Source organism: Lytechinus variegatus, chromosome 2, assembly GCF_018143015.1.
Source record: "Lytechinus variegatus isolate NC3 chromosome 2, Lvar_3.0, whole genome shotgun sequence".
NCBI classification, from domain to species: domain Eukaryota; kingdom Metazoa; phylum Echinodermata; class Echinoidea; order Temnopleuroida; family Toxopneustidae; genus Lytechinus; species Lytechinus variegatus.
Window position 1 is genome coordinate 986,191 of NC_054741.1, and position 72,089 is coordinate 1,058,279.

The 72,089-nt window shown below is 35.7% G+C and overlaps 1 protein-coding gene across 1 annotated transcript; it reads left to right on the forward strand.

Annotated features, from left to right (window-relative positions):
• Window positions 1-26,790: 26,790 nt before the first annotated feature.
• On the forward strand, window positions 26,791-42,138 carry LOC121407018 (GTP-binding protein REM 1-like). Its single transcript, XM_041597912.1, has 4 exons — window positions 26,791-27,749; window positions 36,346-36,434; window positions 39,375-39,579; window positions 39,916-42,138. Exons 1-4 carry the CDS (start codon window positions 27,137-27,139, stop codon window positions 40,269-40,271), a joined length of 1,263 nt encoding a protein of 420 aa, XP_041453846.1. The 5' UTR covers window positions 26,791-27,136; the 3' UTR covers window positions 40,272-42,138.
• The last annotated feature ends 29,951 nt before the right edge of the window (window positions 42,139-72,089 follow it).

The window sequence follows — 72,089 nt, forward strand, 5'->3', positions numbered from 1 at the left end:
AACCCCTGCTACTATTATGAATGGCGACCCCCATCCATTATTATGACTGGCGAACCCTTTCTTCTATTATGAATAGCGACCCTCATCCACTATTATGACTGGCGAACCCCTTCTTCTATTATGACTGGCGACCCTCATCCATTATTATGACTGGCGACCCCCTTCTACTATTATGACTGGCGACCCTCATCTATCATTATGACTGGCGAACCCTTTCTCCTATTATGAATAGCGACCCTCATCTACCATTATGACTGGCGAACCCCTTCTACTATTATGATTGGCGACCCTCATCTATCATTATGACTGGCGAACCCCTGCTACTATTATGAATAGCGACCCTCATCCACTATTATGACTGGCGAACCTCATCTATTATTATGACTAGCGACCCTCATCCATTATTATGACTGGCGAACCCCTTCTACTATTATGAATAGCGACCCTCATCTACCATTATGACTGGCAAACCCCTTCTACTATTATGACTGGCGACCCTCATCTATCATTATGACTGGCGAACCCTTTCTACTATTATGACTGGCGACCCTCATCTACCATTATGACTAGCGAACCCTTTGTTCTATTATGAATAGCGACCTTCATCCACTATTATGACTGGCGAACCCCTTCTACCATTATGACTGGCGACCCTCATCCATTGTTATGACTGGCGACCCTCATCCATTATTATGACTGACGACCCTCATCCATTATTATGACTGGCGAACCCCTGCTACTATTATGAATAGCGACCCTCATCCACTATTATGACTGGCGAACCTCATCTATTATTATGACTAGCGACCCTCATCCATTATTATGACTGGCGAACCCCTTCTACTATTATGAATAGCGACCCTCATCCACTATTATGACTGGCGAACCTCATCTATTATTATGACTAGCGACCCTCATCCATTATTATGACTGGCGAACCCCTTCTACTATTATGATTGGCGACCCTCATCTATCATTATGACTGGTGAACCCTTTCTACTATTATGAATAGCGACCCTCATCTACCATTATGACTGGCGAACCCCTTCTACTATTATGACTGGCGACCCTCATCCATTATTATGACTGGCGAACCCCTTCTCCTATTATGACTGGCGACCCTCATCCATTATTATGACTGGCGACCCTCATCCATTATTATGACTGGCGACCCTCATCCATTATTATGACTGGCGAACCCCTTCTACCATTATGACTGGCGACCCTCATCCCCTATTATGACTGGCGACCCTTATGATCAATGTAGCCTCTTCCTTTTTATGACTAGCGACCCTCATCTAGTATTATGAATTCCGACCCTCATTGTTGATTATGACTGGCGATCCTTATGATCAATTACCCTTATGGTCCATTATGAATAGCAACCCTTATCTTGCATTATGAAAATCGGACCTTATGACCCATGGTCCTTATGACCTTATGACTAGCGACCCCTTTTGCCTATTATGACTAGCGAGCTTTTGGGTATAGGATTTTACACGTTATGACTAGCGGTCCTTATGACCAGTTAGTATTATGACTTATGGTCCTTATGACTGACGGGCTTATCCCTATATTAGAGCGTAGGTCAGAACATTTCCATGGGGGGGTCAAACAAGAACAATGATAAAAAGTCATCAGTTTGGCAAGGGTCTCGAGGACCGAGTTGCAACAAACAAACGTTGTGGGATTTTTTAAAGTAATCTAACCAAAAAATGAAGTCACGTTGTAATTCGTTTAAGTAGATATTCATGCATGGAATTTTAGCAAAAGCGCACTTGTCTGTTCCCCCTTTTATCTCTGTCTCTCATTCTCTCTCGTTCTCCCTGACATTTGAACATATTTTTTTCGATAATTTCCCTAAATAATTATTCGTTTATCCTTACATGCATCATCACCCAGGGGAAGCGCCTTTATGCAATATGAATCACTGACGGATGTCATAAGCACCTGTGTTGTCGGTAAATGAGACATTTGTTTTTTAGATACGGTATATGTTGGTCGAAAAAAAATTCAAAAGCCTTTTGTATTGCTAAGTACGAAAAGCGTTCAATGGGTCATCCTGCCGATAAACACTAATCTTCCTTTTGTTCGGGGCGTTGACCATCTGTATCCTGCTCTTTTCGGAAGGAATTTGTTTGAGTGGCCGCCCAGACATTCTTTTGTTCGGATAGTGCCGATATCATAAACTACATGGACGTTCCCCCTTTGAAAAGAGCAGAAGATGAATGGTGTGCTTAACTGCTTTCTTTTCTCCTTTTTTTCATAATAGTAGACAAAAATAATGAGAAGAGGGATGATGGGGAGGGAAAAAGTTCAAAAGTGCACCGAGATCAGCTCAAAGTACTAAGACATTACAAGCTTTTTGATTTTCTGAAAATGCAATCGATCGATGAAACCAAGGAGGTGCCGTGGCCGAGTGGTCTAAGGCGCCTGGCTATACATGGAAAGTCCGGGATTCGATCCCCGGCCGTGGCACCTATGCCCATGAGCAAGGCATTTAATCTGCGATGCTCTTTTATCCTGCTTTCAAATAAATGGAAATGCTGTATGCATTGTTGGTAACTTGGTGTGCACTTGTTTAAAAAAAAAAAGTCGTTTTGCGTAAGTTTAGAACACGCCTGTTGAATATGTTAAATGACGTGGCACCTTTGTTATTATTCAATGCGTATCTGTGGGGATCGTAAAAGAGTAGTGTGAAAAACCCAACACAGATAAAAATGAGATCCACCCTTGAATATAGGGTAAAAAGTTAATATGCATTACATTCTCCGTTTTATTTTGGGGCATCTAAAGACAACAGTATGCCAGTAGGTAATGGACCCTACCAAATGAGGCCTATTAATACATGGATACAACAAAATATTACCTCGAAAGTACATCGTCTTTAATGTCTATGCAAAATCGCGATGACGATTCCCTTGTCCAGCTGAAGCATCGTCTAAAGAAAGAAAAAAAAACGTCGGCAAATCTCTCCCGAAAGACAGACAATTGCCCGTTGTACTCAATACATGTTGTAGGGGCGCGCGGAGTAAAAACGACCCCCCTCTTACCTCGTCTTGAGAACCAGATTTTTTGATAAAGTTAATCCCCCCCGAGTCGGTGAAGGTATCTCTTTTATCTGTATTTCCATCCAATGTTCTTAATGAAGTATTGTGCATCTGGAAAATATATATATACACTTAAATTTATATTTCTTACTCAAATATTGCATGTGATTATGATAACCTTGTTCAAATCCACTTGTCTACTAAACTTTTACATACATTTCTTAAATAGGCATTGATAACAACGCTTTATTTCAAAAAGGTGCAAAATAAGATAGAGAGAAGGACAAGGACGAATAAAATAACTTTGATAAAAAGCTGTAGAAAGAGAAAGGCATAGAGAATGAGTGAGAGCATGCAAGTATATGTGTGAGAGTATGAAAGAGTGTGTGGGTGTGTGGGTAGGTGGGTGAGGGTGTGTGCAAGTGTTATGTGACAAACATGAGGGAAATGCAAGATATTTTTTGTGGATCAATAGATGAACAAAAATAGAGAAAGAGCAAGAGGGAGAAAAAATGACAGAGAATAAGACCATGAAATTGGGATACAAATCTGTACTTATTTAAATAGGAGTGGGTGGGAACTAAAATAAGATTTTGTGAAAAAAGAATGAGACGTTGAAGACACAGGGGATCGAACAGATTCGTCTGAGTACATATAAAGACAGTTATAGTTATGCTAATTATGCTGGTAACATTTCAAACAGATTTGCCTTTAATGCTTTTTTTTCAAAAAAAAAATCCTTAAACCGTGTATCTATCGTCATGTCGCGCAGATTTGGAATAGTTATACTTTATTCATGCTGTATACAAATAGGTAATGAAGTTGAATACAATTGTCATACAGAAAGATTGCCATGATTTGATTAGATTTATTTTAGACATATATTCCATCTAATAATAATACATATATCTCTGAGAGTAAGAAAGAGGATTGTGATAAAACCTATTTTAAAACTTTGCTTCCCAAATAGGGAAGGAGATATACATTTAACACTTAAACAAAACAATCGGCCTATATTCCAGACGTATGGTTTGCTGTGTTTCACATGATTGAAAAGGTTTAAAAATATAGTATGCTATTTATAGAACGGTGACTTAAAGAAACGACAAATACATTTTCATAAAAGAATAATTCGATTATGTTCAAGATTAGTTCATGAATAAGTAAATCGATATGATTATATCTGTGAGCGACAAGTTGGTTGATAAATAACGAAGCGTTGCAGCCTCACTTAGAAATCACCTGTTGCTTTAAGCAACATAAGCAATTCAGCTAAGTGAATATCATGCCCATCACGTAATAGTGATTATGACCATGAATATTAATCCGTGGTTGTATAAATGCTGCTACAAGCACTTCGTAATGACTATCAAGTGTTTTTTTTAAATAGTGTCGTTTTATCCAAGTATAGATGAGTGTAGGGGATTTGGCTTCATTTTCATAAAGATGGGTATTAAAGTATATTGGTCATCAATGGCAACGACCTGAAAACCTCTGATTTAATTTGCTACTGGGCTGCGTTTACATTATAGTTACAATCGATGGTGAAGTTGCTATTGAAAATAATGGTTAGAACAATATAGGAAAATTCCATGTCAGGGAGCATTATAAGGGGAGGGGCTTTCATAAAGCTATTGAAAATGTTGCACTCGACATTACACCATTACTAGAATATCAGGTGCAAATTCAGAGCTAATTTCCTCGTCATATATTTTGCCAATTAAAAAATTAAATTTATTGTTATCATCGAACGGAACCCAATTTCGGTTTAATGCAAGTAATAATACTGCCATGAAGTTATGTTTTGAGGATAATATCTCAATCAGAATAAAAATATACGTACTTCAGCTTTATAGCCATTGACAAAAATGATTATTGACACAGACATGTCGCTTACCATGGGTTTTTTATGAGGTTGTGTGTATCTTTATGAACGGTTTATGAAATACACCAGAGACACGAAGAAATATGTCGCAACATAAAGTAAAATCCGTTTTTCATTATTCGCTTGGTTCCATTTGTGCTGGCGAAGTCAAAACTGAATCACAAATCTGTCATGTATTTAGAGTAAGTACATCTTAGTATTTCTTACAAATATGATGAGATATCTGACAAGGCAAGCACATTTACAGGATTTTGCATCCCGTGGGCCCTTCCTGATATTGGCGCTATTGTGTAATTTTCGAAAAATGGCGCCCCCATGAACATGAATGATGAACAGGATAGTATAGTACCTAAATAAATCTTTTATGCGAGCGTGAAGCGCGAGCTGAAAACTTTTGATAACCTGACCTAAAATTTTGGGTCATCAAGCAGGATGGGTATCTATCTAAACAAATGATGCAAGCGCGAAACCCGAGCTAAAAAAGATATTGATTTTCTGACCTTAAAATGTTGACATTCTAAGCGCTTTGTTCATGAGTAGGATGGGCATCTAACTAAACAATTTATGTAAGCGCGTAGCGCGAGTTCCAAATTTGTGTTATCCAACCAAAAACTGAACATTCTAAACACTTTTGATAATCATGAACAGAATGGGTATCTAAACTAAACTTTTAAAGCGAGTGCATAGCGCGAGCTGAAAATTTTTGATATTCCGACCCAAATGTTGATATTCTAAAGCACTTTTCTGACCATGAACAGAAATGGTATCTATCTAAACAATCGATGCGATCGGAAACCGCGAGCTGGAAATTTTGGGTAATCTGACTTAAAATTTTGACATTTGTGAGCTCTTTTGGCATGTTTGGTTGGCCTAATCATGAACAAGATAGCTATCTATAAAAAAAAAAATGATAATCTGACCCCAAATCATCGGATTCCAAGCTTTTTTTTAAACAATGAACAGAATGTTCATGTGACTGAGCAATTAATGCGAAGAGCGAGATTAACATATATGATATAGGAGCCTATTGACTTGAAACAGTAACACTTGAATTACTGTTTTCTCTAACACATAAAGAGAATACGTATCTCACTAAATTTGACTGTAAAACAACTCCAGCGCATAGCGCTAGCTAATTTTTCTTGGGATATTAAGGAATTTTTATAAGCATGAAGAGAATGCAATGGAAACTCGAATCGCGAGCAAAATAATTGTGCATATTGACTTTAAAATATTACATTCAAACATTCCATTGTATCCTAATGAGCAGATTATCTTACTTAACAGGGAATGTAAGCGCGAATGGTGAGTGAATTTGTCATTTGTATGTAATGAACCGACATTTTTTTCAATTTTTCAATTATCCCCTCTCTTTATTTCATTTACATGTCTTTTTCTTCTTATCTTATTTCTTTTACACATTTTCTTTTTCGTGTAGCTCGAAGCCCGCAGTGAATTGGGTCCAGCAAACAAAGCCCCTGGCAGCTTCAGAATTGTGATATCTCCAGAGGGCATTTTGTAAAAAGAAATATTATATATATATATATATATATATATATATATATATATATATATATATATATATATATATATATATATATATATAAATATATATATATATATATATATACATATATATATATTATACATATATATTTGTATAAAATCAACATTCTAAAACTGCCATTAATCCCATTAGAACATTTTGTTTGTTAAAAGATATAGGACAAGGCAACAACCAATAAGATTCAAAGAAAAAGCTTATTCGTCATCTGACGATGTAAAACCTGAATTGCGATATTTAATTGTACTCTTCAGAATATTGATATTTCTTATTTGTTTATTTAAAATATTTTCTATATTCTTTGAACTATGTATGTGCCAGTCTCAGGACTGTTCAACAAGGAATCTAATGCAATAACCGAACTGAATTAAATTTGTCAATTTGGGAAATTAGAAGGGAAAAATGAGGAAATGCGAGCTAGCGAAGAGAGTGAGCTTGGAGATTTGCGCGCATTTTCAGACTCAAATCTATTTCCTTCTATATTTTTGTGTTTCCAGTCTTTTCAATACTGTTCGTTATTTTTTTTGGTAAAATTGCACGGAAGGGTAATTAACAAATTCCGTTCGCCCTGGGAAGCATGGATGTAGAGTCACCGCCAATCTAATTTAATTATTATGGAGAGATTTGTCCTAAATCTCCTTCATTTTGGTGAGAAAAACTTTTTTGCTGGTTGTCAAGAATTTTTCTGAATTAAATCGCATTGGGAGCAAGTTCAAAATTTTTGTATTTTCCATAGTTAAAACTGCAATTTTTCACTATTCCATATAGGTTTTAATATACTTCATTGTTTCAGCTGTTCAATTTACTTGTTATATTTTTCGTCTTCCTTTCTTCTTTCCTTCTTTCTTTCTTTCTTTCTTTTTCTCTCTTTCTTTCTTCTCTCTTTCTTCCTCCTTATTTTCGTTCTTCCTTCCTTTTTTTTCTTTCTCACTTTCGTTTTTAAAGGGGGAAAGGGGGACCGTCCCTCCTCCTGATATTTAGGGGGACGTGTCCCCCTCCCCCCCCCCGCTCCGCTTCCGCTGCCTATGCGCCCAGTGAAGGTGATTGTAAGTCAAGCGATCTTCGAACCCCCCATATCCCTTGGGGCTTTCCGCCCTGATTATTCCTTTTTATTCTATTCTGCGCTATTTCTGTTCTCGAATCAGCTGCCTTTGATATTGTTCGAGCACATAAATGATGCATTCGGGTAAATATTTAATAGGTTGTACATTCAATTCTCTCTGCTTTTAGCTCGATATCAATTTCATTCCCTTATCTCCGCTCCTGCATTGCTCTAATTTCCTACTTCTCTGTCTCTGGTGGCAAACACTTCCCTAGTTTTCTATGTTTGTTTGATTTTGTCCATGAAACTGTGATTTTTCTCCTTTTCTTTTCACTCTCTACTAGTCCACTTGCTCGCTCTCTAATTTTGTTTTATCTGCGTCTTCTCAATATATAACTTTTCTCCTTCGAGGAACCACCCCCCCCCTTCTGTCTGTATATCCATCTCTTTCTTTCTCTCTCGCTCCCTCCCCATCTCTCTGACTGTTTTTTATTATATGTACAATAATACTATTATATAAAAAAGGTCATGCGAAGAAGTTTTTTTTTGTCTCTGTGTTGTACATAGAAAATCAGGGCTTATCAATAGAGAATATAGTCTATATATAGTGTATTGTATGGGCTATTTATGCCGACAATATCCTTTGCAATTGTTTTTACTTACACATAGAGTTGGTAAAAAATATGCGGTAATATAGTTCTTGGACAATTAGTTAAATTGCACTTTTAGGTAATTTACCAAAAATACCATTAACAGTCTTGCTCCTTTGCTGTGAGAAAGATTCTCTATGATAACCGAAATGGCCTCAGGGGCGTTCTTTCCTGAAAGAATAGGCGTGTGCGGATGTAAGTTTGGTAAGGTACTTACTGTAAGTCTAAATGATAGGATTTATAGTACTTTTGTTTTTCGTATTTCACTGACCATTTTTCTGGATGGCGATGTAAAGTTGCAATTTTAAGAGTGCCAGGGATGAGACTAGTTACGTGTAGGATTGGAATATTATGGACAAACAACCAAAGGGCAAATTTTGGTCTTTTGTAACATGGGGGTCGCCATAAATAGTTATATGCTTCGAGATATGGCCAGGTCCGTTGTTCTAAAACACAATTTTACATATCTGGGGTAGGGCAACATAAATTATGTAACGTTAGCTGCTTTCTTTTCATGCTTTTGAAAAAAAAAGGATTACAGCTATTTTTATTCCCCATTCCCATAAGTATCATCTAAGTAAATGATTAAAATCGAGTCAGAGAAAATGGTCAAGAAATCATTATATGTAATCCAAATAAGATACAGTTCCTACATACATTTAAGTTACATCACAAAATAGGAAATATTGATTATACAGTATTACACATTTTTTTTCTTAGTAGAGGAAATTATAATCAGTACTCGCGGCTTGTTATAAAAGGCTATGTAAAAGTGCCGGGTAAATTTCTATGTACAGACAATTAAACGACCGTGTATAAAGTGGAATGGAAGCTAGCAAGCCGGTGATGCCCCCCCCCCCCCTCCTTCCATAACCTCCTTCCATAATATTCATAACAACAAGGTTCAAATCTAATTTAATTATCCGGCCACACTATTCACAGCAGATATGGAGTTGTTTCAACTTATTGGAATTTAGAGTGTTCTTTGACACAGATTGAACGTTGCATTCTGATGAACAATGCATCATTTATTTGTAAAGTATTTTTCAACTACTGAGGTTGTACATGTAAACGATTTTACTGAATTTATTCACGCGATACAGATCTGATACCCTTTTACCTGGTTATACACATCTGGGTCCCGTAGCACATTTAGCGATTAATCTAACCTTTGTGATACGGCGCCCTGATTAAGATACTGGGCCTCACTCTTAAGTAACCATTTAAAGAAGAAGTTCACCCTGAAGAAAACTTTGTTGTAAAAATATTAAAAATATAGGTTTAGGTTTGAGGAAAATCCATTAAAGATTAAGAAAGATATTAGAATTTTAAATGTTGGATTTGTGACGTCATAAACGAGCAGCTGCTCCATATGTTATGTAGCATAAATGCATGAATTTCATTTTTTTTATGGTTCGTGGTGACTTATTCTTGTTTTCTCTTCATGATTGGGTGTGAAGTGATTTGTCTATAAATATAAAAAGGTACAATAAAAACAATTTTTTGTTTTTAGAAAAACAACAACATTTCATTGATGTTTTACCATTCGCTATGTAAGAATGCAGCTCGCATATGTCGTCACAAATCACATAAAAAATTTAATAACGTTTTGATTCTGATTGTTCTTGAACCTTCGGCAATATTTTTAAAATAATTTTTCTGCTATTTTTACACTAAACTTTTTAGGCAGGGCGGGAGGTACTGTATAGAAGAAACAACTTTACCGAATTGATGTACTTCTCACAGGAAATGCAAATCCTTAGAGAAACACGAGAATCCGAACCATCTCTTTAGGCTGTGACTCTTTGGTGGTGTCGCCTCTATAGGCTATCATATATCATGTGTATATCCCGTGTATAAAATGCCCTGATGCTATCACCACCCTTTTGTTTTGGTCGAAGGAAAATCAATTTAACGGGAGTGCACGAGCCCATCACAGGCTGCGAAGTGTGAATGCTAGGCAAAGTGGGCCTAATTTGGGAAGAAGGGGACAGACTACAGAGTGACGATGGCAACCAATAAAGTGAATAACAAAGAAAGGGAGGTAGAGCGAAAGAGAGAGAGAGTGGGAGGAAGAGAAATGAAATGATGGATATCTTTTTTTCCAAGAGGAAACAGGTACTCTTCATGAAATAAAGAAATAACGTCCCATTCGATACGGTTAATCATGAAATACTCTTAAAGAAATTAGAAGTGATGGGTTTGAATTCAGCATGCTTGAATTGGTTTAGGTCTTACTTGACCAATCGCCGTCAAGTGGTATCCATGCAAAATGTACTTTCATATTCTATGCCCATAAAGTGTGGAGTTCCAAAGGGGAGCATATTAGGTCCAATTCTTTTTATGTGCTATATTTGTGTTAATGAAAGTAAATTACTTTTATATGCAGACGACAGTGTTTTACTCTATTCTGATACAAGTCCTAAGCTGTGGAGCGTTGTGGCCCAGTGGATTAGTCTTCGGACTTTGAAACAGAGGGTCGTGGGTTCGAATCCCAGCCATGGCGTAATTTCCTTCAGCAAGAAATTCGTCCACGTTGTGCTGCACTCGACCCAGGTGAGGTAAGTGGGTACCTGGCAGGAATTTATTCCTTGAAATGCCAACGCGCTGTAAAAGGCTGCGGGGTTAAAGCCAGGGTAATAATATCCAATGGAGCGCATAGGGACGCATTTGGCAGTGATATGCGCTATATAAGCATGTTGGTATTATTATTAGTATTAAGCTGTTCGGTAAAAACTTAGCTTAGAATTATCAAATTGTGTTAAATGGATGACAGATAACAAGCTTAGCTTACATGTTGGCAAGACTGAAAGTATTTTTATTTGTTCGCGGGGTAAGTCTAAGCATACAGATGATTTCAATATATATTATAACAATCAATTAATTAAGAGACAGAATTCCGTGAAGTATTTATGCCTGATATTAAATAGTGATCTCTCATGTACATCAATGGTTGACTCTATATATTGTCAAAAAAACTAATGCTCGCTTGAAATATCTATACCAGTACCAAAATTGCATGAATACGATATCCAGACGCATTTTAAGCTTTTTATTAATACAGTGTTTATTTGATTATGCTAATGCATCATGGTACTGCAGTCTTGGAAAGGTTGATAAAAAAAGCTTATAATTATTCAAAATAAGATTGTTAGGTTTATTACTTGCTTACACCCAAGAACACATGTTGGGAAGAATGAAATCGAAAAAGCTGGCCTTCTTCGCATAGATTTGAGGTCTCAACAACTTATACTTCACCATGTTCATAAAATTTTCTATTCAAACAAATATCATTACATATCAAACAATTTTACACGGTCATCTAATATTCACGGTCATGAAACAAGAAATAGTCTGTTTAACTTTGTTGTACCCATGAGAAAAAGTCAAATTGGTAACACATTTCATTATAAAGGTATACATTTTTGGAATTCCCTCCCTAATCATGTTAAATCGGTTAAGACTTTTACACAATTTAAAAGAATATTGAAACAACACTTTAAAAATGCCCCCACTCTGTAATGTTAAATATTCTTTCTAATTTCATGTGTATCGTGTAGTCTTATATATATAACTATTTAGTTATGATGTATTTAATCAACTTGTTTTACAATGTTTCATCATCTTTTGTTGTTTGCGTGAAAGTTTGATGTCAAACTTATTTGTACTTTTTTCATATCTTAGGTTTTACGATTCATGAATCTTGTATTAGTTACGATGCATTTAACGCTACTGAAGAACTTATTATTAGTATAATTCTCATATGTAACTTAGAAGTAATGATCGTTTGCTAAACCTGTTTTACAATTATTTTGATCATATTTTGTTGACTGCGTAAATGTTTTTCATGGCAAACTTATTTGTTTTTGTCATGTTATATATTTAGTTTTACTATTCATCGTTTTAATTTAGTGGTCTGGACTTAATTGATGTAGTTTGTAGATTTCTATAGGTGTTTTTTCATAGATGTACATTGTCTACAATTACTGATGTAAGGACCCCATTGGAAATAAGCCATCTCGGCTTTCATGGGCAATCCTGTCAAGGTTTACACTTTTGTTCACATTTTCTTGTACTTGTTCATAGTTACCTGACAAATAAAATCAACCATCAATCAATCAACCCCTTATATGAAAATAAATAGATTAAAAGGATATAGAGGGATAACGTAAAAAGTTTTCAGAAACTGAATAACAAAATACACCTCTAATTTCCCACTATCTTATTCCCAAAAAAAGAGAATTATAATGATTCAGATGTTTTAGAAAGTGGACAAAACAAAAAGCTAATGAAAGTGTATTTTTGTTAAATTACGATTAATGACTTCCTTTTACGATCCGTCCTAAAATTAAATTTCTCTTTTTTGAATTGCAGTGTAATTTTTATTCGTCCATGATTTCCCTTTTTTTTAAATAGTTTTTTTTGGGGGTTAATTCGTTGAATTAAATCGAAAGGCGCCTTGATCATTTCTTGAAGTGGGTATGTGCGCATTAGAACTATGATTTTTATTGTAATTTATCATAAACTTTCGCTTTTGCAACCACCTTTAAAACGAATGACATTGTTCGTGTTATTAATGAACAACGAGAACAAATAACGTACGGTCTGAAAGGTCGGATCAATTAAGGTTGTTATGCTAACATAACCGTTCCTCGAATTAAAAGATGATTTTTAGAAACAATTGATCTGATAGTGTATCGAGACTCAATTATGGATAAAAGCGCTTGGTCGAAACGTCGTCAACATGAATAGACTGGATTATCGGCCACGACAACAAATTCATCTCCATGCCCCTGTAATTGGGTTAACATTGATTCGTAAAAGCCGCGTACGAGTAAATGGGCGTTATGTATTCAGAAAGTGTACGTGCGTTGGCGTGATTTCTGTTTAAATGTGAACATTCAAAATGGTTATCGATTGGATTAGGGAGGTTAATTTGATCAAAAACAAACGCATTGATATGTAAACTTATAAAGACGATAGTACAGTATGTACTCTATTTGTTTGACCTGTGAATGAAATATGGAAGCAGAATGCATACTTAATATTTTTTTTTAAAGTTTCATATAGATTTGTCTTTTCTTGCTTTCTTTCTTTTTTAGTGTGGAGAATCCCCTCCTAATAGAATCTGTTTTAATTCTCTGTATGTCTTTGTATTTGCCTCTGTCTATTTTTTTTCCTATCTACCCCTCTCCCTCCCCCTTATTCTCCCTCTCTCTCTCTCTCAATCTATCTGCCAGTCTCTCTCTAGCTCATCATTCATTATCTCTATTTTGACACAATCATCTCTTGTCCTGCGTGTCACCCTCAATGTCCTGGAATCGCCTGGTAATGATACCACGAAGAGAAGATTGGATAGGCAAACACCAATATCATCTTATCTCGTCTCGTCTTACTCACAATCTGTCTCGCATCTCATTCCCAGAATCCAAACTCCAAGTGATCGACGTATATACACAACCTTGATTAAACCTCATCCTTACTGCTGAAGGCAGCACTTTCATTGGTAATAAACCCCGTTTTAAAACGAATTTACACGCTAGAACAACAATAGCAACAGCAGCAACAACAAAAAACAACAACAACAATGATTATAATAATAATAATGATAATAATAATAACAATTATGATTTTAAAAAATGTGTATTGACCGTAGTACATTAGCTTGTATAAAGCGCACAACTAGGACATCTTTTTAAATAATGATAATAATAATAATGATAATAATAATGATAATAATAATAATAATAATAATAATCATCATCATCATCATATACATTGTAAAACGTCAATTTATATAGCTCAATAACTATGTGCATATACTCAAATGCGCTTTGACCTCGGCCGTGGCTTAGCCGCCATTTCGACGCTATCTGGTCAAGCAATCCTACTGGGTGTCCAGCATTCACCTTACCTGGGTCGAGTGCAGCGCAACGTGGGTAAATTTCTTGCTGAAGGAAAACACATCATGGTTGTGATTCGAACAGACGTCCTCCTGATTGAAAGACGAGAGTCGTAACCCCCCCCCCCCCGAGAAGTTAATGGAAATGGAAAAAAATTCAAAATAATGAACATTAAATATATTTAGGTAACGATAATTAATATAAATGGAGTGATTTGAGGATTCAATATGATCAGTCAATCAAATTGAATGATTTCAGAAACTTAAAACTTGTTATCGTAACATGTTTTGTGAAACGATCTCCAGATTATTTTTTCAAACAAACTTATCTTGATTTGCCATTGTAATATAGAGATGGATTGCAAACCTTCATGGAAAAAAGGTGTTTTAACTGGTGTACACAGAGCACGTATACCACACCAATTATTACAACACCTTTGATTGTTACTTTAGCACTCTTCGGTGTTATTTTCAATTTCTGATTTTTACACTTAAGCGTTTGGTCCTGTAAAGACACCAGATGGTGTCAGCTTTAACACCACAGTTTTCAGTGTTACATTAAGGAACTCTCTTTCGTGTATTTGCACTGTTTGCTAGCAGTAATAATAACAACAACCATAACACTAATGACGACAAAATGAATACAGCGATTAGGACTCAAATTTGGAGGTGTACACTCTACAGAGGGTAAAAATGTATATTCATAGTAATCATCAAATCAAAAGAAAAGTAATGCCCTAACGCGTTTATCGTTCGTTATTTAGAGGCATGCATTTTAATCCAATACCAAATCAATATGCCATACTTTACTCGGATTTAATAGGGCATGTGAACGCGGCCTCTGCGCTGATCGTGCATTATTATGCCATGTGCGACTACGAGCAATTAGTGTCACGTAATATAACCTATTCCCCGCGTTAACCTATAGTGCCCTGGACGAATGAAAGATGAGACATCAACCGGAGACTTACCATTCAGACAGGAATATCATCTACCAACTTAACCCTTCCTTTGATTCTCCCTCAGGTTTCTCTTTCCATGCAAGATCCCGTTTAGGATCTGAGTAGGTCTACAAAGATAAGTGGAAGTTTTTGAATAACACGTGCAACTACACAAGGAGGTGAAGAATGTGAATACAAATTGGGAGAGATGTGCCGAGGAAGTGACCTCCTAATCTTTTAAGGGGTGGAAAGTGTTGATAGGGTTTTTTTACGTATTTTTTGTTCTTCTTTTTGTTACCTGCCCTCCGAATTTCTTTAGTAGAAAATTTACAGTCTGTATGGCCAGTATAGAGTTCATTTCACTATATCATAAGGTTTATATATATATATATAAAAAAGACGTAGGTTGTAACCAACCTGATAATCACATCCATATAGATGCTTCATGGAACCTCATATTGCAAAAGTTAAACGTGTTAATTAATATTAGAAAACACCAAAGATGTGTTGCCGAGTAGGCGGAGCGGTTATGACCATGCAAAAGATCACAATCAGTTGACCATTCTTATGTGTTTTGTACGCGGTTTTAAGAAAGGAGGGGAACTGAACTCCCCCCCCCCCCCCCGGGTTCCGCTGCCCCTGCTTTGGTTTTAATATAACACCAGACACGGTCATGTTTAAAAACTCCTGTTAGTGTTAACAACAACAGTTCAATTTTAAACTGCATGTATGCAACATGCAAAAACACAGATGAGGTGTATATTTAACACCATACCGGTATTTATATAGGAAAACAACTGAGAAGCGTTCAAAAAGCACTAGTATGGCCTGTGAATAACACTGTATAACCGCTATAACAAGACCAGTCTGTGTCCAAACAACATCGGATTGGTTCTAAACTGGCGTTGTTTCAACGCCGGGGTCGCATGCATTCTTGTGGGACAAATGGTTGGTCCTGATCCTAAAATCAAAATCAAAATTGTTGTTTGTTGTAGTGATATTGTTGCCGGCTAACGTATATCATTAAATGGAGATTAACAGAAAAAAATGTATCTTGTAATGCAGTTGACGGTAATAATACTCGGTATATGGCAATCCTTATGCAGAGCAAAACTAGGTATTACACTCTTAAACAAATCAGTCAAATTGACTATACCAGTAGTCAACTGCAAGGGAGCAACTGATATGGCAATCACTGATATTCACATTTCTGACATATATTCTAGTCAGAAATAACTCCGTTCTAGTAAAATATGACTAGAAAATAGTCAAATATGACTAGAATAACAGTTGCACCCAGCTGAACCTATTAACTAGTCATTATTGACAGATTTGTTTTTAGAGTGTACAAGAGCAACATCAGTCGGTAATTTTTGATGACTAAACCTAAGGTATTAACATAGACCATAGAGTTTTAATATACCACCAAATTATACAGTAAACAGGAAGGGGTGATGAACTTTTACCATGAATAAATACTGGTGTAAAATGCTTGGTGTAGTCCTCTTACAACATCCATTGGTGTCGTTTTAATAATACTGTTTTAGTGTATACAAACTTGAAAATCCAAATAATTAATGGCCGTATCTCTTATTTGAAAGGGGCGTGTTTTCAGAGGATTTTCGTTTCAATATGGTTCGGGATTATTTTTCGTTTAAAAAAGTGTTGCCTTAGAAAAATGATTGAATTAACATAGTAATGGGATTGAAAGACAGCATACCCCCGCCCAAACCAAACCCAAACGCCTCATTGTCGTAATGTTTCGTTCGTGTTATCAAAATACGGTACATCTCACAAACCTGTACAGGATATTAATTATCACTTAAGCAATCTCCTCACCATTAACACACGCGCCACTAATTTGTATCGGTTATGCAACCAGTCATCGCGGCCATTGACCATGCTGAGCCTAGCGAAGCCAAGTGTTTTGATCTCATTAGCACGGCAGTCGCCCCCTCCTGTTGGTATTTCACCGAAGTCCCGGGGACGACTCTCCTTGTTCCATATGCTTTTCTTTGAACTCTCCGCTTGCTTAAATCATGTGAATTCTCATTCTGCGACCCGCACGCGCACCAACACACACCCACACACAACACAAAAACGCACTGCAACGAACACCCATCACCACGAGTCGGTGAATTAGCAGCTGTGACTACACAGCTATATGAAGACATGTGTCTTACAACCCACTGACTTGTCCCTAGCGAAGGAGTCACGGTCAATGGACGCCCAGGGGGTGGTCGAGACAGGAATAAAGGTCATTTACTTTCTACGTCTACACCAGATACAAGGAATTTCCAGATCCGGTTCACAGTAATCGTTTGCTCAATGTACTTATAAAACCGTATATTTTCGTAGGCAAGTTACTCGATGATATACAAAATACGGTGGAATTTTGATATTATGAGTATGTCCACATCTACTTTAGATCGACATGTAGTTGTTCCTGGATCAACTTTCAGATAACTTTCTCAATGGTTAAATCAAAACAAAATGTAGAATATAAGGTAGCTCAAAAAAAGAATTAGCTGAGTGCTCATTTTAAGAAATGGACCATACAGTTTTAAGGAAATTTATCCTTGTTCAATTATTTTACTTATTTGATGTAATTTGTACTTGTTATGCAGTAATGAGGGTCCTCTTTTATAACATAGAAAAGTATGAAGAAAGTTAAACTTTATACAAGCTTTTAACATTGGGAAGACGTGCGTGTGTGTGTGTGGGTCTGTGTATGTGTGAGTGGTATGTTGTGAGGATGGATGTTTGTGGCTGATTATTAAGTTAATTTGAGATAATTTAGCTTGTTAACGTTTAAATAGTCTTGAACTTATTGTCAGCCTATATTGTTTGTAACTCTTATATTATGAAAACCAATAAAAACAGAAAAAAAAAACTTTCAGATAACTTATTTTCAAGGGCATGATGTTGTTGTAAGCTACTGAAAAAGCTCACATTTCAATTGCAGAAAGCAATTGTCATGGAAATTCAATATTTGATATCTATTTTTGTGGTATCATAATGTATTTAATAAAAAATTATGAAAGGTGGACCAGGAGCTGTTTTAGGAACATAGAATCAAAATGCTGATTGCAACCATCAATGGTTAGTATATTCCATGAAATAGTTCAATTAGTTATATTAACAATTCATAAGTGTCATTTCACTAACACAGGACACAATAGTATGTCTACATCTACTGTAGATGAAATATATTTTGTCTGGATCCTGTTCTTAATAAGAAATTGCTCATTAATGGTAAATATGAATATTTTTAAAACTACTTAAAAGTTCACATTCAATTGAATTTGACTTCATTTGAGTTTAACTTAACTAAAAGATTAATATGTTTACATCTACTAGAGATGAAGTGTAATGGGTACTGGATAATTTCAGAGAACTGTGTGACAGTTTTACATTACAAGCTTTTAACCGACTAAAAAGCCCTCATTTGATCGTGCTAGTGCATTATGCAGTCAGATTCCAAAGCTATGTCCTGTAAGATTCCATAAGGGTAATTTAACTAATAGAAAACATATAAGCATGTCTACATCTACTACAGTCTTCAATACGTATTTTGCACTGGACTTTTTTTAATGAAAGGGGGCCGCAATCTGGAAGTTGTCTTGGACAAGTATTCTTTTAATCAAAGGTGCACTATCAGCTATTGTTACAAAGTACTAAAACGTAAATTTGATTGATCGAAAGCAAGAGTAAGCCCTACAATAAAAAAGAAAATATAACAGTTCTAAGATCATGATATGTTCAATACATATAAACGTCACATTGTGAATTTCCGATGATCATGATGGCAGTAAAAATAATAGCTGGTGGTGATATAACAATGTTAACTTGACTACATGTATAATCATTACTTAGTTGTTAATTCTACAGAATGTTAATCCGTTTGTAATACTTAGGGTAATTTGACCACATCAGTATGTTCACATCTAATGAAGATGGATATGTATTTGGTTCCGGGCCTGCATGTCTATAATAATCAATGGCACATTATAACCAATGTTATACACTGCTGAATGGGTTATGTTTGAAATAGCCGAAATCAATTATTGACGTTCTTGATAATGATAGTTAAAGTGATAGTTAACTGCAGGTGGTTAAAGCAGTAATAATAAATTAATTAAGATAACCATCACTTCCTATACAGCAAAAACTGTGGTGTTAACCGGTGTACATAGAGGACCACACCAATTATTTTACACCGATGTTCAATTGGTGGTGTTAGTTTTATACCTATAGGTGTTATTACAACACCTTTTGTTGTTACAGTTACACTCTTTGGTGTTATGTGTAATCTCTAGGGTGTAATTTTAACACCTCATGGTGTGGTCCTCTATTAACACCAATTGGTGTCAGTTTTAACATCGCAGTTTTTACAGTGTAGTTTGTATGTTTTTAATTAAACCTGTGTGCAGCATGATTCCATAACATATGAAAATTATAGATAACACAAACACATCGACATGACTAATAGATAGCACATCAGCATTTACTTGTTCCCGCACCTTGTCTCAAAAAAAAATTGTCATCATTCACTGGATTCAAGATTAGTTACAAGATTCTGAAAGGCTAACATAGACCCAAAGTGGATATAATTATTTTTTTATTAAATTGATATGTGAAAAGTGGCATCGGAGTTCTTACAATAATCAAATTGACAATTGTAATAGGTTCAATGTAAATATTTAATTATCATCATCGTTTAGTTTTTTTTTATGTACACCAAATTAAACCTATATGAGGATATTAATTGTGTTATTTGAATGGTACGTTTTACATTGAACTCAGACGGTGTTAAGGTGAAACTATGCTTTACCAACAGGTAACATCATTACATGCATGAACCAAAAATTGATGACTACAAACCACACACATTAAAGTGGACCATCGGGAAACCACGAGAAAACCCCTTTCGTGTTGGTTTCTTAGTATTATTATTCCATACACAAAAGAACATGATACAATACTCCTATTAATTAACTGCACAGGCTTGTACTCTGTATGAACCTGCAGTAGTGGTCCTACTTCTATCCATCACGTATACATAACATGTGATTGATATTGGAAGCACGGACACAATATAACCATCTCATTATCGTCCTGGCCGCCTCGTTACCTGTGAAATCACACCTCCTCGTATCTTCTACATCTAGAAAGGATGCTGTTTGTCTTGTGTTCAAACAATCCGTTGGTCAGTTCGATTGGCTATCATCCATCCCCTCGGTCATCTGTGTCTCTGTTGACGTCTTTGGGGAAAAAGATACCAGTGGGGTCGTTTTACAAGGGGCAGATGCAGCATTTAGAAATCAAATTGTGAGAGGAGTTGTATATTTTCCTACCGTATTATTCATTTGATTGCAATGGTTTACACTTGACCCCCCCCCCCCCTCTCTCTCTCTCTCTCTTATCTCAGACATCTTTTGAACATGTTAAAACGACTGGGAAAGGTTTGGAATAAATAAGTAGCTCGGCAATCGATCTCTCGCTAGCACCCTGTGAGTGTTTCAGAAAGTTTTTTGTACGGCACTGACTCTTCGCATGACTGGTGACCACTTTTAATGCTAAATGGCATATCCATTGAAGCTGATTAAGCACCTAAGAACATGTTTCATTCGTGTTTAACTACACTATACAGGTCTAATTTCCTATACGGATAGGATGGAGTACCCCTACTGCCCCTCCTTTCGCCAGAAGTTTAAGAAACAGCCTGGTTGCCTTACATCACCTTTCCCCTTAATTACTTATCACCGCTGCATAATGACGTCTTTTTCCTAGAAAAACAAAACCCAGGTGGTCAAGCCATGATCATTGGACCAAGGCCTCTTTACTCTTTGGCAAATATAAAAGATATGTATTCCTTGTCGTAAAAGATTATGAATGTGATGTAAGAGATATTTCTGTGGTTTTTTTTTTGGGGGGGTTGTTGTTGGTGTTTCAAAAGTTACTAGCTCCTTCCGAATATTTTTGCCCTAGTAATAATGGCGCGAAATATTATGCTTGGATATTGAGTTTGACGTTTGTTTACAGCTAGACGTTAGAATGATATCAAAAATAAGGTCACACGGTCAATATCTCAACCAGCAAAATTTGCGGTCTTCAGTCATACATTTTAATGCCATTGTCAGTTATCTCTTGTGTTTCTTTTGTAACGCCAAAGGTCTCAATGTCATTTTTTGTGAAAGTATCCAGTTGGTGTGGTAAAAGTTGTTGAATACACATATGTGGGGGCGTCGTGGTCTAGTGGGTACGACTCTCGTATTTTAATCAGAGGGATGTAGGTTCGAATCCTAACCATGGCGTGTTTTTCTTCAGCATGAAATTTATCCTCATTGTGCTGCACTCTACCCAGGTGAAGTGAATGGATATATACCCGGTAGAATTCATCGATTGAATGCTTTAGCGCAGATTCAGCCAGGTTAATATTACGATACCAAGTATGAAGCGCAGTAGATTACATGAAATCAAACATGTTAAAGTAGCTGTATCAATGGAACATACGGTATAATATTATCTAACAATATTCATCTCCCGCGAAATATTTTATTAGGAAATGTGAAAAAGGGAAATTAGAGATGAAAATGAAATTAGAAAGAGATAAAAGCTTGGTTATTGAGTGATTTGATTATTTTATAAAATCCTCGTTTTACATCAAGTGTTGGAGGGTGATTTTACTATTTTTGATTAGGAAAGCTGCTCTTACATTTATATATGATATGAGAGCTGATAAATCGAACTAAAGCAGCTCGTAAAAAGTATGTTATTCTCTTGATATTAGTCAAATAGCACGCTGTTGAAGAAAAGGGTGGTAACATATTCAAGCCGCAAATTCCATATGGATTTCCAAGTAAAATATCCGAATAAAGAGAACCACCTCTTTCTAACCCTAACCCGTCTATCTATCTCTTTTTCTCTCTCTCGCTATTCCCACTCGCTATCTATAAGTTCTCTCACTTTCTTTATAAATATCTCTCGAACCTCACTCATGAAAGGTTTTGAGGGTGCAGGGAAGTTTTCCCGCGAGTACATGTGGTGATGCAATAAAAACACACCCGCACATCCTCCTACACACATCACATATACACTCACACACACACCCACACACACACCCATATATATATATATTTCCAAAGGGGAGATAGCTCTGGGGATCCTTAATTTAAGCTCCGCCTACCATTTTTCTCTTCATTCAGTTATTTAGCAACACATTTAAATACAAGAGTTGCCAAAGCTGCTGTACATGTATATATATATATATATATATATATATATGTAGTGTGTGTGACAGAGATGGATGAAAAGAACAAAGGTAGGCGTAGCTTAAATCAAGGTTCCCCAGAGCTATCTACCCTTTTGGAAAAAAATTGTGATGCCGAAAAAAGTCTCTGCCGGGAATCGAACCCGGCCCCCAGCTTTGAACGCCGGTGCCTTAACCACTAGACCACACAGATGGGTTAGTGACGACCCCGATCCGACTGACCGTCAGATAGACAGATTTTCGATAGCTCTGGGGAACCTTGATTTAAGCTACGCCTACCTTTGTTCTCTTCATCCATTTCTGTCACACAATATTTAAATAAAAAGAGTTGCCAAAGCTGTAGTACGTGTATAACTTAATACACACACACACACACACATATATATATATATATATATATATAAATAATTTTTCTCTCTAAGGGTTTTTTTTATTCACCTTGTATTTTTATTTATATATATATATATATATATATATATATATATATATATATATATATATATATATATATAATATATATATATATATATATATATATATATAAATGTATAAATTCATCATTTCTTGATGAAGCCCTGTGGGCGAAAATTTGATCTAATTTTCTCTCTATACGGTATTTTTATTCACCTTGTATTTTGATTTATATATATACAAAAATGTTTGGAAATCTGAGTTTGGTCATTAATTTCTCACAACACCCAATTATACAGAATGCATACTTGACATCATTTAAAAGATCATCTAATTCTCTTTAAAATGATACCATGCTTGTTATAATCATGCAATCACGAAAAGAGCAGGTCTTCAAAAGTGTTGGATGAGGACTGAATTAAAAATCTGCAAAAAGAGTATAGAAATAGTCACAAAGGATCGATACGGAACAAAATTATTTTGTCTGTGTCAATAGAGATGAAAATCCATTCAAATCAAGCCCCTTCTTCTTCATTTTTAAATGTTTTGTTGTGGTTTATGTAGTGATAGTTTATTTGTTTGTTATGTGTTTCCTTGTGCAGAGGTGTGTTTGATTCCATGTTAATGTTGGTGTTAAGGTGCATTAAAACAAAGGAAACCGCTGAGAAACTCGCTCATCACCACGGAAAAAAGAACAGTGAATTTCAATATTGTGTCATTTTGCAACTTTTGAATTTTCACCTTGACCCACATTTCAAGGCACTGCACCTCCATGTGAAGCATAATCATATCATGTACGGTATCATTTTAAAAAAAAAAAAAAATTAAATGATCTATTTATTGGTACCAATCACACATTAAAATTTACTAAAACCGAGGAGAAATTATCAAAGTAAGATTTCCAAACTTTTTTTGAGGAGTTTTATATAATATATATATATATATATATATATATATATATATATATATATATATATATATATATATATTGGGAGGGAGGGGCAGCAGCAAAGTACACCGGTGCCTTTGCCCTATATTACTTGATAATGTTCATGTACACGTAGGTCTAGTGTGTCAGTATACTACACAAAGATTTAGGAGTTGATGTTAATAATGTCTTTCTTTCATATTAAAGAAATATCAAGCCTATCCAGAATATGGGTTGAACGAGATGTCCTTTTCAGCGCCAAAGAGCCCCAAACAAATCGACATTAATAGCGCATACTGAATTAGTCAGCAGTATACGAGGTGATGGACATTGGTGCGGTTCAGCTACAATTCTCAGGATTTGGTTTCTAAATTTAGACGATAAGAGTAAGGATGCATCACCGTCGGTAAAGCAATGATTTGTAATGAATTCACAATTCTTCTACGTTCACATAGCCAAATATTTTGAAAACTCCTGCCACATCGGGATGGTTTGAATGTGACACTAGCCGTTATTCGGTGAGTCAACCTGTGGAATTATTTTAACACAACCCAATTGATAGTCATCATCATGAACATCACGTGCAGTTCGAACAGTACACCTCTTTGTTGATATGGAATAAAATCCGAGAATGATGTCATCCGGTTACCATGGCAATCAGTATATGGTTGCTATGAAAGAGCCTAATGTTGATGTATTCGACTGATATACTTGATAACAGGCCATATTCTATTATGGTTATAGCAGCTATAAAAAGAGTCATATTTTATTTAAAGAAACGCTAAATAAAACATTTCGAGCGTTTATTATGGAATCAATATTATGCAACTCTGATGAGGTGTAATTACTTATTTCATTTCGCATCTAATTTCATGTCAAGAAGTATTCTTTTCTATGCAATGATAAAATATGCCATGTTGATGTACAATTATTGCTTATTTTGTTACAATGCAATAATAAAAAAATAAACGATTCTTAGGGGACAGTATATGAATTATAAAGAATGTACTCAGTAAACATCTATTGGACTGCCAAAGTACCATGAATTTAAGGAAGATTTTTTTTCATTAATTTGGTTTGGGTTATTATTCATTGATTTGGATTGGTAGTGAGACGACAGACGTAAAGGCCTATGTTTCTGGAATAATTGTTGAGCTCCAGGCATCTCATTATTTGACAAAATGTAGCTGTAAGTTCAAGAATCTACTGATAATACTGATATTACCATCATAATCATAATATTGTTATTATTACCATTACCATGAGTAGTAGTAGTAGTAGTAGTAGTAGTTGAAGTAGTCGTAGTAATACTACTAGTAGTAGTAGTGGTAGTAGTAGTAGTAATAGCTGTAGTAGACGTAGTAGAAGTAGTAGTAGTGTTAGTAGAAGTAGTAGTAGTAGTAGTAGTAGTAGTAGTAGTAGGAGTATTAGTAATAGTAATAGTAGTAGCAGTATGGTAGTAGTAATAGTACTAGTAGTAGTACTAGTAGTAGTAGTAGTAGTAGTAGTAGTAGTAGTAGTAGTAATAGTAGTAGTAGTAGTAGTAGTAGTAGTAGTGTAGTAGTAGAAGTAGTAGTAGTAGTAGTAGTAGAAGAAGTAGTAGTAGTAGTAGTAGTAATAGCTGTAGTAGACGTAGTAGAAGTAGTAGTAGTAGTAGTAGAAAGAGTAGTAGTAGTAGTAGTAGTAGTAGTAGTAGTAGTAGTATAGTAGTAGTAGTAATAGTAGTAGTAGTAGTAGTAGTAATAGTAGTAGTAGTAGTAGTAGTAGTGTAGTAGTAGAAGTAGTAGTAGTAGTAGTAGTAGTAGAAGAAGTAGTAGTAGTAGTAGTATAGCTGTAGTAGACGTAGTAGAAGTAGTAGTAGTAGTAGTAGTAGTAGAAAGAGTAGTAGTAGTAGTAGTAGTAGTAGTAGTATAGTAGTAGTAGTAACAGTAGTAGTAGTATGGTAGTAGTAATAGTACTAGTAGTAGTACAAGTAGTAGTAGTAGTAGTAGTAGTAGTAGTAGTAGTAGTAGTAGTAGTAGTAGTAATAGTAGTAGTAGTAGTAGTAGTAGTAGTAGTAGTAGTGAAGTAGTAGTAGTAGTAGTAGTATTAGCATGCGTGGAAGTAGTAGTAGTAGTAGTAGTAGTAGTAGAAGTAGTAGTAGTAGTAGTAGTAGTAGTAGTAGTAGTAGTAGTAGTAGTAATAGTAATATTTTCTTCACAAGTATATCAAACAATTATCACATTATATTCTCCATAGCCAAGATATTATGCTTTGTGTTTTCTTTTTTTTATGAATTTTTCATACACACGGTTACTATTGTGATGCTAAAGATATATTATATATAAGGACTGTTCTATTGTTTTGTCCATCGAAATGTCTGGTACTGAATCTGTTCTATATCAGAATTCTAGGGTCTCTTTTTTAAGTTTATCATAAAAAGAATCGTTATTACCCTGGATTTCGTAATGTAATTGACGTATATCTATTCCAACATCTACGTACATAAAATATCACACTGACGTAGTACAGCGAGCGAGTAAACAGTACAAGATTATTAGAAGACGATATACAACTTTGTGTGATTCATGAGTGTAAGTGATGACTCAAAACTTATGATCAATGCTTCAAATTAGTGATACACATCAGAGAAAATTGAATAGAGAAGGTTTAGAATACTGTCTCGAGAAATGTTATCGTATAACGATTACTGTTGATGCTGTTTGTTCGTAGAAGACGGATAATAGAGTCTTTACAGTTCTGTCATCAGTTGTGACTAGGGACAAGAGCTTTCTTGGTACAACCAATGAAGTAAATTGATGGTAAAGATGAAAGGTTGAAAGAATGATTGACGTAATGAAAGATATCTCATTGTCAGTTGCTCTTACGAATGAATGGCTAGCACTGTTTTCTTTGATTCCAATGCAGACAACTGTTATGAGAAGGATCGTAGAAATCGGTATGACTCACAGGACGACGTGCCGCCGAAGACTTAATGTTCATGGTACGTATACAATAAACCATAGCTGTGGCGAGCCTGTCTTACCAACTGCGCCTGCGCAAAAGGGGTCATTTAGCTACTCTAACCAATCAGCGATAGCCATTGTCATGTGGTACGAAATGCAACTACTATACGCCGAACGCTCTGCTCCATAGGAGTTTGTGTTTAGGTGTGTGCTGCTTGAGTTCGGTGTGCCCTATCTTTGCCGGGTGACGTGTAAACCTCAATTTGACTCATTATTTTGTACATCTCAACCGTAACGTGTGATAGCTGTGCGCGCTGTGAGAAGCAATAAAAGGCGTTCGGTGACCGCTGACACGGCAGATAACCGAACAACATTGCGAGAGAAGGGTGTTCATATCTTCCTTAGAGAGTAAAGAGATCTCGAAGCCCTAGAACCACGAGGATTTGTCCAAGTTGTGAAAGTGCATTTCCATTGGGTATAGCGTGTACCTTCAACGAGGTGATATTCATTTTCTTCTGTTTATCAGTGACTTATAATAAGCCAACATGACGGGGGAAACCGACCGATTCGACGATCCCCAGGTCGCGGAAACTCCCCGCCGCGCCAGGACGCCATCAGAGCCGCTCATCACGGCTAAGCTCTACGGGGAGGAACCACACCTGTGTGCTGACTCTCCGGAGAGCCGCTGGACCATGGAGGACCTAACATTCAACGAAGAGCTTTACCAGGCAAAAGAGACGGCAGATGAGGCGAAACACTACCAGAAGAACACCACACATCGAAACACAAGCCACCATATCCATCACCACCATCACCATCACAATAGCAACCAGTTACATCCGCACCGTAACTACAACTACCAGTATTCAAACCCGTTTGATTACAAAAACACAAGTCACAGCGAATTTAAGAAATTTATGAACAACAACAATGATGACATGGACCTTAACTACCTTAGGCCACCAAGTCCATTGAGACACCACAGAACTCGGAGCACCAGTTTGCCTTTTCTCACCCTTGCAGACTTACCAGCTCTTGAGAAACAGAGACCACTAAGAGTGGTCGTTCTAGGAGAGTCAGGAGTTGGGAAATCATCGTTAGCAGTGCAGTTTGTCTCCTCATTCGGTGATTACAACGACTACGAATCAGTGCTATCTGGTAAGACATTATAATTTATTTTAAAAAAACTAGACAGGACAGAATTTAAGAAATTGCAATTGGCCACTTCTTTAAATTTCTTCAATGTCTTAATAATCTGTTCCTAGCACTTCGGCAATTATTATTTTTTTTTTTTTTAGGGGGGGTAATAATATTCTTATGCGAAGAGTTTACTGACCAAATGGTTATCATATTTGAAAGGTTGTATATTTTTCGAGAACAGAGAGGATAGATAATATCAAAATCATACTTCATAAAGTGTTTCATCTGTTTTAACAAGTGCATGTGTTTGCAAACCAGTCTTAATGTAAACGAATACCCATTACGTTTAAAACAATCTTAGGGTATTATTAGCATTTTCTCTTCATCAATACAAAGCTACTCTCGGGTAATTAGTTAAGCAAACAGTGGTAAGTTTGTGTGTCCGCAATCTAATTGTTCATCCCATTAATCTTAACCTTACGTTAAGACTGTGAGTTATTGATCTCCATTTGAAAGATCATTAAAAGTTGAGTGTCCCTGTGGTTTTTACGTATCATTATGCATTATTTTTTAGCTTCAAGTTGCACTAAAAAGGATTTGTCCGTAGAATTAGTTCTATTATTCATCAACTAATTCAAAAATTCATTTTATTCATTACATTCACTCCTTTATCTATTAATTCATTTATTTACTCATCAATGATAGTTTAATTGTTATTTGCACGTGTTATCTACGCATGAAAATGTATATAATATACATGTCAACATCGATGCTGTTTGCTTTCTATCCAATGGTTACAGAACAATATTAACTATATTTTCAAAGCAAGCAACGAGATAAGCCATTATTCCTTTTCAACATGTTCAATAACTATCATGATTATACAAAATAAGTGTTCATTAGATTGAATAAATCAAAATGAATAAATAACTATTTTTGTCAACGCTTCTGAAAGAGAATAGTACTGATATAGTAACAATTTGTGCTTCAAGAAATGTTACTAATAATGACGTAATCGCGACTAATGAATGGGTATTGAGTTGAGAGAGTGTGAGTAATTTGCATAGCACACCACGCCTTTTTGACATTGTACTGCGTTAATGAAGTTGCGACGTATTATACATAATAATGATCAAAGTAACTAATATTCTCTTGCGAGCGTTCAGATATCGTTTTTCTTTCGACGCCCCTGGGGTAGAAGTACTTCCCTCGTTCGTAACTTTGACTTACTTGAAAATAATGTACATTTTCAACATGTTAGTTTGGGCTGAAAATGGGGTTTTTCCCCGACTTAATTTGAGTTTGCTTGTAGTCTTTCTTTTTTTGCAACGATTAAAGCTTCGAACGAGGAAATATTCCCTTTTCTCTTAATTAAGAAGTCATTTTACATGTTTTGTTGGCTTTTTTGGGGGGGATATATTCGGCAGAAATAGTTTGCATTTATTAACATTATCTTGTTATTTTACATATCACTTTACATAAAATGTTTGATAACCTTTTCATATTCCTCCTTTAATACCCGCCTATCTTTAAAATTGAGCAATGGAGAGTAAGTTATCAACAATAATAGAGGTGTTGTGGCTCAGAGGATAAGTCTCGGGACTTTGCACCACAAGGTCCGGGGTTCAAATCCAACCTCAGCACTAGCGTCCTTTGGCAAGGCGTTTATGTACATTCGCCACTCTCGACCCAGGTGTATAGTAAATGGGTACCTGGTAGGAAGGAATTCCTTGAATGCTCGATGCGCCCGATCAGTGTGGCCGTGTTAAAGCCGGGGTAATAGTATGCAGCGCTTATAAACATTTGTATTAAGCGCTATATAAATGTTGCATATTATTATTATTATTATTACTGTTATTATTATTATTATTAATTATTATTATTAGTCTCAACTTTATTCCCCAACACACACAATAACAACATGAAGATGACATTGTATCTCGTTGAGGAGATGTCGGTCGTGTGAACAATATCACATGAATTGCTGAAGTTTGATTGGTCTTATTCACATTGCGATATCCTGTTCCAATGATTACTATAGATTCGGCGATATCCAGTGCAGGTTTTCTCTCCCAATGTGAATGATAATAGCCTTTTCTATCAGGCTATTATTCTCCTTATTCTACATTGCTCAATTTAATTAGAACATCCTGAATGGTTTGTTGGCTTAGAGATGTGATAAGACCAAGCTCAACTTTGCATTTTGTAAGGTTCTTTGTGCATTATTCCAAATTTAAGAAAGGGGAAAGCTTAACACCGCGAATATGCATCATTTTAACCACAAGTAATAAAACTCCCTAGACAAACCAAGGTATCAAATTCGTGGGCAGAGTGGATTATTATGTTTCACCGGGGTTTCTTTCTCATTCGTGTCTTGCCTTCCGGCCCCGGATCAGTTTCCCGACACTTGGTATTTGAAATCATTGCAACGTAATAACCTTTACAAGTTTTGACATTCAAAATTCACCCATCTTCTCTTCATAAAATGTTTTACACCTCCGCATTTTTATTTATTTATTTATTAGTTCTACAATCAAGGCAAGCTTCGTTTTCGTTTTGATAATTTACAATAAGAATGTTAGCTGATGCAAATACAATTACAACAGGCTGTGCAGTTTCCGATATTTATTTCAAATGAAGCAGAACTCAAAATTTTGTGGTGCATGTTATCGGCGGATGAGAAATTCTCAGCCATTGTCGAAAAGTACCGCATTGTTCATGTACAGAGCTCAAACTTGGCAGTGAACAGGTTGGAGTAAGATCAAATGGCTTGTACCATATTTGAGGATACAAGTACATATATAAATTATTAGTCGCTCAATTTGAAATTCTTGGTTACCATTACTGTAAGTATTTAGATTATTTGCTCATTAATGGTTCGAATATAGACTGCAAAATATTGATTAATATAATTATATATTTCCGATAAGGGCGTCTGTCAAAGGTGAAAACTTGATTTACGACGTAACAACTATATTTACCACAGGCCATTGCATAATGACGTGTTTATAGATCCTAAAAAGTTCCCAGATTGTCATTAAGAATGGGTCAAGAATCATTGATGACAAAGAGATGTGGTAACATAATAAAAAGTGGGTCCAATGCCCTCATAATTGAGCCGCTGAGATGCTAAGATGCCCATTTGACTTCGAGGTGCATTAATGTGGGCCCAGATGCATCACATTGTTGAAGTCAAACTAGGTGCGTTTAGCTTTTCACTATCGTTCATCATTCGACTACGCGATCGATGGTGTGTGGGTACTATATGCAAGTTCCTCGCGCCACTTTGTTATCGGTCATTCGAATAACGATAATATGTAAATGATGTACTCAACACAACAAAATTAAGCTGAACTCACTCTCTTAGACCGACCGTAAGCACGCCAAGGGACTATCAGGCTGCCAGGAGAAATGCGTGGTATTTATTTTGCCGCCATCCATACTTGTGACTTGATGAGGCACGATGCATACCTCCGCCTTTTAAGTCTACTATAGTTAGGGAGGTTATTGAGGGGTTGCGGAGGTTCTCGTCTCCGGGATCTAAATGGCATAAGTTATCGAACCCACCGTATGCTCAATGACGAACGCATAAAACACAATGCATGAATAAAAGTAGGGCTCTATTCCTCACCAACATTATGCAGTTAAAAGCAAGGCCTCTGTCTTGCCATGAGGCTAACACCCCTATATATCTATATATAACATCTCCATATTTCATCCTGACATAATAAAAAGCACTTTGAGAGGCCAAGTTGAATTAAATCATAATGCTGCTTTGATTTCATATATTTGTTTTTAGAATATACTTCTCTAAATGTCTGTCTTCGTTTTTACTTTCACCGAAATCATTTTTAAACATGAATTGCAATTAATGTTAATCATCCTGCACTTCCCCTTCCCCCTTAAGTAAAAAAAATAAATACCTGCAACTAGAGGCCTGTATTTTCTCCAGGAGCTACCTGCCAGGAATAAACAAAGTAGGTTTGGGAAATCTTTATTTGACCTAAAGTCGACAATAAATACAAATAGCAAATTGGTAAATACCGTTTCCGTATCACGTGACAAAATGGATTGTCGATAATGTCGAGTTGACATATCGTGTTGGCTGTCTGCCAGAGTTTGGTTTAGAGACTTTGCCAGCCTGGCGGCTCTCAGGTTTGTTTATCAATTCTGCCGAAGAACGCTGCTCAAAGAAACCAAGCTAGTGTGATGTCGGCCCCTCCCAACGTTTCTAAAATTAGACCTGGTCTCTTAAAATAACCGGAGACATCCCTGGATTCCCTGTGTTTATCCCGACAGGGGAAATCAGGCGAACAAATGTTATTGTTTGAGCTTCCACGATGGAAACATCACAATATCCGACGAAGGATTGAAATCATTCATAGCTAGAACGGAAATCCCATCCCAAGTTATTGAGCCTCGTATTACCAAATATCACAGGCTTAGGCCTACAGGGTTTTAATGTAATATTGCACACGATACTGCAGTATGCTTGTTTTACTCCTCAGGAGGTTCGATGGTAGCCAGCGCCACTAAAACATTTTCTTGAAATATCGGTAACTTCTCTTAGGCAATTCTTGCGAATTCTTATCAACGTAACGCACAAAATCGAATCTTCGGCTGATACTTATACACTGAAACGGATATTGGAACACTTATTACTGCGTTTAAAACCATTTCAATTTACAGTCTTTACAGCCTTCAAGTACTTAATACATGGTATATGCGATTGCAAATTTCTAGTTTTACTCAGGGAATTCACTGAAAATGTACCCACCATCAATAAGGTAGAAGATAAAATTGTTGCCAAAATGGGTGGTAGATTCAAATTAAATAATAAATAAGCTCCTAGAATGAGGGCAATATTTTCCCAGGTACCCCCGTTATATAAATGTTTATTTAAGAGAAATTACATGAGCAACTTTAGCAGCCTGGATGACATACTGATTTAGCAAACAAACTATTCATCAAAATGCCATTTTTGTTACAGATCCCAAATGTCCATGGCAACGAAAATCATACACGATACTGCTTTGATGCATTGTCCTGGCAACCATTCCATTATTTACCGAGAATATTGACGTCATAACTTGAAATTTGTTGATTACAGAGACAGGGTTCCATCTCCCGATGTGTGAGTCTCAATAAATTATGCAGGGTGTGTATTAAATAACAAAAAGCAAAGCGTGATAGAAATTGCCGTATGTTTAGTTATCATCAGACATATAATTTTTCTTTTTATCTTTAATGGCACGATGACGCGAGCGCTGTATCTTTTGTACTAGAATGAAAAGGGGGTTGTTTGCTGTGATCGGCAACAAACTTGTCATCTTTATGGAATATGTCACTAATTTACTTGTTAATCGCTAATTTCTATGAAATGACGCATGCAAAACTTTTAGCGAGTAACTGAAAATAGGTAATAGAAATTTGCTTTAGACGGGCGTGTCTAGCATTTTAGTACCTAAGCTGCCATTACTTATATAAGATATATATATATGTAAACTTTTTAACATATGTATTTGTTTTAAGAATAGGTTTATTTAAAAGAAAAAACATATCTTTCACAGAAGTATAGAAACATTACCTGATACTCTGAAAACAAATATTTCGATATTAATTCCATCGGTCTATCGTTTGCTTTATTTTATTTTGGTTAATTCCCAATCATACTGACCCAGAAAGAGGAATCCTGGAATGAAGGGGTTCATAATACGGACAATTCGTTTAGAAAAGTTTGAGAGCTAAAACAAAAAGAAGTGCGTGGGTGGTTGGACCGACAGACACCGCTGCAACGATCAATATCAAATCAAAATGGGCGCTCCGACCATCAGGGTGCGATGTGCCAAGGGACGACATACTATTGACCAAGGAATCGATAACAGTGGCAGGAGCGAGATCCGTCCCCACTACCAGATAAAATGGTCCATTCAACCGCACCACTGAACCGACCTCAACACTGACTACCAACCGACCAAAGTGTAATGTGTCGTCCCATTGATTGGTGGATCTCTGGTCACTCTACTCTGCAAAAATGTGACACAACGAAAAAAGAAACTCCTCTTTTATCCACTTTACACGACTTGTAAACATAGGAGTGTAACTGCCATCGTAGATACCATGAAGCTCTCCATCCAATGTCCAAGGATGGAGCTTTATTAGCTTCATGCTCCAGCAATATTCTTCAGAATGGCGCCTTAAGAATAGAAAACTGCTTAACTACTATGCTATATACCATGACGTAATATCTATGTGAAATGAATGTATTAAGGTGTTACAAGAACCTCTAACGAGTTCTCTGCATGACACAATCGACGTCGGTCCATGGTTTTATTCAATGGAAACGGGGTTTTAATGTTGGCAGAACGAGCCTCTATTTATTACTTTGCAGAGCCTGGCTTCTCCCAGTCGTAATTGTTGACACTGCATTCAGTGGGATAATATGAGCAAACAAACCTTACAAACATCCATGTTGATTCGACATTATTGTTTGGGGAAAATTAAAAGATTCATTTACCAGGAGGTAAAAATCATGAGGAATGAAAGATTGCTTGCTGCCGATAGTAAAAGAATGACCGAATGATCATAATAAAACCACTGATCGCCTTGTATTAATAAAGTTTGTAACAGCGATAAACAAATCAAAATATATCCCCTTCAAATGGTTGTTTAAAAACTTTCTAGGTGCTTGGTGGAATTGTTTCGGGAATAACAACCCTTGCTTGTAACATGTCAATTCAAAAATGTGTAATAATTGCATTCCGGTTATAAAAGATGTCTGAAAATCGATTTCTTTTCTGGATCTTTGATTTGTGTATCCGTCACTTAAGCATGTTAAAGAAAGCCTTACGTTACACAGTTCCCTATAATGTTCCAGTCTATTTTCTATTTCCATTGAATGGAATTGAATGGAATTTTTCCCTTTATGGTGTTTAAGCAACGTTTAAATTGACAATTTTCTTTAGAAAAAAATCATATTATCAAGTCTCTCAATTTAATAGGTCAAGGAGAAGAAAGGGGATTTCATGGGTACCGAGGTTCTGCAATAATAAATCAAATTTCTACTTACTCTCTGAAAGGTTTGAAGTCAGGAATAGAATACAGCTTTGTAGCAATAAATCGCAAATCTGTTATAAAAAATTATGAAACGGGACGAGACCTTATTCAAATTGACTTGGTAATAATTTCCTCGATATGGCATGTGCACAGTAACAAATCCCGAGGCAATCCATGCTGCTGTATTTTGAAGGGTGTTGTTTTCATAATTTCATTCCATTTGATCGTTATTAATTTGTTAATCACAGTCACAGTGACTTTTCGACCGCGCGACAGAATCCCGAAACCAAGTTTGTATGGTCTGAACAATTCTGTATGGTTTCACCAAAGTTTTTGCCATGCCACGTGAAACATCGATCGCGTTGCATGATTTCCCTCTCTATGACTCTTACCCAAGCATCATCTAAGTGACAAAAATGCACGGAATGAAGGGTGAAATATGTCAATGACTTTAACGATGGTCAAGTTTCCATTTATCACTTGCAGCAATAATTGTCCCTCATCAAGGAGATACTTGGCGAGATAAAGGGAAAATAGAAAAGCGATGTAAACGTCCACTTGATTAGGGTACAGGATTAGGGAGGTGGTAAATTCTGTCGGGTTTTTTGTCTCTTGAACCATTTAGGAAATCATTATTTTTATTTATCCAAATCATTTTTTTTTCTTATTCATTATTGTGATAAAAAGAGGTTTGGAAGTGCCGTCGCAAGAAGAGATATATACCTGTAAGTCCAAGCGTTTATGCGCCAAGGATCTGATACAAAACATAACGGTAACAATAACTTATTCATTATGTACGTGAAAAAATAAACAGATAAATACAAATGAATAATAGATACGTAGATTAAAAGTTATCTCACCAACGAATCGATCAAATCTTCCTTAACTTCTGCGATTAAATTCCTTATTGGCGGCAGACAAGTTTTGAAAAATGACAACTCGCGTGCCTCTGCTTGATCCAAGATATACATGAAATTTGGATTAATGGATCAATAATTATAAGATAATAGAAAACTTTCCTATCTTAATTTTTCTATGCGTCTTCGTACTTTGATCCTCAGTCATACTATAAACACTTCAACTATTAGCAATACTTCCTGAGATGTGAGGTGAATACAATTCTTGAATGTGTTGTTAAATGCTCTTTTATCGTTTCTTGGCTCTTTCCCACATGAGACATTGTGGGATATTACATTACATGTGAACATCGGTGATTCGATTCACCTTTACATGTTACAAAAACCAGTCCCGTGGAGCTTATAAACTCAAACATAATGCGTGTGTGGATTCAAGTTGTCATGGTACGGTATTTGGAAATTACAACGTTAACAGGCGACCACCGCAGAGATCATCAACCCATTGGTTGCCATGGTGATTCATGATGTTGGCCAGGAGACGACGATCTACGTCATCCGTCTCCCATTATGAGCCGTCTCGGGGGATTTTCATCTCTTGTATCTGTAATGAGCTTTGTTAAAACTCTGAATTGCATTTTTATGAACTCGTTGTAACGTTACTTTTTCTTTTTTCCCCATCCTTCACTTTGCTCTGTCTGCAGAAAACCCAGATGAGGTGTACGAGAAAACGATGCAAATTGATGGCCACGAAGTTACGGTGCAGATTGTCGACACACCAGCCTACGGCCAGGTATGTATTTCCTTTTTTTTTCTTTGTTTTAGATAGGGAATGTTCATTTTCTTATAAGTATACATACAGTCTTAACAATGCATGTCGCCATGAAATGGGATTAATTGGTGCAGCAAATGATGTTTTGCGTCTTAACTAGATCATTAGTTAGGAATCAGCTTGAAAAAAAAATCATTCCACTGACACATTTGCTAATTGCCCCAGGAATCAGTACGAGCATTTTCATGAAGCTTCATTTTGACAAGTGGTGGTTATATACATCTAAATCCTAGGTTCCTAGATAGAATATCAGCGCTGAAACACGAAATTCTCTTCGTAAATTTATAAATCCCTAAATCACAGCTGCATTCTCTTAGGTATAAGTGATTTATACGAATATGTTCAGGTCATTATTTTCCGACCCTTACTTACTTTTAAAAAGTTCTCTCGTCAATCAGTCTGTCATATCGGTCACTTATGTTCGGCTGTATCTAATGAACTTGACAGTTGCTATGTCGAAATGCAATTATCGAGGCATCTGCATGTAGGGCGACAATATACAGATGAGCAAAGCGGTAGACATTGGCTTTTAAATGGATGTGTCGCGAATGAAATCAAATCATTTGATATAGTACCACGAGAGAGAAGTAAAGGCTGCAATGGGGTAATGAAATTTTAAAGATGATATCGTTCGATGACAGTTCGGCAGTTCAAGAAACTTACACTGGAGATAAAATCTTGAAAGAAAAGAAAATGGGTCACTGCTCTGGAGTCTGTCAAAAAGATGGTTATCAGAACCCATTATATTAAAGATTAGAATCGTTCATCTCCTATACTCCATACGAAACACACCCGTTGCATACGTTTTAGATATCCCATACCTTAACATTCTTTAGATGGCCTTAACACAATGGTAACATCAATCTAATAAAAAATAGACACACTATAGACATGAAAGAGCAGATATCGGAAATGACACATTATTTGCAGTGCTCACATGTCATTTTCGGAGTTAGATACGAATGTTTTCCTCAATGGTAATACCCTTTCTCCTTCTTTATCGATCAAAATGACAAACACCTGCCGAGCCTCTATTGCTATCTACTTTAGATTTCCCCTTCTCGGAATGTATCAGTGCCCATTTCCCCCCTTAACGCCTTTGGGGCTTTCTCCCCGTGTTGGTATTCGCCACTCGTTATCCGCATTCCACCGCGTAGGCCCCCTTGAATTAGGGGTGAAAACCTTATCGACAATCTGTCGAGGAGTCCAATCTAATGAACGCGCCGGGTTGGAAATATCGTTTTGTTTCGGCTCGACACCAAAAGGCCCTTAACCACCACAATACAAAATCCAAAATAGATTTCGATATGAAACCGAGAATTGGTTGAATTGTCGCATCTATTCGATTCCAATTCCCAAGGTTATTACATCCCGCCTTAATGGCGACTATGGCATATTTCTGTTAAACACCCACTGGATTTATATTCTAAGTTATTTGGAACTGCCCTCATTCTGACAAATGATGTAATATGCTGGCCTGGACGGTAATACGCATATCAAAACTGACAATGTTGACAATGATGTCATTGTCGGGAGCTCCTAAAATAATGTGACGTCACCTCAGTAACCATGTTCGTCCAAGCGTTCCAAAAAAGACAGAGTGACGTAAAAGAAAGAAAGTCAATTGATGTATCACCTGCCAATAACCTTTTTCGAGACATTGTTATAAGACCAAGAACAGCTTCTACATTTCTGAATCATCACTCTTTAATTTAATTGATGATCAGTGTAACAAAGTGACAATATTCATCTTGGAATTGAATAGGAAAGTTAAACTTTATTCAGTATCATCTTCACAACAGAGAATTATGATTTCATATTCAGCTCACAACACATCATATAGAATATCCATTGCACTGTCATGGTCTCGATAAGTAGATATACTTTCGGTGATCCATCATGGATATGTGATTCACCCGCAGTGATATCTGGTTCGGTAGCAGCGAATTCAAGTATCCCAGTCTGATAGATTTGTCTACCAGATGTGAAGATGATATTGGTGTATGTGTTGTTCTGACATTAGCCTAAGACATCATTAGCGAGCATGTACGCATCTGCATCAATCCTGGCTGCATCGAACGTGACAAAGAAATACTTTAGAATCCGTCCCGAGTACATATATGCATCTTGACCTTTCATTTTTTTTAGCTGCCTCACACGGACCTCTACTCCATAAGACTCATGTCTCGTAAACATAGGTAGATAAATTCCGGAGGGCGGAAGACACCCTCCCCCCCCAAAAAAAAAATGTGAATTTCATAGAATGGAACAGGCTGTGATTTTTAAAAAATCTTGTCTAAACCACGCTCAAAATCCACCCCACCTTCCTCGCGCCAAACATACAATCATGTACTCTGAAGAACCTGCCTTAAAACAGCACTGAAATACATCCCTTAGAATTTTGGGTGTTTTGTTTTGTGAGTGGAGATCCGAATCTGGGCGTCAACCTATACAACCAGGTAAAAAAAACAATGCAAACAAATAGAAGTCCGCGGTTTTCTACATGATTACGATAAACATACAGGAACTGACCTTGTCGATGGGATTACCAAAAGCAATCGCTATTTGTACTTGTATCGCTACCCAGAATTACAACATGCAAGACTCTGTTTCATAAAAGTTCCTATTGTGTTAACTTTGCCATCCAACATGTCCAATGGTTTCTTGTGTGAACTCATTGATTTCCATTGATTGCTAAGCATCGTAGTGTATTAAGCATTGAATAGCAGAGCTCCCATAATAGTGATCTTGATGGAACGGCGCGCCAAGATCTACTTTTTAGTATGGTGCATTTTAGATGCAATGAATGATCAAACTATTTTGCCATTCTGTTAATGATTGAACATTCATACTTGGTAGGATACATTTGTAAATGAGCAACTTCCTGTTTTATCTCTTCAGGCTGAATTCGAGGAGAGAGAGGATGAACTCTTGCAGGGTGGTGATGCTTACATCTTGGTCTACTCAATCACGAGTAGGCGGAGCTTCAAGAAAGCCAACGAGCTGAGGTTCAAACTCCAGAGGACCCAAGAAACTGAGATGGTTCCCATTATCCTGGTTGGAAACAAGACAGACCTGGAGAGATCTAGAGAGGTTCCTTTTGCAGGTACGACAAGACAACAAACCTTGAATGACGACCTTATTGAAGATAATATTCCCAATATCTTGCCCTAATCATTAATGGCGTTCATACAGTTCCCAATTGATATAAGTAATAGTTTACGGCCATTATCATAAAATTAATATTAATGTGCGTGTTACAGTAAGCATATTAAGGGATGTTTCTTGATGTACCCTAATATCGGCGACATCCGAATTCACACAATTAGCCAATTAAAAATAATGAATGTTATTTCAAACTATTGAGATTGTGTATCATTCAACTAAAGCACTTAGAACAGGGAAACGTGACTCTCATTATCTCAATATATTTGTTTTACAGAGGGTAAACATTTTGCTGCACTGTTCGACTGCAAACTAATCGAGACTTCAGCATCGCTTTCTCACAATGTTGAAAAGCTTTTCAATGGCGTCGTCCAGCAAATCCGACTCCGACGCGAAAGGCGTCACTCAGAGGAAGAGATGGAGACTGGTAGTGGCGACAGCTCAGACTCACTCAAAGGATCGCCCACACGCGAGCGACAACGTTCATCACCGTCGAAGAAAAGCCGAAGACCGTCAATGTTAAAAAGAGCCCGTGGTGCCATCGGGAGGTTGCTACGGCGGAAGAGCGGCGATGAGCCTACCCCAGGGTACCGTGCTCGGTCCAAGTCTTGTCATGTGATGGAAGTCCTTTAACCAGGCTACGCTGTATACACATGAACATATTCAAACTGATTTTGTTTATCACAGACGACCTTTCATGAGCAAACACACGCAGTAGACCGCTCGATGGTTATACAAATATTAATGAGAGACATAACGGGAAAATAAACCTCCAGGATATGATGCCACAGTACTCTGTGAGAAGGTTGGTAACCGGTTCGAGTATATTTCCGCACCTGCAAACCAAAGAACTGGAAAGAGAGCTGGTGCTTAAGTCCTTCAGGATGAGACGAGTGAAGTGTTAAACGACGAGTGGTTATAGCAGTTTTATCTAAGAAGAATTTAATGTGACACTGGAGCATCAAAACCAAATTTACAATCCTTCATGATCATTCCAACGATGCTCCATATTACCACATTATTACTATTAATTATTTTAACGATATCTTTTAGATTTTCTAATACTATTATCGTAATTATATATGTTCCATAACGTTTGGTATGTATTTTTAAAAAGATATTTCAATAATTCCCTGGCGAAAAAGCTTTTTTCACAAACGTCTGAAATACCACACACAATAATCTGATCCTTAAATCCTGAAATTAACTTGGACGTTCAAGTGCGATAACGACATGTACACCTGTATTTTCATTATATATACGCCTTGAGGTAAAGTACAGTAAGTGTATTATTTAAATCCTAGGCGTGGAAACGTAGTAAATACAGACAATTACACAAATTTCAAAAATGCCAATATGATATCAATATTTAGGCCCCATTTTCTTGGTGAAATATTTCAGCATCTATCACACCAAACATCAGGTCATGGTATGCAACGGATATTAAAATCAATACCATAAAGACTAAAATACTGACACCAATTAGCCTGACCCGGTTCGCTCAATAACACAATTTATGATCAGCTATTGTCCACTTTGTCCTCTTCTAACAAAAATAAAAAGATAAGCGAGGGCCATTATTTCCACATATGTTATTTGTTCGTTTCGAACGCAAGTACTGCAATTTTTTTCCCACTACCATTTCCTATCGCATAAAAACCTCATCTGTAGGAATTATAAATAAAGACTTGACCTAATAAAGATGTTAAGATGGTCATGCAGATGATTTACTCAAGAGAAAAAGGAACATACTAAATGAAAGCAAAATGGTGGAAGGTTGATGGAAGTGATGCTAGTATATGTGAATGTTCAGACGGTCGTAGGATGAAAAGTATGAACATATTTTCATTTGCACATAATCCGTTACTATCAACTTCATTTATACCCAATCCGAATGATGGGCTTACTAAGCTTTATAAGCTTACGATGATTGCGCTGAAACTTTGATGGTATTCATATATTTGTATTCCAAGTGATATTCGCTTCATTATTTGCATACATTAACTTTGCATCTAAGTACACTTTTGGTTGTGAGAAATGCACTTTGAGAGTTCTTTTTTTGTGATTTAATGTAGCTTTTTACTTGGCATATCGTATTTGTCGTAACCAAATCGTAACTGTTAACGACTGAAAATATTCACAATATCGTTCATATTGTATGTGACTGATCCTGCTGTATTGAACTGTGGAACCACATTGCATTAATCTTTTACCAGAATGTGAAAATGATTTTTCTTCCACTTCACGTTTCTGTGTTGTCACCAAAGAATCAATTTACTCACCACAGTAAATGAACGTTTATGTACACTCATACAAATTGAAAATGGAGAGGGTATGTGATACTTTGGGATATCTCTCTCGCGTTATTCAACGTGTTCAATGTATTAATTTTCAGTCAACTAATACACTGTAGTACGGCAAGATTATCATTTTCTGCACTGTCGTGAACAAATTTCAAACAATAACGGAACAAATGTAACCATGCAAATCATTGATATTTTAATAATAATGATAATATAGGGTATTTACATTGCGCACATATCCACCTTGTTAGGTGCTCAAGGCGCTCATATATTACCCGGCTTAGCTAGGCGTTCATAGCACACACAGCTTTTAAAGGAATTGCTTCCTACCGGTACCCATTTACCTCACCTGGGTTGAGTGCAGCACATTGTGGATCAGTTTCTTGCTGAAGGAAATTACGCCATGGCTGGGATTCGAACCCACGACCCTCTGTTTCAAAGTCCGAAGACTAATCCACTTTAGGTTGTTGCGATACTTTAAAGGGTGTAAAACGCACTATTACTTTGCAACTCACTGTAAGTCTTCACTTTCATAAATGATACGTGTGTCTCTTGTATCTCTGTGTATATGAAGATATATATTTTTGTGTACTTTGATTATGAAATGTGTCGTTTTATATATCAATGTCGAGGAAATGTCATTCATGTAACACCTAACACAATGGTAGGGTTGTTTATAGACAGAAGGCGATTTTGTCATATAAAGGGAAGTTACGAGAAAGTGTTGAAAGTTTATACAAATGTATGATAAGAGAAATAAATTGTTTCGTACGAGAATTTTGAATGATCATTACGTGATTATTTGTATTTCATTTATTGTATCCTTTATCTTTTGAAGAGAGAATGGTATATTTCTTCAGTTCTTAAGATTTGATATCATAAATACTATTCTTGTTGTCGTGGATGGTGCAAATGATGACGATTATGATGATAATGATGATGATGGTGGTGATGATGGTGATGATGATGATGATGATGATGATGATAGTGATGATTCAGATGATGATGATGATGGTGATAGTGATGGTGATGACGATGATGATGATGATGATAATGATAGTGATAATGATGATGATGATGATGATGATGATGATGATGATGATGATGATGATGTTGATGATAATGATGATGATGATGTTGACAATATTGATGGTGGAGATGAATAAGCTGTTGTTGGTGGTACAGATTATAAGAAAGAGGTTGATGCTGATGTTGACGCTGATCATGAGAATACATGATATATACTTGAATGTCTCTACTGGTGATGGTTCTGACCATGTTGTTGTGTTGGTACATATGGTAAAGACCACGATAACGACAATAATGACAATTCTAGATATAACGGCAAATGATGGCAATGGTGATGATTGTGGATAATATAACGGCGATGATGATCATGATGGCACTGGTGATGATTGATTAGCGGCAGATTTTTTTTTTCGTTTGTTTTGGAAATATGAAACCAAAAAATATTTTTCAAATCTTTATCGCATTATTTGTCTGGATTTTGAGTGACCAATAACTGTTAGAATGTGTTTATAAAAACAGTTACGCCAGTTTATGATGAAAACTTACAAAAGGCAAATGAAAATAACCGAATTCAATTTGTCAAATATCCCCCCCTTCCTCCAACAAAACAGCAATAAAGAAAGACCTCGTAGAAAAGCTCTTGAAGATAAACCAAAAGCTGTTAGTTCTGAACCAAAGCCGATGCACGTGAACCCTCTTGGTTGGATACAGTAAACTCAGAATTTTCTTTTTTCCCCCTTTTTTCTGTTTCGTCCCTGACAAACTTGAATCAGTTTGGAAGGTGCTATTTTCATGTAGTTTCCCTTCTTTGATCATTTTTTTTACATTCGATGGTGGCACTGTATTACAAGATTTAATTCCCCGGGCCTATCCCGCTGAATGTCAATTGGGTCAGGAGAATAGCCACGCGGGGCGCTGGTCGGGTAGGCTTTATTTTTCCAACTGGCGTAGAAGTATTTTGAAACCGAATATTGAACACGTGACCTGATTGCAGTAACGCAATACACTTGGTATTATCGGCAATTCTTCGGTTGCTACCTCTGTAGGCCTTCGTATATTCCATGCGCGTCTACAGCACTTTGAGGTCCGCTAAATGAACTTTTTACGTTGATGAACAAAGTTCTAACCCTCATCCCTTATATTGATTGGAGAGCTCAGGTAAATAGAAAAAAAGTGGAATGGTCCACCATTGTTTTCCGTTGTGTGGCTGGCTTCTTTCCGAAGCCTGTGTGTTTTTGAGTGTGTGTTCTTTGTTGTGCTCTTCTTTGGGAAAATACATTGCTTATTTAGTTTGATATGCAACCCTATATACTTCCGAGATTGACCCCTTCCGAATACCAATGATGGCACTGCATATTCAACATCAGTTCAATTATCAGACATTTATTTATCCATATAAAGCAATTTATGTATAAAATAGGGCATCGTTCGAGATCAGGAGACAAATTCCTGTGCAAAGTAATATATCATTACAGCTTACATCAACAAAATTTCATTTCATTCTTACAAGCATGTGGGCCTATTTGTATGTCGCGATGGGGACGGTACCGCGGCGGTGGTTTATAATATGCTATACATTGTAAATTATGTGAGAATTCTTGTTGTCACCGAAATTGAATTCTTGACGTTTTTAGTAAAAAAATAGTTCGAAGCGTGATAAACATGAATGATAATGAAATAAAAATGAGGTAAAGACGCCTACAGAAAAATATGAAGTGGGATTGGTATGCCTTTTAATCTTTTGCTCAACCTCAGGAAGCCCCATACCTGCATTCAAATGAGGTCAAAGTTATCATTAAATGCTAAAAAACATACAGTACTGGGGTCTTCTGTCAATACTGCAATATATAAGATACATTTATGACGTTGTCAAAGAAAAATTTTCCTGGAAATGTATAAGAAGGTACTATCGATATAGCATCACAATATTTTCGTTTTGTAAAAGGTGTAGCAGATGTGATTAAACACTCTTTTAAAAAAAGGGGTTTACTTAATATTGCGAAAAAGAGGAATGCGTGTTTTGGGGGTAAACTACTAAAACATGCATTCGAATTTATATGGGACAAAACCATACCATCAAAGTGAATGATGATCTCGTTAAAACATTTATACTGTATAAGTGGTATGCCTTTAACATTTAACATGAAATTTACAGTCTGCCAGAGATACCAATGCATCGCCCCCTCCCCCCCCCCCCCTCTCTCTCTCTCACACACACACACATGCGCGCGCGCGAACACACCCACACCCAACGTCATACAAACACACATCTTTTCATACACACACACACACTCACTCACACTCTTTCGTTCTCGCCTTCTCTCTCTCTCACATAAAATCTATATATCATCGACAGCATATCATCAATATCTAGATTTAGGGTAATCTCGGCTATTCTATTCTGAAATTTTAACGGACGTCCATGAAAATTCAAAGACGTGGCACTGTAATTACATGCCAAATTTGTTGCCATTATTATTGTTTCGCTCAATTTTGCGGCGTCATGTATGGTGAAGTTTCATACGCTGACTGATGGACATATATATTATTAAGGATACTCGGGGACATTCTGAAAGAAAAATCACAATTCACAAAAAAAATCTTCACCATCTTTCTGCGCACAACCCTCACATCCATGTACATGAAATCGGCACACAAGTCACCCACATAATAATCTACATAAAGTAAATAGTTAATTGTTCCTGACTTGATTGTTTATGAGACTCTTTACACTTTAGAAAAGCTCAGAACACAGTGAATATTGCCTGCCGCTGGCCAATGTACGTGTATAGTGTAGGCTCGAATACCCTCAAATCAAACTATTGAATATATACTGTGGGTTTGAGATGTTAGTTGAAATAGGACTATGAAGAGTTTTATTTCAACACGTGCTGAATCGACATTAGGAGTTTTCTGTATATCAAGGATCTTTGATTCACCGCTTTCCCTTACATACTGCTATTTTATCCGATATTGAGCATTGTGTGTGTGTGTGTGAGGGTGTGGGTGGGTGTGTATGTGTGTATATTGAGAAATAGTCTGCTCATATGCCAAGCAAATCGTAGAAAACAGACGTTATGAAACATTCGGCCGTAGGGCTTCTTCAAGGTATGCAGTAATGTTGAAGCATGTTCTAGTTTGCCCGCACCGCAGGCAAATTAAATATTATAAAGAAATGGATGAAGAGAACAATGGAAGGGTAGATAGCTCTGGGGAACCTTGATTTAAGCTACGCCTACCAATGTTCTCTTCATCCATTTCTTTACTATATATATTGTGTATAACTGAAGGTCCTGCGTCGGTTGTGGTAGTATAATGCAAAATACAAGATGAATAAAACAACCGTAGAGAGAAAAGTTAGATCAAATTTTCCAAATTGGTTAGACAAATAACTGCCCTTGTTCTGGTCAAAATTTTACCCAATATTTTTTACAGTGTATTCATCGGTTAATTTTTTTATCAAATCGATCTAAATTCCCACAAAAATCCCAGTTTGAAACAATTTTAATACCAGGCACCACGTCAGGCCTCTCATAGACAATAATGGACTGATATTTCGGCAGTATATTATATCCTGTGAATTTCATTACATTGTTAAAAAAAAGTATTGGGTAAAACTTTTACCACCACGAGGGAAATTATGTGTCGAACCAATTTGGGGCAGTATTTTACCCAATGCGGAAAGCATATTGCCCTGTAAGGTTGAATAATAAGCAGCAATTACTTTAGAATGGGAAAAAAATTTCATCACACTGGATTAATAAAAATGCCCAAAAGAAAAGCCCTGTGCTAATTTGACACATAATTACCCTCGTGGAGCACTTTTACCCAATATTTTTAGAGTGTATTTTTCCTTAGACTACCTTATCTAATGAAATTACGTAACGGATTAACATATAAATCTTTTCCATTGCATGACTGTTCATTCCAAATATTTGTGTGTTACGATATAGCATTTAGTTTTATCGGTTAATATTACAATGATTGGATATTCTTAGATATAAAAAAGCAGAGACGATCTTTTGTAGTCCTTAATAGTGTTCTTCTGAAAACCATCAACATAAAACAAAACCTCCTTTACCATTTGAGTGAAATCCCGGTACTCCCACCGGATCACACCTCGAAATACTCGTCCGCTTTATTGTCATTTTAGGTGTCATTTATTTTCTTCTTCTTTATACCAAAAACTTCGAAGATCATTTCCGACGTAGAATATGAAACAATTCTTTCAGTGGATGAGCCAACATGTAATTTGCACCGATGTGACAATTAAACAAGTTAGAAACTGGATCGAAACATTCAGTCCAATGTTCAATTTTCCTTTTGAAATTATCATTATCTCCTCACTTTTCACGACATCTAACTATTAATTTACACTACCCATTAGGCCAAGAGTGTTATGAATAAGAATCCACCACAAAAGAAATCATCCTTCCGCCTACACTGCCCCAGATCATTTGATTACTGACCCACATAAAACCTTTCCTCCCTCTCAGTATATTCCTCTTCGTAATCACTCATTCACAGTATTAACTGGAAAATACACCCCTTTTGAAAATCATTTTTTTTAAGAGAGAAACGTGATCATTTTGTTAGTGGATAGCAAGTATTTTGGCGACCAGGCACTAGCCTCTATCAGACATGGATTCCCTAGTCGGAATGATATAATATTGTGCACGGATTAAAATTCCAACGATATTTACGACCCAGACGTAGACTGTTTTAGTCGGACGGAGGGTTGGAGGAAAGGTAGGAGTAGTGCCCGTCAAGATAGGCCCTATTCCTACTGGATTCCAAGAGAATTATGGCCGGAAGAAGGTCGGAGTAACTCTTCTTTTCTTTTTTTTATAGTTTTATTCAAAAGAGTCGATCTATAATTCTAACATGAATCACTTGGTCCCTTTCATTTATTTTATGTTTAATTCTTGAATACTTCCAGTCATCTGGCCAATGGTCAGAGGTGACCTTATCGTGATGGGTTCACTGTTTAAATCCAAACCATTTTCTTTCGGAACAAAGATTAAATAAAAGTTTACAAATCTTACTCCTAAATCTTATTCTCGAAAATAACCTTCAAATCAAAAGCATGAACAGATTTCTGATTTATCAAATTGCTCACTAGAAATAATGTAATTCTATGCATCCAACATTAACATAATTTTCATTAAAGTTTTAATCTGAATAATAATGATAAAAACATGATCGGTATATTTGGTATTGTTCGTAGCCATGTTAAGTTCTTCAAAAGTTATTTTTGTCATATTTGAACTTGGGAGAAATGTCAATAAAATAATTCCTTTTTGCTTCACAAATGTAAGAAAAGAAATACTTCTTACAGGATTATTTTGCAGATATGTATAAGTTAGCATATATGATATTATGTATTGTATTATTTTGAACGCAATAATTAAAAACAAGCAAACGGTATTCATCTTTTAATTCTTCACTACCCGGAAACTTATCTTTCCGGAGGTATAACATTGATATGGATTATATCTCTTGTTTCCGGAAACCATGTAACGACATTGAACAGACGCAAACCTTAACATCTTTCTTGATTTTAAAGTCACGTACTCCGAGGGATAATGATCATACAAAACGATATTGAACAAAATTAGATATTTATGAATCGGAGACAAAAGGGGGCAATAAGTACCACATTTTGTGTAACCCCAAAAGAGGTTTGCAATTAAATTATAAATTTGGTAATGTAGTGGGTTTTTTTACCTGATTGCTAAGAAAGCATGAATGTTTGTAACCAAGAGCCCACAGGACCAAGGCTTAAGGTCCTCTCCGAGGTACCTGGTAATGAGGATAAATGCCTTTGCAAAAAGTAAATCGAACCCGGGTCACCGGAACCCCCCCCCCCCCACCCCGGCTCTACTGACTGTGCTACCCCCCCCCCCCTCCTCTCTTACTTAATCAATTATTTGATTGACTATTTGATTAATTAATTCTTATTGTTTGTTTTGGGTAAGGTAAAATATGATGTCTTTCTTTTCGTTCCTTCAAAGAGGGGTATTTTGAACAAGTCGTTGTTAATCCGGCTTTCATATTGATTTTAAGCAAACAAAATGAAACGATTACAAACCACAAAGTTAAGAGACGTGCATTTGAGTACTTTGAGAACGGGATGTGTGCATGTGTGGGGTGGGTGAGGGTGTGTGTGAGGGTGTGTGTGTGTGTGTGTGTGTGTGGAAAAGAGAGAAGGATGCGTGTTTTAGAATGCACACACGTGTGTTGGAAGTTGCGGAGTATTTATTGGTTGATCGGACTTATGCGAACCAATTTCAATTCTATTATTGCTTATTTTACTTCTCTCAAAGCACATTGATTCTCTTTTATTACATCATGATATTACAATTTATTAAAGCACTTTGCCACTTGACGCTAGCTTCGTAAAACGCCTTAATTTCGTTTTTCCCTCGCTCCTTTTTCGCCCGATAAAAGCTGCACCTAAGTAAACAATTTCAACCTGAGCAATGATGCCTAAAATGTCTCCCATTGAGCAAAATTAACGGATGTAAGTAAAGAACTGTTTTATCGGTCACATTCTAGAATCACACTTTCCTGGAAATGGCCTTCTCTTTGGAGAAAAATAATATTATTCTACTACAACCCACTGACATTTATATTTCAAAATTAGGAATATAGTAAACGTGATCAGCACAAAGCACTAGATTTAGTTACACACCTCTTTTTTTTTACATTTCCGATGCTGTTTTGACTCGAAAATCCTTTCCATGATCAAATCATTCCAGAAACCGACCTACCTTCTTTCTTGTAGGAAACCATTGACCACTAAATATATGCTACATAGACTACAATCTTATATTTGAATAAATTGGACCTCACATAGAAACATTGTGGTGTAGAGATGCTCATCAGGCTCAGTGGAGGAGCCTGTGGACTTTCGTGTAATTCAACTTCTACGCTAATTTGTTTATTTCTGAGAGTAGTTTCATAAAAATGTTTTTAAAAAATAATAAGAATAAAAAGGGAATTGAGCAATATTCTAGCATCTCCAACTTGGCCTGGTTCTTCACCCATAATGCAGTTTTCTAAACAAAGTAGTCATTTTATATAGCCTCATTCATTAATCAATACATTTGTACCGCAATAATGACATGTATGTACCAAGTACCAACTCAAATACATTTCCACTCAAATTCTCTTAATGTACACAAATAGAAATTGTAATGTATATGTAATTCATCTTCTGTTTTATTCAAATTTATCTCAGTTATGAAGACTAGAACACATACACAGTCAATTACACACTCTAAAAAATGAAGTGCTAATTCAGCTCTTAAAGAGCGTGTATAGTGACTGCACTTCGGAGTGCTGATTTGTCTAGTTCAAATTTGAAGGAGAAAAATCAGCACTCCGAAGTGCAATCACTATACACGCTCTTTAAGAGCTGAATTAGCACTTCATTTTTTAGAGTGCAGACCGCAGTGATGATTGATGACTTTGCTTGTGAACGATATCATCTCCTTAAATTTCGTAGAATCAATATTTCATTATGAGAAAAGTGATCACCTCTATAGCCCCTGAATAGTTATTGAATGGGAACACTGCATTTGCAGAAACCAATTTACTGATGAAAGTGGGAAAGAAAGATGTTCGTACTCCGGGGCTATTCCTTTGAACAAGGTGGAATGAATAGAAAAACCTACAGGCTCACCTCCCCCCCCCCCTTCCAAGTTAGATGGTGATCCGAACAAATTGCATCCTCGGGCAATGACACAATCGTTATTTTCGCTATCGGGGTAAGAAAGGGAGACAGTTCACCTTAACGGACACACGCCGGGGACTAAGAGACAATAACCAAGACACTTATTAAATTGCTCCATAGCTTTTTTCTTGAATGTTTTGTCGATATGGTTATACAGAAAGCCACGTAAATCATATATGTAACCACGTTGCGTTGATAAGTTGGAATTGTAAAGAATTATTAAACATTGAAAAAAAAAATAATGTTTTTAAATACTTTTTAGACTGAAATTAATGACCTTCAAAGAAAATGTTACTATACAGTGGGATATTAATCGAGATAAGACTTTAAATTCATGCATTTATGGCAATTAGGAATAATTGTCGTTAAATGGCTAATAGTAAAGTCACCGTTTTGGGTGTCTTAGATATTTTATTTTAAACAATATTTTTGAATTATGCAAACTGTTCAATATGGGTTGTTGAGATTTTAGTTAATACTTGAGCAAGCTATTCATTGCTCAAATTGCCAAAAAAACAAATCCAAGAAGTGTTGAACTTTATAACAAATGATGATAACGAAAATGATTGTTTGAGCAACCAATGCACCAGAACACCGTTTTTATAAACCTGTAATTGAAGCAAATTCTACAAATCTGCACAAAACTTATCAATATATTATGTATATCATATATGGATAAAGTGACATTACTTAAATAGCTCATAACACTTAATTTTAACGTTAGAAAAAAGCTTTGTTAAGTCCTACATCAGTTATATATCTACACTTTATGTGGAATTGAAGTCAATGGTGCATTTTAACACCAGCGTGCTCTAACAACGCTGAATAGTAGTTTTACCGTAGTTTTTTTTTTTAAAATGTACTCACAATTAATGATGAGGGAAAGGGCTCTACTCATCGGTCCAAGAGTTGGAGTGGTCGGTATACATGCTCATCAGTACATGGACGAACCCATGAACTCAATATAATGTCAAATACTCTAATCCATCGTGTTCGAATTTGTTTTCTTGAGGTTGATCGGTAACGTTGAGTAAACTTTGATATTAAAATCATTTAAAGATAACTAAGTAAATTCACATCAAGTTATCATAATTTTCCTTCATAATACAGACCACCCCCCCCCCCTATCCCATGGATAATGGTTGTTTCAAAAATGGCCATCGATGATTTATTATCTATTTGTACAATCTGTTATTTCTTCAAACTTCAGCATAAAACGAAGTAACTTATTTTGAAAAGGGAAGAGAAGTGGGAATATCTTTCCGTTCGAAAAAAACCCCTCAACATTGGCTTGATATACCAGGAGGCCGTTTCATTGAGCAGTTCGTAAGTTAACAGCGACCTAAAGAACGACTGGTGATAGTTTCTTGTGGTAAATGGTATTCACCATCAAATGTTCATTGGTGATTACTTATCGCGTAAGAAAAGCTCACCAGTCGTTCTTAAAGTCGCATTATAAAACACCCACCTGGGAGAGCATGGTCCCAATAAGGTGTAATTCATGAATCTGGATATCGGGGACTTGCTCATTTTGGTTCTACCTCCTACGGGAGATAAAGTTGTTGATAAGCACGTTTACCTTAATCGGTATTTATTTTGGTAAATGTTATCAGGTCTCGATGATCAAAACAAAACTAATAAGTTTCCCAGTTGCAATTAATAAGATAAATGTCTTGTGGAGTATTTACAGAATGAGAAACGAAGATTGTGTTTGATGAGTAGTGACTCTATATCAGAATTTGAAAGTGGTGTGCTTCGTTAATAGGAAAATAAATGTTTTTCTGTGATACATTTTAGTCTTGAAGATATTATTGTTGAGGGTTCACTCGAAAATTGAAAATGAACCCATTCATCGCAAAAGCATCGTCGACGGCGACAAATCGCTGGCAATCGCCACTGGGGATTACATCTTAAAACGTACCATGTAAGAGGGACGAAAATTAGGACAGGAAATTGTCCTGTATAGTTTATTAAGAAAGTTACAATATTACTGTATTGTGAAAATATATACGACACATATACAGAATTTGCCATTCTTTATCTTTTAATTTCCGTCCAGGAACTGTGTCCAAATTATTCAACAAGAGTTGTATATTGATATCTATAAATATATATATACCAACAATGTACAATATCTAACAAGTGTGTCACATTAACAATGCATGCAGAGGAAGGGAAAAGTATAAGGCTTAGAAACCGCTTCGGAAGAATCGGGCCACGAGTCACGTGACCAACTTGGGAGGATGGTGGCTGCATCCAATGTCCCAGTTACCGCCCGTTGGCTCACAGAACTCTGGTAACAAAATTCTGCCAAAAACATTTTGTAAAAATCTTAAAATCCTGAAAGACCAACCATCCAGGTGCAATCCTGACCATCCAACGACTTTGGGAAACATGTACATTTAGTTGTTGGCGAGGAGCGAATCACATCTTTAACAATCTTGGCCCTCCAGCCATTTGTAGATAAATGTACAACCCCAACCAACCAACCACTTTTTTAACAATCCCAACGATCCGTCCAACTGTGGATGCAATCCCAGCCATCCAACAATAAGTGTACAATCCCAACCCAACCATTTTTAACAGTCCCAACCAATCGAGTGTAGATGCAAGCCCAACCAACCAGAGATGATGTGTACAATATACAAGCCCAACCAACCACTTTTTTCAATAAACCTTCAAGCTGTGGATGCGATCCAGCCATCCAACAATTTGAAATAAGTGTACAGTCCCAACCAACCATTCTTAACCATCCCATTTAAAAACAACAACAACCATTTATAACCAATTGTATATAGACGCAAGCCCAACCAATCAGCCAATAAGGGATGAAATGTACAATCCCAACTACCCAACCAATTTATTTTTTCAGCTGAAATATCCAAGCAATAAATATGCAAGCCCTTACTATTCATTACAAATTGGGTAAACAAGAACTTCACCGCCTTTTGACAAGAAATGATATGACTTTGACAGCCAAATTTTGTTACGCTAAAGGGACTCGTATTCTCCCCTAGTAGAATTTATTCGATAGTCGAATAAACATTATGTTGGGCTATTTGTATGCGGACAAAAATTGAGCAAATAATGTCTATGATTATACTCAATATTAGGAAGAAAGTGAAGCATGCATGTTTCTTTAGTAATTTTTTCCGAAAGTAGGCAAAACGCATGTTGTATGACCGGGTTAATTTCAACGCAACATCGGTTAAAATTTACATAGCATTACGGATTTTACCCAACCAATTAACATGCATGTCCCTTTTTACCCGATATTGGGTAAACCTAAGAGAGTGTGTGCAAACAATAGGAAAATGATGAAGTAATGGATCTGTCCAGTTTAATCACCTTGGGCAAATTTCATGTACCCTTTCATGTGTAGATGGCATTGGATGCATTTTTATAGGGGCAGGTTGTGTAGCTCTTGCTAAATAGATGCAATACTGGTAACAAATCTGGGGGTGTAATCTTGCACCCTAAGTTAATTAGGTAAGACATTGAATCTTTCAGGATGCATGGTAGCTGCGTTTAAAAATCGCAAATTGAAGCCAACTTCATCCATTAAGGTGCATAAAGATTACCATTATTGCAAAGTTGCGGTAAAATTGGCACCCAGTGTTGAACAATTACACTCTTTTCTCAGTGTGTGCTATTAAAAGATGAAAACTGTCTCTTTTTTATGGCGAATTTTCATTTATATAAATATATATTTATTTTATATTTGATATCGAATCCAAATGTAATACTAAATCAGGACAAGTACATGTTTTACTTAGAATTTGCTTTTGTTTTCAGCATTGACAGTATACATGTAGCTGGCCGAAAATAATGAAACGCATGTTAATATCATGTGATTATACGCTCGCGATAAGATAAAAATCCGACTTCCTATGCATTTGGTCCATTCGTCAAAAGAAGTTCAATCAAAGTGAAATGCGAGCCAAGATGAATGGAAATCGAGAAAATAAGAAATCATTTGGCCATACGTGCATGAGCGCAATGATATACATGGTGCCATCATTTTCAATGAATAGATAAATACAAGTAGAAAAAAGCTATTTGACTCCACCCGAGGGCGTATTCATTTCAGATTAAATATGAACAAAATGAATCATCAAGTAATTTACGCGGAACAAGAGATTAAATTTAACGGGAACCCACCAGCTTTTAACCGCAATTTACTACACGTTGTCGGCGCTGAAGTGATTATGTGAATATTCGCCAGAGACAATAATGGTGTAACATAATTCTCTCTCCCTCTCTCTCTCTCCCTCTGTGTCGCATGCTAGCATCCGCATTATGTAATTTGTATAAGATGATAATGAAATACACACACACCCCTATATATATATTTATATATATTATATAAATATATATATATATATATATATGTATGTGTGTGTGTGTGTGTGTGTGTGTGTGTGTGTGTGTGTGTGTGTGTGTGTGTGAGGGTTCGCGGGTGCGTGTGTGTGTGTAAAGTTATACATGTACAACAGCTTTTGGCAACTCTTTTTTATTTAAATATTGTAAAGAAATGGATGAAGAGAACAATGGTACTCATACGTACGTACTCATTTGTTAATATATATATATATATATATATATATTATATATATATATATATATATATATATATTATATATATATGCCGAGGTATATATGTGCCTTTACTCGCATTTGAATCTTCGCAGATTGATTTATAGACAGTATCCAAGACTGACAACTTATTGCGTTTGTAAATGGAAAAGACAATTCAAAGGAAAATAGCATACTTATAAAGAAATTTAAGTACGAGTGTTTCTTAGAGCGTGAAATTCAATGAGACACAAAGTGCATGTGTGGAGACACTAGCATGTCACTAACCGTATAAAATGAAAGAAAATATAAGAGAGAAAAAGAGATGGAGAAACAGGGAGCGAGGAATGTTGGGAGGAGAGAAATATGAGTGATATAAAGTAGATCAACAAGTCGATTACGTTTATTTTCATCCTGAATATCCTACTTCATTTTTTTATACAAAAGCAATTCATCATTGGTCTTAAAGCCATGCAACCCTATTGTATCACCTACCCCCAACCCGTACTTTATTAGCAAAACAAACTCTTTCGTCTTTTTGTACCAGTGTATTGGAATTCACTGCCCAACGACTTTAAAGAATCTCCAAGCATTAATATTTCCAAGCACAAACTTAAAAAGATGCTAGTTTGTCAATACTTCACACCAACGAGTCAAGCTAACATAATTTATAACTGTAACTAAAATTATTACAATCAAATCTTTAACTATCAATAAATTTTCAAATTTTGTATATTCTAAATAATGTCATTACAATGCTAGTAATGACCTGTGCACCTGCCATGTTCCTCTTTTTATTTTCAGTTTGATTTGCACCTCCCTCTTTCTTTTGCCTCCCTTTTCCCTTATTATTATAATTTTATGATTTCTATTTTAAATTCATCTTTATTATAATTGTTATCATAGTAATTATTATCTAGATTACTTACTTTCTTTTTTTTTAGTTCTTGCTTACTCGCTTAGGTATTTTGTAGACTACTTATTTTGAGCTCGTTTCCTTTACACAACCCTAGCCATAGTAGTGAAGCTAAGTTTATGGACTTGCCTGTGGAGCGTTGTGGCCCAGTGGATTAGTCTTCGGACTTTGAAACAGAGAGTCGTGGGTTCGAATCCCAGCCATGGCGTAATTTCCTTCAGCAAGAAACTGATCCACAATGTGCTGGACTCAACCCAGGTGAGGTAAATGGGTACCGGTAGAAAGTAATTCCTTAAAAAAGCTCTGTGCGCTTTGAACGCCTAGCTTAGCCGGGTAATATAGGAGCGCCTTGAGCACCTAACAAGGTGGATATGTGCGCAATATATCCTATACTATTATATTGCCTTTCATACAAGCTCTACATTTCTTGCCAGTTAATTTATCTTCAAAATATGTTATGAATTGTCATTGAAATGTGTGTCTTATTTTGAACATGTGCTTGTACTGTTACTTCGATTATATTATATTGTTGACCAGAAATAAATAAATCTAAATCTAAACTCAGTATACATCCCAAGAAATAAAGGTACAACTTTCCACCGTTTAGGCAACACGATATTTATTTATTTATTTATTTATTCATGTTTTATTTATAACAAATGATAAAATGAGGTGGAGGGTAGTTCGGTTCAGTTATAAAACTGCTTTACAACGAAGCCCTCCGCCTTTACAAACATAAAATAGAACATAAACATGATAATATATATAAATAAATACAAGTGAAAATTAACATAAAAAGTTATAATCTATGAATTAAACAAAAAAGAAAACAAATAAACAAAAAAGAAAGAATACTAGAAGATACTTTGTTATAATAAATGTTTGGCCAATAGGTAACCTCGTTTAAAAGAATTTATAGAATTGGTGGATTGAACTGAAAATGGGAGTTTATTAAATAGGGAGCTTGCTTTATAAGAGAATGACTTTCTTTTGAATTCAGTTTTGGGGAATGGAATGTCGAGGAGAGAATTTAGTGCATAGCGGGTACAATATTTAAAGGTGCGATAAGTAATAAGCGATTTTAAATAGTTAGGGGCGTTTACATTAATTATTTTAAATACTAATAAACAGTAGTGATATTTTAGTCTTTGTTCAACGGATTGCCAATTTAGGGTTGTAAGAAGTGTACACTGCGGTGTATTATAATCCTTATTTAATATTAATCTGGCATATCTATTTTGTAATTTTTGTAGTTTGGAAAGATTTGTTTTTGAACAACTTCCCCATGCAGTGCAACAATAATCAATATGTGGTAAAATTAAAGCAAAATATAAGGTTACAAGAGTTTTATGGGGTATTAATTGCTTTATGCGGCGAATACATCCAATTGTACGTGATATTTTATTACATATATATCTTACATGGTCAGACCAGGTCAGTTGCGAGTCAAGTATAATACCAAGATATTTCATTTTATCAACACATTGCAAGTGGTTATCGTACAATTTGATCTTGAATTGGTGATTATCTAGCTTTCTTTTAGTGCCAAAAGGCATGACCATGGTTTTCTGTGGATGAATATACATCTTATTAATATCAAACCACTTGCATATTAAATCAAAGTCATTTTGTAAATTCAATTGAACTTCAGAAAAGTTATGAGAATTGTTAAAAATAACGGTATCATCTGCATAGAGTGAAATTTTGGAATTTTTATGAATTCTTAAGTTGTTAATATCGTTAATATATAGACAAAAGATCAAGGGGCCAAGGATTGACCCCTGGGGCACCCCTGATTTCACAGTTAAAAACTCACTACAATAATCATCTATATTAACACATTGTTGTCTTCCGACCAAGTACGATTTAAACCATTCACGTACCTTATTATTCATACCATAGAAAATTAGTTTATCAAGTATTATTTCGTGTGGAATTACGTCAAATGCTTTTTTTAGATCATAAAATATAGCTCCCGTAATCTGACCATGATTCATATTTTCAAACAGGTAGTCAGTAATTTCTGTAAGGCACGTGGCTGTGGAATGGAGTGGTCTGAATCCAGATTGACGTTCCGACAATAAATTATTTTGGTTAAGATACGAATACAATTGTTTGTGTACTGCTTTCTCAAGGATTTTTGACATAGAGGGCAGTATTGAAATGGGCCTGAAATTGTCAACACTGAGCGAGCCACCCTTGTGAATTGGCGTGATTTTTGCGACTTTGAAATCAGATGGAAATTGAGAAGTTTTTAGTGATAAGTTAAACAATTTAGAAAGTGGTTCCGCAATTATATCAGCAGATACTTTTAGTAACTTAGGATGTAGACTGTCCATTCCTACAGCCTTTTTACAATCAATATTGCGTAGTTCGTTTTTGACAAATTCAGATTTAATGTCTTGAAATTCAAAAGAATAATTAGTTTGAGTTAACGTTTGTAAATCGTTAAAAGCACCGTCTACTGTGTTGGAACTTGAGCTTGTTTGTAGGTTTGAGCCTACTTTATTAAAAGCTTCATTCAATAAACCTGCCACCTTTACTTTGTCAGATATCATTTCTTCATCAATCAGGATTGTGTTGTTTATTTCCTGTTTCTTTGATGGTAAAAGCCCTTTGAGAACTTTCCAATTTTTATTCAAATCATTTCCACATTCTGAAAACTTATTCAGGTAATATTCTTTTTTAAGAAATTTGTTCAAATTATTTGCTCTGTTTCGATAGTACTTAAACTTTTTCCAATAGTAATCACTTTTCGTTTTATGGAACTTTTTCTTAAAGAAATCACGGTCACGTGCCAAATTTATGTATTCATTTGTAATCCAAGGTATTCCATTTCTTTTTCTTCTGACAGAAATAAAAGGTGCATGTTTATCACTTAAAGTAGTAAACAAAAATTTGAAATGAGACCACATTTCGTCAACTTGAACGTTTTCGTTATTGAAATCATTCCAGCTTTGATTCCAGTTTTGATAGCATCACCATCTAATGCTACCTTGCCCTAAGGTGAAAACGGGTAAAAAATGCATTGTTTTTCTTGTTTATATACCTCGGAAATGTTAATTTTTACCCTTAAAATAAGACGTACTCATTTGTTATCATTATTTTACAATTGAAACCATATTTCAAAGATGGCCAGTTGATCTTAATCGGAAATTTAATTGCTTATTTCGAGCCAATCTGTGACTCTCTCATTAATTGACAACACATTCGTAATGTGACTATATTACCATATTAATGAATATTGACTTTATGTTTAGACGAAATGGCCAGCGTGATGTATTTTTGGTAAGAACGCATAAACTTTTTGAGCCTATTCAGGATCCAAGATGCCACTGTTTCGTGTGAGTTTGGCACTTCGATCATAGACCAGGAATCAGGTAGATGGATAAGTGGTCAAGACACTTTTGAACCTGAAATTGTGTTTATTTACAATAATTTTTTTTCTTTAATTAGGTTTTAATTATTTGATTGCTTAATTATATATTTTCATGAAATGGAGCTGAATTTGTATATATTTAGCATTATGAAATCGAAAATGGTATAAGGGTGAGAACTAAAGTGCACTTTTTGCTTATAGTGCACAGACGTAAGAGTTCATTAAACTGTGGAAATCAAAGACACGTTTCAGAGAAAATACAGTCGGTTGTTTTATCACAAAATTTGATTGAAGAATATTGGCTTGGATGTCGACTATCAGATACGGGATATCGATATCGGAAAGTAGTATCGGCCCGGACTGACACTGGTGTCGTCTGATGATAATTGGATGTGTCTCCTTGACGTCATCATTCTTGTTGCCATGGAAGAGAACACCGCGAGAACATTCACTGGGGCGGACCTAGATTAAAGGTAATATAAGGTTTCAAACTTATTCGGCTTTGAGGCGAGGGTATATTATCGACTGAATAATAATCGAGCGCCAAAAATATTTTCCTCACAAACCAAAAGACATATGATATGGCAACGACCTACTCATGGTGCCTCGTTATAAACTTTTTTTTCCTTCGTATATTGTCCCTTTCTGTTTACATCAAGAACCGAGAGATATTTTAGTTGCTTACCTGAACACTTTAATGTAGTTTTTACACGATTTTGGCCGACCTCGGTTGGTGTCAAGATTAGCCCATTCTTATAACTTCTGAGCCCTGTTGCAGAAACAGGTGCAATTAAAAGCAAGTTCAAAAATCAAATGTAACTCGATTTTAAACCAATGCACATACTTTGTGGGGGGAGTTGGTTACGTTTAAAAGCAACTTTCATTGCAACGAGCACCATACTTTGTTATTATCATCGGACACCTCTCTTGGCATATCTACCTTGTTTTACGAATGCACAATTCTCTGAAAGCTTATAATCAGCCAATCAAATTAAATGATTTTTAGTAGCTTTAAACTTTTATTAAAAATTTGCTAGTATAAAATTCTGAAATGGGGCCCAGGGACCAACTGGATTTTTTTTAATCTGTAGATGTCTAACTCGAAACGTGACATGCATATTTTTAGCATTAGTTCTCGGTCATGTCGGTAGATTCACTATTCTGTTCTCAAAATAAAGTTGTTAAATTCATATATAATTACTATTCGATATCCATGTTTCCCTTTTATGAGAACATTAGAAACATTGTTTTGCTTATAGTTCCAGGTTCCATTATGAAAATCATTGTTACATCTATAGTTAATACCTGCGTAATACCATTTATAACAATGAGAATGTCCTTACGAAATGAACCCGGATTTTTGCTTTAAACCATGGCTAAGAGATTACATTTGCAGCGGGGCACCAATTAATTCGCCAAACCGCCAGCTTGGGTGCTGGTATAAAGTCGACAAACCACTGCTGCCGCAGCTACATATAAAGAATACTTCAACAGATCCGTAATGACCATGGCAGATCGTGAAATGAATATCCAAACGATTAGAAGAGAAGACGTTGATCTTTGCCAGATAGGATGGTATCATAAACCACTCATCCATAACACCATTTTGCAGTCACTGTCTCATCGGCGTTTCCGATTCCATGCGGCTGACCGAAGCTTTTACGCCATTTCCAATGACATATCATCGCGATGCATTGGTCGGTTTGGTGTCGGTTTCGATGGTGTGACTGGCTTGCGTTACATGCGCCCCAAATGCACTCACACCCCCCCCCCCACACACACACACACACACACACACACACACACGCACACACACCCTCTCTCTCGCAGGTGTTCCCACATGTTGATAAAGGATAAAGCAGTAAAGACTAGGTGATTGTTCGAGGTGATTTCCAATTTATCATCCTCAGCATTAGATATGCTCCAGGGGGTCTAGACGATGACACAAAAGCTCTTTTCATTAGTTAATTAAGAAATTATGGATCCACGATCCTATATTGTTCGGATATCGTTATTGTTTAAACGTGTTGGCATGCAGTTGTCACCGCAGAGCAGCTATTAACAGAAAAATCATAGAGATTTATTCACAGGGAATTTAGAGTCACACATAAAAGAATACATGCATTGAGATGGTATACTAAAACAATCCCTGGAATAAGATTGACAATGTACAATTTTCATTTCAATTCATACATATCATAATTATGTACAATTTATACAATTACAAAATTTAGCCCACGTCAAGACTTTTCATGTAGGTGTGTTATGGTCCAATATTGAACTTTTAGTTCTAAAAGTGTTAGTCAACCTGATTTAATTTCATTCCACGAGTTAAGAAATCCGCTAAAGTATGGTTTAATTCAATTTCAATTCGTTATTGAGGACAAACATAACTCTAAGAATAGATTAAAACTTGATGGACCTTGGGGTTGACTTAGGTCAGTAAATCCCAATCGACATAGCACCTGCTTTCATGCTAAGATGACGGCCTCCAATGATAATGAATGAGGTAACTTTCCTCGAAAAAAATTTAGGTTATTTATTTCTATGAATTTATAAGGTCTTATATATAAAAGGGACTTAATGAATAAAATACAATATTGTATACATATATACATATGTGTGTGAGGGTGTGTGTGTGTGTATGTATATATAATGACGATAGTTGTATTAGTGTATTGTTAAGAGATTTAGTAATGATGGTACAAACTATGATAATTTCCATAATGATGAAAATATGTATGGTAAAAACGATAATATTATCAATAATGATTATATAAACAAGAGTGATTTCACATACCATTATAGATGTACATCGATGTGAATAAATCAAGTAAATAATTTCAAGTAATAAATTTATGCTATCATATTGCAGTCTGTGATACGGGCCTCATGAAGCTCAATAATCGAAAGGTAGACTACTACGACCGTCTCATAGCCCATTTATTTCAATTATATATATATATATATATATATATATATATATATATATATATATATATATATATATATATATATATATAAAAAATGGATGAAGAGAATAATGGTAGACGTAGCTTAAATCAAGGTTTCCCAGAGGTTGCCAAAGCTGTTGTACATGTATAGCTTCACACATTTATATATATATATATATATATATATACAGTACAAGTCAAAAAATTGGGTACACCTGTGATCAGAACTGATCTTTTACAATCATTTACAAGTTATTCACTTATGCTCTTCACTTATTATTCACAAGTTATTCACTTATGCTCTTCAAACATAGTGACAATTTTGTATCAAAATAAAGGGTAATTATCATGCATCAAACTGGCTTTATTTTGAAGATGAAAAAATGATGTCAGAAAGCGCTCAGGCGTGTCCAAAGACCCTTCTTTCTCTCAAATTGTCAATTTAAGTCAAATGAGGTGTGTGTGTTTTTTTTTTCATTTTGTGTTTGTAGGGTTGACTCTGTGTGTTTCAGAAAATTTTTATTGGTTTTTAGTGAAGAATCTTTCAATATCAGTTGATCAGTGAACAACAAACTTCACTTCTGGAGCAAACTAAGATACTATGGTGATGAATAAATTGGGCATTACCATATTTTCAAAACTTGCATTTGATGTTTGCTTCCTTTTAATTTTCAATCACAAGTCTTGTCTTTCTTTTCGCGACAGGCATTTTCTTGAAACTTAATCATTTTTTAAGAAATATTTGCCCTTTCTATTCAAATCTTGGGTGTAATTCACGATAGAAGGTGCACATCTTCCTGAAATAATGTCATTTAAAAAGTGAAATCAGACAATCTAAAGACTGGAAATTCATCATAATAACCGGAGAAATTTACTGCATTTCACAGTTTTGAATCATTTAAGTGGGACAGTTCTACATTACTCCGAACTGATTTAAGTGCTGTTCAATGTGATTTCATTATTTTTTTTTTATTGTAAAGCGCTTTGATCAGATTGTTGTTATGTATGCATGTAAATCATCTCAACAATTATCATTTTGTATTTCATAATGTGAAATTATATATATTTAAATTCCCCCATGAATTGGATATTGGAATTTCCGAAACTTATTTCCGTCACAAGGCAAACATGTTTTTATGTCTAAAAATATGACAGGGATTCATGTTATGAAATAAGAAAAAAGTGGGGGCATGACAACATTAGCCTATTTGTTACATATTCATTCATATACTCTAAAAACAGTTAACCCAATTTTGGGTAAATTTAGAACATGTAGGCTTGCTAGGTAAAATTATACTAAATAATTTGTAAATTTTACGCAATGTTGTGTTGAAATCTATGCTTTAAACTTGCATTTTGCCCAGTATGTGGAAAGAAATTACACAGCAAACATGCTTGTTCACTTTCTTCCCAATATTGGGTAAATTTTTACTCATTATTTGTTTAGAGTGTAACTGTTTTCATTGTATGGTCGAACTTTAGTACAGGGTTACCAGATTTCACAAAATGAAATACGGGACAATCGACAAAATAATATCAACAAAGAAGACTACACAGTGTTAGACTTGTGAAAAATATATAGAATTGGAAGGGAGGGTGAACGAAAGAATGAACGAGAGAAAGAAAAGACGAAAGAAAAGAGATGAATTGAGAAGAAAGAAAAAAATGAAGGGGAAATGAAGGGAAAAAAAAGTTATAATAAAAGAAGGATGAAAGAAAGAATAAAAGAGAAAAAAAAGGTTTCCATCATTCTTTGAATTGAATATAGGAAGAAAGGAAGAGAAGTTGAATAAGTGTGTAAATTCAAAGACAAAATAAAGGAGAGAAAGAAAAAAAGAGGAAAGAAAAATAAAGGAGTCATGTTTCCTTCATTCTTTGAAAATAAGAAACAAAGAAAGAAGTAAAACAGGAAGGAAGGAGAGCAGAAAGGGAGGGAAAGAAAGAATAAGGGAAAAAAGGGAAAAGAATAAACGAAAAATAAAATAAAGAATGAAAGAAAGGAGGAAAGAATGAAGGGAGGAGAGAATTAAAAAAAAGAAAATAATGGAAGGAGAGGAAGAACGAAACGAAAAAGGAAAGAGAGGGAGAAGGAAGCAAAAAAGAAAAGTTTAAGGAAAAAATTTAAGGAAATAAAAAAATGAAATTTGATAAAATAGGCAGGTAAAAAAAAGAAGGATAGAAAGAAAAATGAACAGAGAGAGAGAGAAAAAAGGATCAGGAAATAAAGATAGAAAGAACAAAAAAAGGCAAGCAGGGAGGATAGAAGAATGGAAAGGATAGAAAAGAAAGAAAAGATCAAACAAAAACAATTTAACAAAAAATCATGATATTTGGTGTTTTTTAGTATATTTTAAAAAATTAAAAATGTTTCAGAAATGAATAAAATTTCGAAGTGACAGGCATTGTCAACTTAACAATTTGATGACATCGCGGCATGATACATAACGAAAGCTGAAACAACTAGATCTAGTTATGAAAACTCATATAACTTGTTTCTCAGATTACATCTCCAAATCAGTAACCTGAGAATCCATAATATAATTATACAAATTTCCCGCCGATTTTGTGATTATTTTGGTGGAAAAACTATTTATCATGTCATTTTTTGCATCATTGAGAACCTGCTCCGATCCTAATTGCCTAGTCAGTACCTGCCAAACACAGGCAGGAGGCCAGTTTGCAATGTATTGGGTACAATTTAGCAAGGAAATCACCGCAGAACTTGCAAAGGTTTAGTTATCGATTTTATTGTTGTCTCTGCTTCGTCATCTGTTGGTTATTTAAAGAAAATTCATCACATGTATTAACTACATTTTGTTCAATTTTCTTAAATACGGGACAAATAGGCGTCCCGGGAAGGGTTTGTCGGGACGCCGGGACAAAGGAGCAAAATACGGGACGATCCCGGGAAATACGGGACGTCTGGTCACCCTGCTTTAGTATACAATGATTCGTCATTCTTTATCAGATTTCGATGGCATTTTCAGGGTTTGCTCTATCAATTTTACTCTATTTCATTTAGATATCGTTATTTTTAGTCTGGAGTGTGAATTTTGTTCACGAAAAGATCACTTCCCCCCCCCCAAAAAAAAAAAAAAATCCTATATCTCAGCGCCATGCTAACATGGCTAATAGACATTTGGCAGACTGACATTGTGATGAAGCATTACTAACCAAATTCAATACTTGACACTTTGGGAATGGAATGGAAGTACACAATCTTCCCACTGTTTTGGAAAAGAACAGCTCGTTCATTAACTCAGGCACAAGTCAAATCGCACTTCTTTTAGATTATCGTAAATAAACAAGTCCTTATAAAGACAGGATCATTGGGATGAACGAGGGAAAGTACAAGACAAAAACAAAGAGAACAAAAAGAATAGGTAAAAGACAGAGCAGCAGTCACTGTCGGCAGGGGGCTTTTGGCCCCTATCATTTTTTTTATAGCAATACATTTTCCTATAGCAAAGTGTATCAGTAGCTGTTTCAATTTCATTATACACAAAGAAAATTAACAAAACTCGTTGGAAATCAGCTCTTAACGTATGTAACCTGTAACATTTTTATGTGTCATAGAAGACGGTGGAAGAGAAAGAAAAATTAGAGACGAAATTTGATAATTCATTTGTTTATATTAATTTTTTTTAACCCCAGGGTCCTTTTTTCTCTTTCGTCTTTTCTGCCTTTTTCTCTTTCGTCTTTTCTGCCTTTTTCTCTATTCTCACTTTTCTTATGGCTGAATTGGATGTTTTGGCTATCCATATTCCCTTAATAGAAAACATGCTTCAAGGTATTCGTTTCTGTCTTTCATTACAGTCTGTATCTGCGTCATAACGAAAGCTCACTATTGTTTGGTCTTGTTTTTGTTTTAATACTTAATAGTCGTAAATGATATACCTTTTCTTATATAACTTTTGCTCTAAAATGAATTGCCGTCCTTTAAGCGTTGCGCTCATTTTCGTTATTTCACATGATAAAAAAATTGATAATGTTCCCATACATGCAGGTAACATATATGTCATAAATTATAGCACTGCTTCCAATGTATGAATTGTTTGTAAAAAATGAAATCTTTACTTAAACAGATCTAATCTTGTTTTACAGTCTTAATACTGAAATATTGTACCATTTTTTCATATGACAATTATTTAAAATAATTGTTAGATACAATGATAAAATAGCAGCATTTTCTAACATTATATTGATGTAAATTATAAGCAGAAATGAAAAATGCGTAATAAACTGAATGCAGTTATTAACTGGTAGACTGGAGGAAGTTTTTTTTTTTGGTACGCGTACATTTACTCTCCTATTGCTTTTTCCTCAATAATGACAACAATAATATCATCACAAAGAACATATTTACTTAATTAAAATTCTCTACATACTTTTTTTAAAACTTTTTTTCTTGAAAACAAGGAAACTTGTCAGAGCTTCGCCAGTCATTGTATTTTTACATATTATGTCGCGGTGTAGAAATTATAGGATCGTGTGTTCGAAATCCCGTAGCGGCCTAGTTTTGTTTGGCAAGGCGTCAATCTACATTTTGCCACACTCCACGCAGGTGCTCCCCAGGGCGTGGAGAATGTGTATACACTGCATGGGTGCAGGAATGCCAGGATCCGATGACCGGGTAATGTGCAATTTAAAGCACTTAGAAAGAAAGTGTATTTCACTTCATGTCATTTATTTCCATTTTCAACAACTACAGTTTGTTTTGTACATTTTAACATAAAAATTACAAAACATATTTCAAGTATACCTATACAAAAATTATATTGAAGATTATAACATATCAGATTGGAAATGGGGGAGGCTGCTAAAAAGTGGAGCTTGTAGAGTGCAGCCTCCTAAAGAATATATTGAATAACTGCATAGCATATAAAAATAAAAAATAACAACTTGAGCATGAACCAGTTAAATTAAAAGGAAATAGGGGAAATTAAAATAGAAAAGGAAATAAGAAAAAGAGAGATTAGGTCTCCAGAATCCAGCCCCAGCACTCACAGACGGACCTTGCCGATCAACAGGAAAACGAAAGAGATGGAAAAAGTGTACGTGACATGATAATCATGTTTGCTTAAAAAAATACAAGAGTTTGAGTGATGAAGAGTTAAATTCAATGGTTATCTTGGTGAATTTTTTTGAACTTATATTAGGCGCTTCCATAACTATTATTATTACTATTATTTTTTACCTGTTTTGTATTATACCTGATAAATCAAACCAATGAAAATGTAGATCAAGTATTGTGTTTTATTAATTACTATTAGGCCTAGGTGAAAGGATGGGTGCCACGAAAAGATGCATTAAATTTAAATACTTAGTAACCATTATTATCCGATGAATTGTTGGTGTCCCTTTTTCCAGCAAACTAAGATTACCTCGGGGCGGGCCTCTGGGCAATTTCATAAAATGTATACATCTGACCCCATCTATATTATGTGAAATCTTCATCAGTGTTCATCAAATTTTCTGTCTATGATTTCTGGTTCTTATGACAGTCTGTAATGCTGTCAAATGACTATGACTTGGTCGGTTTATTGAGTGGAGTAAAACTTGAGAAAAATGGGGGTGGGACGTACAAAAATGTTTAATATTGGAATAGCTCTTTTGCATTTTTTGGGGGGAGGTGTCACACAGACATTCATCTTATTTTCTTTAACCTTTCCTTTACTCCTGAAATGAAAAGGATATTTTATCAAACGAGGTTAAAATCATCGTGTTTCAGCCTACTTAACAGGTTTCTCCTTTAACAAATAGCATATCACAAGTGCAACTGTAAACAAATGGATTTTCATCCATTTGTTATCTATTCTGCATATATATTTTGTATTTTTTTAACGTGCATTTATCATTTAATTTGATTTTATCTATTACCATATTTCAATTCAATAACAAAAAAGGAAAAAAAGAATGACGATTAAAAAAATGTTAAATATACGAAAGATTTTATGGTTAGAATACCGGAAAAAAAATCAAAAGTAAATAAAGCATCATACAGAAAAACCGTCAAAAGTTACGGTCGATTGTCACGCAACACGTTGTAAGAAATTCAACGAAATTGTTTTAATTAGACGAATTTGTACATTACTTTCATATCTATAAAACAACATTTAGATTTCTATCTTTCCTTTTATAGACAACCTATCGTCTCTGAATAACATGGGCAACATTCATATAATGATACCATCAACTTCTTTATAATTAAATTTTAAATCCCATGCATATGTTCTAAGAATAGACCATGTTGATACGATTGGTGTCTCCAAATAATACATCGCTATTATTTTAAAGAACTCCTATGATTGATTGTCAAGATGCCGTGACCTCGGATGACGTCATACATGACCCCGACGAATAGAGTCTTCGGCGCTGTCTATTTTGAGAGCCATCTTCTTTATGCATACTTTTCTTTCCGATTGATTTTGTACGATGTCTGTCTGGATTTTATATGCTATATAAAGCTCACAGTATTTCGACCGTCTCTCGCCCAGGGATTCTCCTACGGTGTTGGAATATATTACGGTAAATACAATCACAAAAGCGACTAGGGTTAACAACAATACCACTGTTCATAAAATTCTCTATTTTTAAAATAATTTCGATATCCAGTCAAATACAGTGGGAAACTCTTTTTTTTGTGATGTGTATATACAAAGTCTATGTTTCGGTCAGACCTTAAATTTACCAGTTGTAGGATAAACTTTTATATTCAAAGTGTACCGTTTTGGGAAAAATTATGAGAATGATGCGAAGTTGCGAGCCTGTATGATTTCGAATATTAGAAATTAGTGAGAACGCAGCCTACCTATCAAACCACATGACAAAGTCGTCCGGATGGATTTGCGGCATTGGATTGGTAGATACGCGGGTCATCTAAAGGCTTGAATTGAGAAATATCAAGCAGTAACACTCTTTCGCTTTGATTTTTTTACTTAATTTTATATCACCCTATCGACCGATTGAAGCAAAATGAAATGTGATCTAACGTAAACAATTAGAAAGGTCTTAGATAATAGCGTTGCGTATTAAAAGAAAGCTAATAGCTGTTCGCATCGTTGGAACTCTCATGCTAAACTGAGTTAACATTTGTCAAGCTTTATATTTTAATTTTTTATGGAAAATGCAAGGGCTGAAAACTATTGAAATTCCCCATTTAACGCGGCTAAGGTATGCTAAAAAGTTGTTGTTTTTATTTGTTGATGTCGTCAACGCCCTCCCTACACAATGTTATTTTTTCATCTTCACTGTCTCTTACGTTATAGGTACTAACTTTACAAATTCCTTCCTCGATATGTAAGGTTATACCCCACTTGGAGTATATCCATGCTGGTACAATGATGCGGGATTTGCGCCATTTAGGGTATGTTATTCGATACAAGGGTACTAATTTGCAGAGTAATTAGGGTCCATTTGTAGGGTGTGGATGTTGCTCATATAGGTAGGAGGGCGTTTGGCAAAATAATGTTCATGTAGATACACGTAGCTCAGTCGGTAGAGTGGGGTTTTCCGGTGCCCGCGTTTGATTCCCACTAGGTGCTCTATAGTGCATAGGTGGGGGGCATATAGGGGGCCCGCTCCCCCCCCCCCCTTGGCAGAGCAAAGAAATAGAAAATAAAAGGGGGAAAGAAAGGCAAAAACGAGAAAGAAGAAAGAAAGAGGGGAGGAATTCGAAGAAACGAAGAAGAGGAAAAATAAGAGAAGGAAGATGAGTGAATGAAATATGGTGAGGGGAAGACTTGGAAATTAAAAAAATACATGTATATTTCATGTCACTATACAAAATTTTGCCTGTTCGATGAAATACATATATTCCTCAATAGGCTGATATTTTAAAGTCAATATATAAAACATGTTTCAGCTCGGACATCCAGTTTTCATTATCTAGTTGGATTACAAATTGATTTTTAAAAAGTGCTCTGTAAAATGTCCGTTTTATGGTCTGAATATCAACATTTTTCATATGATAACACAATGTCTTTAAAATGTTCCAGTCCTGGGTCAAAATGATAATTAATATCAGCTCGCGCTTCGCGCTCGCATCATTACGTGCGATCCACTTCCACTTTACAATTTTCCTATTCAATGTTTGAAATAATTCCTAAATTGGTCCATTTTTAGATCGGAAGATCAAGTATTTTAAGCTCGTGCTTCGCACTCGCAGAGTTGATTTTTCCGTGATTAAAAAAAATGTATATCAAAATTCCCAGACTCTAAAATTTAGAGCACGCGCACGCATGTTTATTGAGATACGCAGTTAGTTCTCTATTATAAACGTGCTTATATTTTCCAGATTCAGATCAGAATATACAAAATTTTCTGCTCGCGCTTCGCACTCGCATTATTAATGTTGGAAGAATTACTCATCCTCTTCATGATTTACAAAACATGAATGGACTGTCCCGTTTTAAGGTCTGAAATCTCATTTTTATCCGCTCGCGCTTCGCGTTCGCATCATTTGTTTGCACATATTCCCATCGCGTTCATGATTACATAAAGTGCTTAGAATGTCCATTATTTATGTCGAATTTTCAGCTCGCGCTTCGCGCTTGCATTATTTCACTTCACGGCTAACTGCAAACAGTCCTTAACAGGTCCCTTTAAAATCAGGCCAGAACTTTTTTTATTTTTTGCTCGCGCTTTGCGCTCGCAGTAACTATCTTGTTACATCTTGTTCAGGATCACAAACATTGCCCAGAATGTTCAATTTTCAGGACAAAATACATATCATTAAAAAAATTGGCTCGCGCTTTGCGCTCGCACTATATAAATAGAGCTTATGAGATTTATTTTGTTTTATAAGAATAAGCTAAAAAGTGACTGTTAAATTAAATCAACTTTGAGCAGCAGATATATGGGTAAAACAATCCCCCCCCCCCTATTGGCGAAAGCTGGATCCGCCCCCGCTAGTGCCCTTTGGTAACGCATTAATCCTCATTACCAAATCACTCGGAAAGGACCTTAAGCAGTTGGTCCTCTGGTTACTTGCATACAATCATTCATACTTTCTTAGGAATGAGATAAAATAACCATAATTAAGAGAGCTTTGGCTCTTTTTCTACACATTCTATTCCTCCTGATACTACCCCCTTCCCCCCTCCCTCTCTCTCTATCTCTCTGTCTTACTTCCGTTCTCCCTCCCTCACTCCTGAATCTGAATTTACCCTCTCGTTTGATAGAAAGTGTGTACATCATCGCATTACGCAAATGGAACTAATGTTTGTAAATACAGATAAACATGCTGTCAGCTTCTGAGCGATATCTTGTAAAATATAACTTGTTTTCGTCGACTATTAACTACTTTTGACGATGATGGCGCCATAATTCATATAGTGACAAGGCGTAGAATCGTAACGACTAAAGAATTATTTTTTTTTAAATTAACTTCGCATAAACTTATCACCCTAAATGTTAGCTCAAATTGCTCTTAGGACATTTGCAGCGTATTACGCTGCAGTTTTCAGCAGCTTCTTTTTGCCTGTAATTAAAAATTATATCAGACGAACGTGTTATATTTCTTAAATTACTTTATTCATTATAAATAAATGGGAATA

Excerpts from the sequence above, each read along its gene's own strand:
- LOC121407018 (XM_041597912.1), top strand. The coding sequence starts at position 27,137 with ATGACGGGGGAAACCGACCGATTCGACGATCCCCAGGTCGCGGAAACT. Across the intron at positions 27,750-36,345 it reads CTACGAATCAGTGCTATCTG|AAAACCCAGATGAGGTGTAC; the intron begins GTAAGACATTAT and ends CTCTGTCTGCAG. Across the intron at positions 39,580-39,915 it reads TAGAGAGGTTCCTTTTGCAG|AGGGTAAACATTTTGCTGCA; the intron begins GTACGACAAGAC and ends TTTGTTTTACAG.